The sequence below is a fragment of the Zootoca vivipara genome, chromosome 12, assembly GCF_965207765.1.
Source record: "Zootoca vivipara chromosome 12, rZooViv2.hap1.1, whole genome shotgun sequence".
Lineage (NCBI taxonomy): Eukaryota > Metazoa > Chordata > Lepidosauria > Squamata > Lacertidae > Zootoca > Zootoca vivipara.
This window is the reverse complement of record NC_142595.1, coordinates 45426233-45496622: the sequence shown is the minus strand read 5'-3', so window position 1 is coordinate 45496622 and position 70390 is coordinate 45426233. Positions and strand designations below refer to the sequence as shown.

Below are 70390 nucleotides of genomic sequence, written 5' to 3'. Positions count from 1 at the left end.
GTCTAAATCCAGCTCTCAGGGCATCCTGAAACTGTCTGTTCCTCAAGCAGTAAATGAATGGATTCAGGAGAGGAGACACAACAGTGTTCAGAAGGGCCACCCCTTTGCTGAAGTCTAATTCACTGGTGCCTTTTGGTTTTATGTACATGAAAATGCAACTACCATAAGTGATGGAGATCACTATGATGTGAGCAGCACAAGTAGAGAAAGCCTTTTTCCTCCCTATTGTAGATGGGATATGCAGGATGGTGGAAATAATATGGATATAGGATGCAATGTTTATAGTCAAGGTCCCAAGGAGAGAAAGAGCAGCAGTGAGGAGAACCATGAGTTCCAGAAGACTTGTATCTGTGCAAGCAAGTTTAATCAGAGGTCCAATGTCACAGAAAAAATGGTCCATGGCATTTGGACCACAAAAGGGCATTTGAAATAATATAATTGCCGGAGCCATGATAAGCAAAAATCCCCCGGTCCAAGAGCAGAGCACCATCAATGAGCAGGTTCGGCCATTCATTATGGTTGAGTAGCGAAGAGGGTTGCAGATAGCCACATATCTGTCAATGGACATGACCGCCAGCAGAGCAAACTCTGTGGTTCCCACAACCAGGTATAGATACACCTGTATGAAACAACCAGGTAGAGAGATAGTCTGTTGGCCATTGGCCATGTTGGCCAAAGTTTTCGGGAGGACGGTGCTGGTGAGCCCAATCTCCAAGACAGCAAAGTGTCGCAGAAAGAAGTACATTGGGGTGTTGAGACTGTGATTCACGAGTGTAATTGTAAAAATCACTATGTTCCATATTATTGTCAAAAGATACGTGCCTAGCAGGAAGCTAAAAAGCAATATTTCAACTTGTCGGTTATCTGTTAAACCCCAAAGTATGAATCCACTGGCCATGGTGCTGTTCTTCATTGTTAACATGCTCCTAGAAATAAACAGAAGAGGTATCCATAGTCAATATTCAGTGTTTATAAACCACTGTAAATATGGGTTTCTATTCAACTTTATTCTTTTATTTGCTTTGCCTTTTGCAATGTAGATCTTTGAAAGATCTACATTGGCTCCCAGTACGTTTCCGAGCACAGCTCAAAGTGTTGATGCTGACCTTTAAAGCCATAAATGGCCTTGATCCAGTATACCTGAAGGAGCGTCTCCACCCCCCATCGTTCTGCTCGGACACTGAGGTCCAGTACCGAAGGCCTTCTGGCGGTTCCCTCATTGCGAGAAGCCAAGTTGCAGGGAACCAGGCAGAGGGCCTTTGCGGTGGTGGTGCCCGCCCTGTGGAACGCCCTCCCATCAGATATCAAAGAGAAAAACAGCTACCAGATTTTTAGAAGACACCTGAAGACAGCCCTGTTTAGGGAGGCTTTTAATGTTTAATTGATTATTTTACTTCATTTTTCTGTTGGAAGCCACCCAGAGTGGCTGGGGAAACCCAGCCAGATGGGCGGGGTATAAATAAATTATTATTATTATTATTATATTATTATTATTATTATTATTATTATTATTATTATTATTAAGTTTCAGTAGTCCCATTGCTAGGAGATGTGATAGGTGATTTCCTGGAACTGACCCAGGGACAGCTCTGGATCAGATGCCAACTCATGCCTATCCTTGTTTAACCTCTAGAAGCTTGGAACCACAATTGTTCGTTCTCTCTCTCTCTCTCTCTCTCTCTCTCTCTCTCTCTCTCTCTCTCTCTCTCTCTCTCTTTCTCTCTCTCTCTTTCTCCATCAGCATCTCATGTTCTTTGTTCAGAAAATCCAAATCAGTACATCTCTCTGATGTTATAAGGTTGTCCATGATCTGCCCTGTCTTGTGTATTTTGGTAGCAAGAGACACATTGTGTAGGCGCAGTAATGCTACTTTTAAACAGTGCTGGAAATATTTTTATGCACCATGCCCTCCGTGATCTTATGTACCATGTGCTTTATATACTACTTCCAAATATAAAATGGAACTTCAATAAAATTCAATAAAAAATATTTTCAGCCATGTATTTTTATTTTTGTTAGGTTAGGACTGCAATTTTTTTAAATACAGGTGAAACTTGGAAAATTAGAATACTGTCAAAAAGTGCATTTATTTCAGTAATGCAACTTAAAAGGTGAAGCCAATATATGAGATAGATGCATGACATGCAAAGCAAGATATGTCAAGCCTTTATTTGTTGTAATTGTAATTTGTCGCTAGGCGGGTCAATTATAAATGGAATGTAATTAATGAAATGTAATAGCGATGTTTATTTTTGTAATATTGTAACTATTTGTTTTATTACTGTGGAATTTCCAAAAGAAAGCATTTGTAAAAATTAAAATTAAAATTAAAAATAATAAGTTCAATTACTGATATAAATGCACTATTTGACTATATTCTAATTTTCCGAGTTTCACCTGTAGCTGTGTTCAGTTTTCTAATCCTTTCTTTATTAGTACTTCTGTATGTATGTGTCACAGTGGCCGGAGCGGACTACTTCAGAGTAACGACGCTACGCAGCTCTGCATTTTATTCTTTTATTGGTGCTGCGTATTTACAGTGCTTAAGTCATTGCTATTTACACGGAGTGATGTGGTCAGTCGGTTTCAGAACCTCCTAATGGCTTTTGGCGCGTCTTTCTCCAACACAAAAGCTTTGGCAGACCCATCCTCTTTCCCCTCCTCTTTCTGCGTAATTCCGGAGTTGGGGGGATGGGTCTCCCGCCCTTATTCGCCCCTTCCTGTCCCACCTGGGACCCTGGCTCCTCTACCTTGCCTGAGCCTCGGACACGACTTCCTGCTTCCCCACTGGAATCGGAACTCTCTCTGCTTCCCCCTGTGCTCGGGGATTGGCTTGAACTCAGGAGGGGAGGGACTTCGCGATATCCCCTGTCCCTCACATCCACCCCCCTCCCAAGCTCTCCTTCACCCCTCCCCAGGTCCCCCCCAGGTGTCGGTGACGACTGGAAGCCTAAGAACTCAGTGCTTTCCGAGCCCGTTGGTGTGAACACCTCCCCCCAGTCCTGCAAACCCCCCCCCCTTCTGCCTGGGAGGACGGGAATCCCAAAAAGTCTGTGGCGTCAGAGCTGGTGGGGGTAAAAATGTTCTGCCAATCTGCTCCTTCCTCTGACTGGGTGGATCTCGGTGACACCCATACCTCATCCTCTGGTTCCTCAAACTCCGCTTCCCAGCGCCATGGTGAACTGCTCTCCCGTGCTTCCTCCCCCTCCCCCTCCCTTTCCATGTGCCAGGGCTTGGGTCTATGGGGAAAGAGGGCGTGAAATTCTTCTACCAGGAATTCCTCCTGTATCTGAGTGGCTGGGACCCATTCATTCTGGGACGGTGGAGCATCCTCCCATGCCATGAGGTACTCCAGTCCCCCCACCCCCCACCTTGAATCCAGGATGGCTGTGGCCTCATTGAGTTGCTCCCTGCCTTCCCTCTCCCCCCCTCCCTCAGGGGTTTGTTCGCTGTCTCGGAGCCTGCTGCTTTCCCTGTACGGCGACAGCAGCGATCTATGAAACACTGGGTGCACCCTCATGTCCTCTGGCAGTGCCAGCCTGTATGCCACCGGGTTGACCTGTTGCGTGACCGTGAAGGGGCCCAACCTTCTGGGCGCCAGCTTTTTGCATCGCCCTCTGATGGGAAGGCCCTCCGAGGACAACCAAACTTTGTCCCCCACCCTAATGACCTCCCCCGGTCGCCTGTGGCGATCTGCCCCCCTCTTGTACGCTTCCTTGGCTCTCTCCAAGTGTTCTCTGAGCTGCTGGTGCACCGTCTCCAGTTCCTCTGCCCAATCCTCAGCCTGTGGGCCTTCCTCCTCCTCCTCCCCCTCCCTCTCTGGGAAAGATCTGAGGTCACGCCCGTAATTGGCCTTAAAGGGCGACACCCCTGTGGAGACGTGCACCGCATTGTTGTAGGCAAATTCTGCCAGTGGCAGGCGATCCACCCAGTCCGTTTGCCTCTGGCTGACGTAACATCTCAGGTACTGCTGCAGAATGGCATTGACCCTCTCCGCCTGTCCATTGGTCTGCGGGTGTCTAGCCGTCGACAAGCTGACCTCCACCTGCAGGAGGTTCATGAGCCGCCGCCAGAACCTGGAAACAAATTGGCGGCCACGATCCGAAATAACCCTTAAGGGTAATCCATGCAGTCTGAAGACGTGATCCACAAACAGTTTGGCTGTCTCTTCTGCAGAGACCGCCCTGGCACACGGTATAAAATGGCACATTTTGGACATGAGGTCCACCACCACCAACACTGCGGTCTTGCCCCTGGAAGAAGGCAGATCTGTGATGAAGTCCATGGACACCACTTCCCACGGCCTGTGTGGCGTGGCTAAGGGCTCCAGCAATCCCGGTGGCGCTGCTCTGACCACCTTTGCCCGCTGGCAGGTGTCACAGCCCCTTACATAGTCTCGAACATCTTCCCTCACCCCTGGCCACCAGAAGTGTCTCATGACTAGGTGAGTGGTTTTGTCCCTCCCAAAATGACCCGCCGTTGGGTTGTCGTGCATCTGCTTGAGGACCGTACGTCTAAGCTGGGTGGTGGGCAGGTACAGTGCACCTTTGTAGAAAAGCAGCCCCCTGCGTTCTGCAAAGTCTTTTGCCTGCTCCCCCCCCTCTCAGTTCTCTGAAGATGCGGTTGGCAAATTCATCCGCTGCCGTCAGTGCTGTGAGTTCTGCCTCGCTCACCACTGCTGCTCCGCAGGACCATGCTGACGGGGGGGAAATGTGCCTGGGTGCCGGTGGCGCCTCCTCCTCCATGTACTCTGGCTTGCGGGAGAGGGCATCCGCCCTGACATTCTGCTCTCCCGGGATGTAGTGTATGGAGAAGTTGAAGTTCGAGAAGAACTCTGCCCACCGTATCTGCCGCTGGTTGAGCACCCTGGCAGTTCTCCAGAACTCCAGGTTCTTGTGGTCTGTGCACACCTGGATGGGGTGCTTGGCGCCCACCAGGAAGTGTCTCCAGTGCTGGAACGCAGCGTGGATCGCAAGAAGTTCCCGATCAAACACCGTGTAGTTTCGCTCTGGCTGGGTCAACTTCCTGGAGAAGAAGGCACAGGGTCTCCACTCTCTGTTGGCGTCCAGTTGCAACAAAATGGCGCCCACAGCTTTATCAGAAGCATCTGTCTCCACGCGTAGGGGCGCGTCCTGAACCACGTGGAACAGGTTCTGGTCTGAGGCGAACACCCTCTTGAGGCTTTCGAACGCTGCTTGCGCCTCTGGTGTCCACCTGAACTTCTGCTTGCCTCTCAGGCAGTCAGTGATGGGAGCCGTAACGCGAGAGAAGTTCTTGATGAACTTCCTGTAGAAGTTGGCGAAGCCTAGTAGGCGTTGGGCATCTTTGCGCGTCCTGGGGCTGTGCCAGTCCAGGATGGCCTGCACCTTGTCCTTGTCCATCGCCAGCCCCTTGTCTGACAGCTTGTAGCCCAGGAAGTCCACCTCCTTGGTGTGAAACTTGCACTTCTCCAGCTTCACATACAGGTGGTTCTCCTTCAGGCGCTGCAACACCTCCCTGACATCTTTCACATGCTGCACTGGGTCATTGGAGTAAATAAGGATGTCATCCAGGAAGACCAAGCATTTCCTGAAGAGGAGGGACCCCAGGACGTGGTGCATGAAGGCCTGGAAGCATGCTGAGCCCCCTTGCAACCCGAAGGGCATCACCAGATATTCAAAAGAGCCCAGAGGCGTGAACATCGTGGTTTTCCATTCATCGCCTTCCCGGATCCTGATCAAGTTGTACGCCCCCCTCAGGTCTAGCTTGGTGAAAATCTTGCCCCTGCGTGCCGCTGTCAGGAGATCATCCACTCTGGGCATGGGGAAAGCCACTGGCTCTGTCACTGAATTCAGTCGTCTAAAATCCACCACCAGACGGCGCTGTTGCGTGTCTTTCTTGTCCACCCAGAAGACCGGGCTGCCCCCTGCTGCCTTGCTTTCTCTGATGAACCCCCGCTTGAGGTTCTTGTCGATGAAAGCGCGCAGATCCTCCAGTTCCTGGTCTGACATGGCGTACAGCTTGGCTGGGGGTATAGTTGCCCCTGGCACCAGGTTGATCTGGCAGTCAAAAGGCCTGTGTGGGGGTAGGTGGTCGGACTCCGCTTCGCTGAAGACCTCCTGCAGGTCCCAGTACGGCTTGGGTATCGCCTCACCCCCTTTGACGTGCATGGTGGCCACCGTGGCTATCGGAGGCCCCTCCCCTGGTTGGTGCTGCATGCAATGTTCCAGGCAAAAGTCCGATCCAAAAGTGATGCATCTCTGGTGCCAACTGATGGAGGGGTCGTGGCGCGCCAGCCAGCTCATGCCCAAGACGATGGGGGGGTCTGAGATGGTGGTGACGTTGAATGCCAGTGTCTCTGAGTGCCTTCCCACCGTCATTTTCATGGGGGGGGGGGTTTGATGAGTGATGGCCCCTCCCAGCAGCTCTCTGCCGTCAATGGTCGCCACGTGCAGAGGAAAATCCAGCTGCAGAAGCTGGATCTGGTGCTCTTCTGCAAAGTTCCTCGAGAAGAAGTTCGCTGACGCCCCACTGTCAATTAAGGCGAGGACTGTCAGGGGATAGCCATTTGGGAGCGTGAGCGTCACTTCTAGAACCACTCCTGCTCTGGGAGGGGTGGGCTGGCTCTGCTCCTCTCTGTGCGGGTGGGTGGGCAGGGGCTGTTGTCTGCTGACTGTGCCTGGCTGCTGCCCCTTGTCTCCTGCAGCCAGGCTTTCCCGTTTCCCTGCTGTGGTGCTGCGTCAGTGGGGGAGGGCACAACCGTTCCCGCCTTTCCTTGCCACTCCCTGCGATGTGGGCAGTCTCTGACGAGATGCTGGGGGGAGTTGCAGAGAAAGCAATTCCCACCCCTTCCCTCCTTGCGTCTTGGCGCCGCTGGGGTTTGAAAAGCCCGCGCGCGCGCGCTATCAATCTGCATGGGTTCCTGGTCCTGACTGGCCCCAGGCGTGGCTTGAAAGGGTTGTTGGGGGGGTGGCTTCTCCTGCGACCATGGGAACCAAGCCCGCTTTGCGCGCGTTGCTTGCTTGTCGCTCCACCGGGATTCCTGTCTCACCCCCACCGCCAGAGCCGCTTTGCTCAGCTGATCCATATTACTGGGCTTTGGACCTCTCGAGAGCTCATCCTTCACCTCCTCATGCAACCCCAAGTAGAACGCCGCTTGCATTGGGGGTGACTCTAGTTCCCACCCCAATCTGTGCACCAGCATGGTGAATTTCGCCCAATACGCGCGAACTGTCATATTTCCTTGGCGTAAATTGTGAAGTTCCTCCTTAGTCTGGTCCATATGACTATCGGACGAATACATCGTTTTCAAACCTTCTAGAAATAGTTTGACATTCTTCATGCAAGGATTCTTTGTTGCAATTAACGGTCTTAGCCACTCCCTGGCTGCCCCGGTAAGGTGCTCCACAATAAACGCTACCCTGTGCTCATCATCAGGGAAGTCATCATGGTGCAGCTCAAGAGCATACACAATCTCAGTCTCAAAGCCCTGATATTCCTTCGGGTCTCCATTAAACTTGCTTACTAGCGTCCCGGCTCTCCTTCCTGGCAGCACTTGGACTTGGGGTGCCCCTCCCGCCTTGTTTTTCTCTGCATCCAGCTTGTTTTGGAGGTCTACCGCCACTGCCCTTAATTCCTGCTCTCTTTCCTGTAGCGCTCTCACCTGTTCCGCAAGTTGTAGCCGGTCGTCCTGGACCTTCTTAGTCTCTTCTTTAGCTGCCTTCAATTCCCCCTGCGCCTGCAGCGACAGCTGCTGCAGTTCTTGCTGGGCTTGCTCCGCGATCTGCCGCCATCTCTCCGCCTCTGACACGCTCATCCCGGCAACTCCAAAGTAGCCCAAAAAGGATTAGGAGGTTGCTGTCACAGTGGCCGGAGCGGACTACTTCAGAGTAACGACGCTACGCAGCTCTGCATTTTATTCTTTTATTGGTGCTGCGTATTTACAGTGCTTAAGTCATTGCTATTTACACGGAGTGATGTGGTCAGTCGGTTTCAGAACCTCCTAATGGCTTTTGGCGCGTCTTTCTCCAACACAAAAGCTTTGGCAGACCCATCCTCTTTCCCCTCCTCTTTCTGCGTAATTCCGGAGTTGGGGGGATGGGTCTCCCGCCCTTATTCGCCCCTTCCTGTCCCACCTGGGACCCTGGCTCCTCTACCTTGCCTGAGCCTCGGACACGACTTCCTGCTTCCCCACTGGAATCGGAACTCTCTCTGCTTCCCCCTGTGCTCGGGGATTGGCTTGAACTCAGGAGGGGAGGGACTTCGCGATATCCCCTGTCCCTCACAGTATGTCACTAGGTCTTGTTGACACAATGAGCACCATCTAGTACATTGTACACAGTCAGTACACAATACAGTGCAATATTAAAAACATCAGTTTTGTACAGACTTTAAAAGAACAACAACCTGGAGGAAAAATGGTTTAAGTGGCTAGCAACCTGCCTGAAATAAAGCAGGGTTAATCCCCTCTCCAGAGACCATCATGTCTCCAGATTTCATGCACTGAAACAAATGAACAAATTCAAAAGGTATTTCAGTCAGGGGCTTTCAAGGCAAAGGTCTCAGCCCTGTGAGGTGGGTGGGCTGGGATGGAGAGGGAGAAATTTGGGGAGTGGGCTTAAAGGAACTCTGATGGGCAGGTGGAAGGGAAAATGAAATGCCTGGGCTAGGTAGGTTGGGGAAAAAATCAGGAAACAATTTGGGTGTGGCTGGAAATAAATTTAATAGGGATTAGGTCCAGATATTCTGAACCATGCCAGGTATAACTGAGGGGAGCTGGACAATACAGTCATACCTCGGTTTAAGTACACTTTGGTTTGAGTACTTTCAGTTTAAGTACTCTGCGGACCCCTCTGGAACGGATTAATCCACTTTCCATTACTTTCAGTGGGAAAGTTCGCTTCAGGTTAAGTACGCTTCAGTTTAAGTAATCCGTGGACCGTCTGGAATGGATTAATCTACTTTCCATTACTTTCAATGGGAAAGTTCGCTTCAGGTTAAGTACAGACTTCCGGAACCAATTGTGTACTTAAACCGAGGTACCACTGTAATTGTTTCAAAACACCTAGCCTATTTCATTATGATTTTTACCTGAGGGTTCCCATTTTAATAGATCACTCATGAACCATCAGATTTTGAGTGAACCAGCATGGTTTCATGTTAAAAGAGGCCGATTAATACCTAGGATAGGAGGCTTCAAATTTCTAGTCGGCCTTGAAGCCCATTAGGCCAGTCACTGACTCTCAACCTAACCTACCTCATAGGCAGTGCTATATTGCTAGAAAAATAGGTGCTGGAACTCACCATGAATGCCTCCCTTGTCCTCTGAGAATGGCAATGGCACCCACCTGAGAGGTCCCGGCACCGAGTTCCTGCGAGTTCAGGCTGAAAAAAAGCCATACTCACCGGGTTCTTGTGAGGATAAAATGAGAGCGGAGGAGCACCATGTGTGCCATCTTGACCTACTTGCAGGAGAAATGGGCTATAATTACAATGATTATTTACTTAATTAAACATTTTGCCTCATGTTTTCAGCATTGGTAATCTCAGACCAAGCCATGTGAATGGATTTCCCACCAAAGGACAAGTTGATTCCTTAGCTTTCAACTTCTTGATTGAGCTGCTTTTGCTAAGGACAGAAATTGGTCTAAGCCAGGCTTCCTCAACCTCGGCCCTCCAGATGTTATTGGCCTAAAACTCCCATGATCCCTAGCTAGCAGGACCAGTTGTCAGGGATGATGGGAATTGTAGTTTCAGAACATCTGGAGAGCCGAGGTTGAGGAAGCCTGGTCTAAGTCAAGGTTTGGGAACCTCAGTTTTAAGGGGCAAATGCAGAACTCCAGACCCTTCTATCAATCCTCACCACTCTCACCACCCTCACATCCATTCCCGTGGCCACATCCATCACTGCCCCTACTTCACAATCACCCACAAGTAACTTTGCTTGAGCTCTGATAATGCATCTTCCTTGCCTGGATGGAAGATGGACTGGAGAGAGAGAGAGAGAGAGAGAGAGAGAGAGAGAGAGAGAGAGAGAGAGAGAGAGAGAGAGAGAGAGAGAGAGAGAAGAGACTAGCCTACTATGCAAAGCTATATATTATTTTAATTGTGTGTCTGGTCTCACCAGCTAAAGCTATGTGAGCTCGGAAAGTTGCCCAAAATGTATTGTGACCCTCATGCTTAAATAGGGCTGATGGCTCCTCTGGGTCAGCATCCTGTTCTCACAGTGACCACTCGGATACCTCTGGAAAACCCACAAGGTGGATCCAAGCACAAGAGCATTCTCCCCCTCGTAGGGTTCTCAGCCACTGGCATTCAGAAGTCTTACTGCCTCCAGCCATGTACCTTTAAGCCAGGACTGAGAAAGTATCTTTAGTTTAAAGAAACATATACAATTTCAGACTTCTCCATTTGGATTAGTGCTTTCCACATTGAAGAATGACCATTCCCCATATAAAAGGGCTGTGCATTTTGCGCGGTCGCGCGTAGCACCCTGGGAGCCTCAGGCAGCCCTCGGCAGTTCGGAGGCTGGCACCACCTTCCCAGGCTGGATACCTGTAGTCTCTGCCCACACAGCCAGCCGTCCAATCCGGCCGGGGAAGGTGTTGCCAGGGTGGGATTGGCCAGGTAGGAAGAGGTAACCACCCAGTGCCCACAGCAGAAGGCGAGACATACCTGGGAAGCAGTCGACGGCTCCAGAGCTTTCCCACCCTCCACTCATAGCTGCCAAGTTATCCCTTTTTTTAAGGGATTTTCCCTTATGCTGAATAGGCTTCCTCGCGAGAAAGGGGAAAACTTGGCAGCTATGCCTCCACTCCCAAAAAGTTAATGCTTACATTGCAGGTTAACCTCTTCTGCAGGCGAACACGCACGCAGGTGCTGCTTTGACAAGGCCGCGGTTGAAGGGCCGGAAAGGAATTTTCCTGAATTGGCAGGTTTCGCCTTTCCCGTAACAATTCGTCACAACTTTGGTATTTGCAGGCCTTGGGCAGAATCCTTTAGACGTTTACCAAAATGGGGGGACATGGGGGAGGTGACCCCCACCCCCATTGTGGCAGAGATACCAGGATTCCCATTAAAGGGGACTAGGGGGGAGCCGTTGACCATTTGCCCAGGGGCCGTCATTGCCCTCTCCCTCCAGCGGCGGCGAAAAGGGGGGTGGGCTATCTGCTTGAACATATGTTCTCCAGAGCTAGCCCAACCCCCGTATATGCTGGATAACCCGGAAATTAGCCAGACCCCTGCCTGTGCCAGGGTCTCCCTACATCTGAATCTTAATAAAGTTGTGGCCAATTTTAATCCCATAGAACGTTGTCTGGTGTTGATATTCCGCTCGGGGTTCTCCGCCTGGCCACGCAAAAGTATATATGAATCTGAGCACAGTGATGGATTAGAGGACATGCAATTTCACAATATATTTTCAATATATTTTCACCACACCAAACACAGCAAGATGTGTATTTCGCAGGCATAGTGTATCTTTGTCACTACAATCAATCAAGTTGTCCCAATGGTGGAAGTACTTCTACCTGCACAACAGGACTTCCTCTCTCTGCACCTGTTCAAATCTGATCCAGAGGGTTTGGGGAGCCCACAGAACAGATCTAGGAAAGCATGAGGGTGCACGGAGAAAATACAGTAGACAAATCCTGGTGCAGAGACAGAAATGCTTAGGCTAATGGGATGGCTTTATTGGATCCAACTCCAAACTGTGATATTGTATCTCCTCCCTTTCCTGCCTTGTGGAGGCTAACAACTAAAAATGCATCAGTCAAGCAAACTTAAAACCACCATACAAAGGAAAATACAATGTAGCATATAATTTCCCCGCCAGCGATTTCTATATCCTCCATTCTTTCTAAAAGATTTTTTCCACTTCCTTATATCACTACCCAACAAACTCTGCAAATTTTATGCCATGTATTTATCCATTTCTTTGCTACCATGAAGAATCATATGGCATGCAATGTTACCCATTCAGGTCCTTGTGCAGCTTGCATGAGAGCTATTCACTCTTTGAAGCTTATAGAGGCAACCACTCAAAGGCAATGGTGCAGCATATTGTTCCTAAGCCAGCATTTAGCATGAGAGATACTAGCTCTCACTTTATTAGGATACACCAGAGACATGAGCTTTGAGTCCCACTGCAACAAACTAATCTGGAAGAATATTTGTGTATGGGACTCAGCTACTGAACTGCTGCACTTTCTTGTCCCCAAGCCAAGTTATGCAGAAAGAAAGAAAAATCTGATGCAGAGTTTGTATATGTGGCTTCTAAGTAGCTGGTTCCTATTTTGAGATCAAGAGTTGTAATCCCTTTGCTCCTCCGTGCCTTCTTTCTTCTTTTAATTTTGATGTTGAATATTGGCTGGGATATTCTGTGTATATTCTGCTGATGATTCACTGATTTTTTTAAAAAAATATTATTACATTTCTTTCTCATGTTTCTTCCAAGGAGCTCGAAATGGTGTACATAGTTCTAACCCAGAGCTTTTCATTTTGGTGACACACTTTTTAGACATGCATCATTTCATAATTCAGTTTTACTAGCAAACCAGAGGTTCGCTAACGCCTTTCCAGCCCTGGGAGGAGTGCAGGGAGATTTTGCAGTATATACTGTAGCCGACAGACTAACGTGTTGTGACACATAGTTTGGAAAGCACTGTTCTAACCTTTCCCAGTCTTCCTCACAACAACTCTATGGGGTGAGCTGGACTGAGATGAACTGACTATTCCAAGGAACCCCGTGAGTTTCATGGCTCAGAGGTGATTTGAATCCTGGACACTCTAACCACTATACCACACCTTAAACCATATCTGTAATTTACAGTCAAAGAATTCTTCTGCATATCTGGTGCCCGACTGTGTTTGACAGCTGCCATGGAACAATAATTTACACTATACAATAATTACAATAATTTACACCCAGTAAAGAGGTTCGGCGGTTCGAATCCCTGTGACGGGGTGAGCTCCTGTTGCTTGGTCCCAGCTCCTGCCAACCTAGCAGTTCGAAAACACGTCGAAATGCAAGTAGATAAATAGGAACCGCTACAGCGGGAAGGTAAACGGCGTTTCCATGTGCTGCTCTGGTTTGCCAGAAGCGGCTTTGTCATGCTGGCCACATGACCTGGAAGCTATACGCCGGCTCCCTTGGCCAATAATGCGAGATGAGCGCGCAACCCCAGAGTCGGTCACAACTGGACCTAATGGTCAGGGGTCCCTTTACCTTTACCTTTAAAGAGGTGACAAGAGACCTTCGTTCCTCAATTATTGCTCCCCAGAAGTCGTATCTTTAAAATAGTTTGATGAAATTTGGTGGCATTTGTTCAGCTGGTGCCTTGCTTCTTTCCCAGTACTCAGCACAAGTTTATAGTTCCCCTCCATCCTTTCTCAATCAAACTATTCTCATCCTTATGCTAATCAATCAAACAAGAGCTTGTTCTTTCTGTTCTAGCCATATTGCCTTAGCTTAAAGGTAATGGTAAAGGGAGCCCTGACCATTAGGTCTAGTCGCGGACAACTCTGGGGTTGTGGCGCTCATTTGACTTTATTGGCCGAGGGAGCCAGCGTACAGCTTCCAGGTCATGTGGCCAGCATGACTAAGCCGCTTCTGGAGAAACAGAGCAGTGCATGGAAATGCCTGCTAGGTTGGCAGGAGTTGGGACCAAACAATGGGAGCTCACCCCGTCGCAGGGATTCAAATCGCCCACCTTCTGATCAGCAAGCCCTAGGCTCAGTGGTTTATCCCACAGTACCACCTGCATCCCTGCCTTAGCTTAGATAGTGTCATATTCCTAACCTCTCCCCCACCCCATTTTAACAGAAGGCCTTTTAAAAATTAGGATCGCATTTATTTCTAGCTCTGCTCTCTATTCTGTTTAGAATCATGTACAGTTGAAAGAGACCCCAAGGGTCTTCTAGTCGAATGTCGTATAATGCCCTAAAGCATCCAACCTCTGCTTAAAAACTTCCAAGGAATGAGAGTTCACCATCTCTGATAGGAATATGTTCCACTGTCAAAGCGCATTATCTTAATAAACGATAATGAGGGTTGCGGAAGGGCTGGGAAGAAGTCCCTGAGGTTTGGGGTGGGGGCCGGGTTGAGCCAGAGCTGAGTGATAGGGGGCGTGGTGCTAAAGCATGCTGCAGCGTTTGATTGGCAGGCGGGCCCCTATATAGACTCAGCGTCTTTCGGTTTTGACCCACTCTTGCAAGTGTTTGAATCTCCCTCCCACCCGCCGCTTTTTCTGCAGGTTTTAGCCTGACATTGCTTTGCCTTTCATGGGGTCGCCTGTTGAAGGGGCCCAGTAGGAATTTTGCCATCTGGCTGATTGGCTGTTGCCATTTGGTTTTTGCCTACTGCTCAGCAAATTGTCACAACTTGTTAGGTTGGCGGTTAGGCTTTTGGTTAATGAATTTGGTTGGAGGAGGGGTATGGCATCCAGATGCCTACCCCCCTTCTTAATGTTGCTCCTCATAGAAGTATTCCGTTAAAGGAATCCTGGGGCTCTGGTTCTAGTCTTTACATCCCCGCCATAGGCAGGGCTGGGGGGACATAACAGAGCACGAGCCTTGGGGAACATTCCTGGTCAAGGGGGGGGGGGAATGCCTGGGAACAGCTACCTCCTCTTCCATGTGGTGTTTACTTGACTTCCCTATATGCTTAGGGTCCTGATGGAGATGGTCCTGTCCCAACAAGGGGCAGATGGTTTAACCAAAAGCCTAAGCCAACACTCAAAATTAAAATGTATTTAAATAAAGCTGTGGCCAAAATAATGCCAAAAACCCAAACCTAAAATAATGTGTGTGTTGTGAGTTATTTAGGGGGGATTTCTGTCAGCCTCGTCACGCAAACAGTCATTAGTGTCAGAAAGTTCCTCCTGGTGTTTATTTGGAATCTTATTTCTTGTAACTTGAAGCCATTGGTTTGGGTCCTACCCTCTGGAGCAGAAGAAAACAAATTTGCTCCATCTTCCATGTGACAGCCCTTTAGATATTGAAAGGCTGCTATTATATCTCCTCTCAGTCTCTGCTTTACCAGGCTAAAAATACCCAACTCTCTCAACCATTCCTCATAAAGCTTGGTTTCCACACCCTTGATCATCTTGGTTTCCCTCCTCTGCACATGTTCCAGCTTGTTGATATCACTTTTAAATTGTGGTGCCCAGAACTGGACATAGTACTCCAGGTGTGGTTTGGTCTGACCAAAGCAGAATACAGTGGTACTATGACTTCCCTTGATCAGCCTAACAACTGACCTCACAGAGTTGCTACAATGAAAACATGGCAGAGGGAGAGAGTCATGTATGCCACCTTGAGCTCCTTGGAGAAGACGTGGAATATGAACACAATTAATAATTAAGTACTTAAACTTGTTTGCCAATCATTTTTAGTGGTTTTTCCATAATTTTAACAAATGGTCACCAAATTAATACAAATTAATACAAATGCAACACAAATTTAAAAGCTGACTCCCCACAGATGTCCCTTCAATTTTCCTCCCTCTTTTGCTGCTCCCAATAAAATAACTTTCCCAACTATCAATTCAAAATACATTCATCCCTTCTCCCAACACATCACCTGTTCAATTACCAATTTCTGCTATGGCTTTTATACATTGCTATAACCTGTCATCAAAATAGTTGGGTAGAGTAAATCCTCTTATCATTTATCAATTTTGAAACATTTCCTTCTGATACCTCTTGAGGAGTGCTTTGCCTGAGAAAAACAGATCTTGCTTCCTCCCAGACCACATACACACATTCTTCCCTAACATGGCCTTGAACATTGCTGTCTGACATCTGGCCCCAGTAATAAACAACTCAGCCTCACTGGTGCTGTGTGCAGAGGGTGAAAATGAAACCCCTAGAATGTGTGTGTGTGTGTGTGTGTGTGTGTGTGTGTGTGTGTGTGTGTGTACATTTTCCCCTCTCTCACTGCCAATCTCCCAGGGGTACCCACCCTCACTTTTCACCAAATTTAATCCTTAATTTTACATACAATCAGCTCATTAATAAATAAACATAATAATCCATATCTCTTCTTCTCTGTCTGAAAGTCTCAGAAGCCATCAAGATGGAATGCACTGTGGCCCATCCTATCCCTTTCACTTTTCTTATTTCCAGCTTCAAGGGGAGTGGGCTGATAAAATCTCAGCAAAATCCATATCTCCTCTCCATCCCTCCCCCAAATTAAGAAATCTTCCTGCAGTCCATTCTGCTGATCCTCAGTAATTAAACATTTTGCCCCATGGTTTCAGTCTTCATAATCTCAATTCTAACTATGCCTATCCATCTCCAATGTGTTTGCCAACACTGGAAAATTTGATTCTTTATCTTTGATTTAATTTGCATTAATACCTCCACCATCTTGGAGCTAACTAACTATTGGTATGTGGATACCAGAAAGTTGGCAAAGATTAAAGGGGACCCTGTGCTTCAAAGGGCCATTCTTCTTTGATCTACATAATTGAATAGTTCATTACATTCTACATGAAATATTTAATACTTGATATCCTGTTACCTACAACCAGAATTGGCCTCCGCAGTCACTTACAGACACACCATTAAGACCATAGTGGAAAAATGACAAACTCCCTGCAAGAGCTGAATGGTTACTGAAATTGACAGAATATGCAGAATTAGCCTCTCTTTTGGAAAGAATTAGAGACAAGCCCAGACAGGAGTCCATTCTAGAATGGGATACTTTTAAGAAACATTTGAAAAGTAGATGAAATTTAAAAATGGTAGTAGCCTTTGAATGATTTCTGTAAATAATACATATGAAGGAAAATGATATTGAAATAGAAAAAACAAAGATTTTTTTACAAAACAATAATGATAAGATGCATATTATAAAGGAAAATATGGAGAGGACAGGAAGTCATAGGTTCATGTAGAAAACACATAGTTGAAATTGTATGTATATTTTGTGATCATTGATACCTTTGTTGGATTGACGGAAATGAAGATGACTACATGGTGTATATATCTGGAAAACGAACAATAAAGCATTTAAAGGGGGGGGAATACCATTTTCATGGAAGACAATCTTACTCAGCTAAGAGTGATCACCAAGGAATGTACAGCTGGTAGTCTGATGATTTCAGAACTTTATGCTCTCTGATGCCAAAATTGATTTGGAGTTTGACATTTTCCACACACTGTATTCACCCATAGATTGTATTCCATCCTTGAAGTGTTACTGGGAAGCCAACAAAAGGTCTGATATTCATGTTCAAGCTGATGTCAGTCCTATTCCAAATCACCTTGGGGACTTGCAAAGTCCAACGCACTGTCTAAACCCAGCTCTCAAGGCATCCTGGACCTGCCTGTTCCTCAGGCAGTAAATGAATGGATTCAGGAGTGGAGACACAACAGTGTTCAGGAGAGCCACCCCTTTGCTGAAGTCTAACGTACCAGTGCCTTTTGGTTTTATGTACATGAAAATGCAGCTGCCGTAAGTGAGGGAGATCACTATGATGTGAGAAGCACAAGTGGAGAATGCCTTCTGCCTCCCTGTGGTCGAAGGGATGAGCATGATGGTTGAGACAATGTGTATATAGGACACAATTGTTATGGCCAAGGTCCCAAGGAGAGAGAGCAAAGCGATGAGGAAACTGAGGAATTCAAATAGAGTCGTGTTTGCGCATGCAAGTTTCATCAGTGGCCCACTATCACAGAAAAAATGGTTGATGGTGTTTGGACCACAAAAGGGCATCTGAAAAAGGACAACTATTGGAACTATAATGAGTGCCAAGCCCCCTAGCCAAGAGCAGAGCACCAGCAGTGAGCACAAGTGATCATTCATGATGGTTGGGTAGCGAAGAGGGTTGCAGATGGCCACATACCTGTCAATGGACATAACTGCCAGCAGAAGGAACTCTGTGGTACCCAGGATAAAATACAGAAAGCACTGTGTGAAGCAAGCAGGCAAAGAGATGGTCTTCTGTCCAATGACCATGTTGATCAATGTTTTAGGAATGACAGAGGTAGTGAACCCAATCTCTAGGACTGCAAAGTGTCGAAGGAAGAAATACATTGGGGTGTTGAGCTGGGGATTCACCCGAGTGATTATAACAATCACAGCGTTCCCCATTATTGTCAAAAGATACATGGGAAAAAGAAGGGTGAAAAGCAAGATTTCAACTTGCCGGTTGTCCGTAAAGCCCTGAAGTATGAATTCTCTCACCATAGTGCTGTTCCTCATTTTGGGCACATTCCTATAACTAAAGTGAATAGAAATCATTCATTAGTATCAATGTTTAATAAACTATACTGAGCAAGTGTTGCTTTTCCTTTCCTGGCAATCAAGTCAACAGTGCTGTGAATGATCAGGTCCCAAGGAGAAAATGGTATATTAAAAATCAATTTCATTTAATATTCCATAAACAGGAACACAAACGTATTTGTGATGGAAATAAGGCAATAATTTTTTAAATATAATTCTCCCATTTTTGACACAGGATGTAATTTTATAGTACATCATTTGGAAAGCAATTTTAAAGCACAGTTAAAATTGTTGGCAGTCATTCTGCAAAGAAACAGAAAAGATGATTGTAACTTTAAGAACTGTTTCCTTAAGTTCTGGGTGTAAGTTCTGAGCTGATTAGTTACAGCTGGTGACGAGTAGGAAAGGAGGAGAAGTGGCAGTTTGAATTTGCCTGCAGGGAAAGAACACTCACGCGCTTTAAGTCTGTTGTTTTTGTATAGCTACAATAAATCCTTTATTTGAGTGTTTAATGCCAGTCTCGTTGTCTCGTGGTTCTGCCATCTGCCATCAGAGAAAACCCACCTCCAATAAAAACAACGAGATAAATTAAAATAAAACGTACAATATCCCAGACAGTGATGTCTGTAGCCCCAGTGGTCTCTAGAAAGTTTTTCCCCCTTCTTTACCACACAAAACTTTGCAATTTAGGACATGCATTTCTTTGCAAAATGGAAACACCCTATGAGAAGCAATAGTGCCCACTCTGTTCTTTAAGGGAGTCAGAACAAGAGCTATTTGCTTCTTGGTTGCAACCTCACCTAGGCAACAATACAGCATGAGAGATATTAGTTTGTTTTCCCACAACAGGGACATGAGCTTTGCTTCCCAAAGGAGGAGGAAAAAACTGCTGAACATTTGATGTAAGAGGCTACTGCCATACTACTGCAAGCTTCGATGGAAGGGTCATGGTCCATAGGGCTTCTACATGGCTGGTGACTATTCTGGGGTCATGAGTTGAAACTATTGTGCTCCTTCCTCCCCCCCCATTATATAGCTACCCCACCTTTCTTCCAAGGAACTAAAGGTGGTATACTGTATATGTTTTTGTCTTCCTCAGTTTTCACGCAACAAGCCTGTCAGGTGAGGTAGGATGAAAGGCAGTGACTGGTCCATGAATACCTGGTGAGTTTCATGGTCCCTCAACCCTGATTTCTGACATTGAATAGCTCTTGACAATCAACACAGAATATTCAGTACTTGACATCATTAACTTGAAGGATTTCCTTGAAGGAAATCCTGTGTTACTGAAAGGCGAGGTTTATCCAATTGGTTGCAAGGTTTACATAGGTTTTTGATGTTTGAGCTCAATCGCCTTGAGTTGCTACAAAACCCAACATGCTGTCCAAAGCCAGATTACAAGGCACCCTGCCTGTTCCTCAGGCAGTAAACAAATGGGTTCAGAAGGGGAGGCAAAACCATGTCAAGAAGAGGCACTCCCTTGGTAAATGCTAATTCACCTGTGCCTTTGAGTTTTATATAAATGGAGGCTCCAATACTTTGGCCACCTCATGAGAAGAGAAGACTCCCCGGAAAAGACCCTGATGTTGGGAAAGATTGAGGGCACTAGGAGAAGGGCACGACAGAGGACGAGATGGTTGGACAGTGTTCTCGAAGCTACGAACATGAGTTTGACCAAACTGCAGGAGGCAGTGGAAGACAGGAGTGCCTGGCGTGCTCTGGTCCATGGGGTCACAAAGAGTTGGACACGACTAAACGACTAAACAACAACAAAATAAATAGAAATGCAACTGCCGTGAGTGATTGAGAACACTACGATGTGAGAAGCACAAGTGGAGAAAGTCTTCTGCCTCCTTGTGGTCGATGTGTATGATAGTGGAAATAATAATAATGTAGGGCACCATATTTATGTTGCATATTTGCTTTTGTTTCTGTTTTTTGTTTCTTGCACATCTATACAACTCCCGTGGAAAGGTCTTTGGCTGATCTGCTCCTGCTGCCCCCCATCCCGCCCCCCCCCCCGACAAGGCCACAAACCCTCTCTCAGCAGCCCTGCCACTCCCATCCATATATTGAATAAATAAACAATAATTTGTTGTTTGTGTTTTAGATAGTGTCACGGACTGGTTGGACACAGGGAAGAAGGCTCTGAGCCAAGGGATTGGTGGTGGGATGATGAGTAGTCAGAGGGAGAAGAAGCAGCAGACTGGGAGGAGGTGTCAGAAGCTAGACATGAACTCGCTTGCCGCAGAGGAACATTAAGGACAGACAAGAAGTCCTACCTCTGTGGTCTATGTGGGAAGAACTTCTGGTGGCCTTCAGACCTTGCTAGACATGAACTCGCTTGCCGCAGAAGAACATTAAGGACAGACAAGAAGTCCTACCTCTGTGGCAGAAGCAGAAACAAGAGAAGAGGGAAGCCAAGAGGCAGAGATTAGTCAGGTTGGTGAAGAGGCACAGGTGTCTCCCCCTTCTGCTGCAACAAGCTCCCCTCCCAACTGGTCTCGTAGATCCAGGAGAGGCATGAAGAGGGCAGAGGAGAAGTTAGCGTCATGCCAGCGTAGTCTCAGGTTGCTTGGGTAAAACCGTGGAGAAGAGGAGACTTAGGTGGGGAGATGGGGACCTTCAGTCTCAGCAACTATTTCATGGGGCAAAACCTGTCAGAGATGAGCTGCTTTGCTCAGTAGGCCTGACACTCCTGTGCAGATCCTGCTTTTGCTTATAAAGAGTCAACACCAACTTGTTCAGTGTGATTTACTTCTGGCACGCTCCTGTCAAGATAGTGGCATTGTCCTAATCCCCTTTCCAACACATTTTGACAGTAGCTTTGCATTTTATTTCCAGTTTTGTTCTTTTTCTATTGTCATTAGTATTTCCATGTGTGGCTGTTTGTGGGTCTGTGTGAATGCAGTGTATATTATATGCTCAGTGTACAAACACTACAAATTCAGTGTGGATTACAGGTGCAGTGTGTGTGTGTGTGTGTGTGTGTGTGTGTGTGTGTGTGTGTGTGTGTGTTTAGAACAACAACAAACTTGAAGAAACTTATCTATAATTTCATAGAATCATAAAATATGTACAATTGGAAGGACCCCAAGGTGTATCTAGCCCAACCCCTTGGAATGCAGGAATGGCATTCAGCCTCTGCTTAGAAACCTCCAATGTCCAATGAAGGAGTGTCCACCACCTTCAAAGGGAGTCTAGTCCACTGTGAAACAGCTCTTACTGTCAGAAAGTTATTCCTGCAGTTTAGTCAGAATCCCCTTTCTTGTAACTTGAAGCCAATGGCTTGAGTCCTAGCCTCCGAAGCTTTGGGGGGAGGGCAATATTGCTCCATCTTCCATATAACAGCCCTTAAGATATTGGAAGATGGCTATCATATCTCCTCTCAGTCTCCTCTTTTCTAGGCTAAATATACCAAGCTCCTTCAAGTGTTCCTCATAAGGCTTGGTTTCCAGATCTTTGATCATCTTGGTTGCCCTCCTATGCACATGTTCCAGCTTGTCAATATCCTTCTTAAATTGTTGTGTCCAGAACTGGACACAGGACTCCAGGCATGGTCTGATCAAGGCAGAATAGAGTGTTGCTATTACTTCCCTTGATCAGGACACTACACTTCTGTTGCTGTAGCCTAGGATAGCATTACCTTTTTATGCTGCTGTGTCACATTGTTGACTCATATTAAACTGGTGGTCTACTAAGACCCTTAGATCCTTTTCACATGTACTAATGGCAAGCCAGTGTTCTTTTATATTGCACCAGACTAAAATTCAGAAACACAACATAGATCACCCTCACCCACCAAATATACATTCATTCATTTGAAAGATGGGCAGAATAACAGACATCCCAACCCTGGAGGTCGCTGCTAACGTCTCCAAAATGCTACTGTCCTGCTCAGTTAGAATGGAAATGAGTGAAATTTAATCATGGTTAGGGATCAGAGTTACATACTCTGAGCCAAGGGCACCTGCATTCTATGGAACTATGTCAATCACTGCTTTGAAATATCCAGCCCACTATTTGATTTGTGGGTTCTCAATTTGATTAATGCTTCATGAACACTCATATTTTGGGAAGACGGCCTTGGGTCCGTACTAAAATGGTTTCACTTGATCCTGGAAGATGAGGGTTCAAATTTCCACTCAACTATGAAACCCATTGTGTGATATTGAGCCAGTCATTGGCTCTCAGCCTAACCCTACCTCACAGGGTTGTTGTGATGGCAAAATGGGAGAGGGCGAAACCATGTGTGCCACCTTGGGCTCCTTGGAGGAAGAGTGAGATGTAAATATACCATGATTAATTACTTAATTAAACCCAACCATTAGAATCTCATATCTAAGCACATCTCGTCGTCAGTAGAGCATAAGATTCTTAAACTCTCAGAGTTGTGGGTTCAAGCCCCACATTCGTCAAAAGATTCCTGCATTGCAGGGGGTTGGACTAGATTGCAGCAATTCTACAATTCTGTGATCTCTAAGGTGTTTGCCACTAAAGGGCAAGTTTATTCCTCAGCTCTGATCATCCTGCTTGATTTGCCTTTGCTAAGGGCTGGAATCGTGCATGTCAGGGGCACTCAGATTTGAGGGTCAGATGCAGCCCTCCATAATAATAATAATAATAATAATAATAATAATAATAATAATAATTTATTTATACCCTGCCCATCTGGCTGGGTTTCCGCAGCCACTCTGGGTGGCTTCCAACAGAAAAATGAAATAAAATAATCTATTAAACATTAAAGGGCTGCCTCCAGATGCCTCTCTAGCTGGTCCCCAGGGCTCTCCCCAGTCACAGATCTTTTCCTTGGGCCACATCCTTCACTCCCCCTGCTCCACAACTTTCATGAGTGTATCTGCCTACCTGGGAGGTATACTTGAACTCTGATAATGCCTCTTGCTTGCCTGGATATGGGTGTTTAAAGGTGTTTAGGTGTGGGAGTAAGTGTAGAAACTAGTCTCCTGCACAAAGGTAACATTTTCATTAATTGCTCCACCCACCAACCAATTGGCCCCACCAACCACTGGTAAGGTACCCAGAATGAAATGTGGACTCCATGCTTAAACGAATCTCCCAACCTTGGTCTAAGTTACTGAATAGCACCTGGCATTTAACACTTGGTATCCTGTTTATGTGTAGCTGAAACTCCTCTGTGATGTGGACCTTCTATACTCTTTGACACCAAAATTGATCTGAATTTGTTTGCCGTTTGATGTTTTCCAAACACAGTCTTTGTCAGAATATGGTACTCTCTCCTCGCAGTGTTGCCGATAGGCACAGTTAATATCTGATTTTAAGGTTTCAGCTGATGGCAATCATCTTGGCTTCTGATGAAACCCAACACACTGTCTAAATCCAGCTCTCAGCGCATCCTGGACCTGCCTATTTCTCAGGCAGTAAATGAATGGGTTCAGAAGAGGGGACACGATCGTGTTAAGAACAGCCACCCCTTTGCTGAAGTCCAAAGTGCCAACACCTTTTGGTTTTATGTAAATGAAAATGCAACTACCATAAGTGATGGAGACCACGGTGATGTGAGAAGCGCAGGTGGAGAAAGCCTTCTGCCGCCCAGTGGTCGAAGGGATGCGCAGGATCGTGAGGACAATATTGACGTAGGAAACAATGTTTATGGTCAAGGTCCCAAGGAGACAGAGTGCGGCAATGAGAAGAAATCTCAGTTCCAGGAGGCTTGTGTTAGCACACGCAAGCTTCATCAGTGGTCCACTGTCACAGAAAAAATGATTGATGGTGTTTGGGCCACAATAGGGCATCTGAAACAGCACAGCTGTTGGGACCATAGTAAACAGCAACCCACCAACCCAGGAGCAGAGCACCAGCAGTTTGCAGACCCGAGCATTCATCATGGTGGAGTAGTGAAGGGGTTTGCATATGGCCACGTACCTGTCAATGGACATGACCGCCAGAAGAAGGAACTCTGTGGCTCCAAATGCAAAGTACAAAAAGGTCTGCGTGAAGCAACCAGGTAGAGAGATGGTTTTCTGGCCAGCGGCCATGCTGGCCAATGTTTTTGGAATGATAGAGGTGGTGAATCCAATTTCCATGAAGGCAAAGTGTCGGAGGAAGAAATACATTGGGGTGTTGAGCTGGCGATTCACCCGAGTGATTATAACAATCGCAGCGTTCCCCGTTATTGTCAAAAGGTATGTGCTAAATATGAAGGTAAATAGCAAGATTTCAACTCTTCGGTTGTCTGTAAAGCCCGAAAGTACGAATTCTCTCACCATGCTGTGGTTCCACATTTTGGGCACATTCCTACAACTAAAGTGAATAGAAAATCAACCATTTTTTCAAATCTACTTTAAATATATTTTGCTACTCCATTTTGATACCTCCCCCCCCCAAAAAAAAAATCAGGTCAAAACTGTTGTGAATAATAATATGCCTCACATACAATCAGTTCCAGGTGGCGACTTCAAGAGAGAAGAATTGCGGTTCGGCTGTCTCTGTGTTAGCTCGCCCCTGACAGAAGATAATTTTGTGGCGCTTGATAATAGTCAAAGAGATGGGCTGACCTTTAATCACTCAGGAAGAGAAGGGAGATTTGTGAGCAACCTCAAATGCTTTGATTGAGGCTTTTTATGCTGTCTGTGCCTGATGGCTCAGACAAAAGTTAGAATGAGCTGGGAAACTGAGGAGTCACATAAACACCTTCTCTAGGAAGAAAGACCCACACCCTCCCTTCTTTAAACACTTCTGGGACAGGGAAAAGTATAACTTGGAGAGACCCCTCTATCTGCTGGTGAAAATTTACAATCTGTAAGGGGGACTCCCTACAGGGAGCCAGCCCCCATCATCCTGATGTCCACCTCCTCGAGTACAGAGAGCACTGGTGGTTCTGAAGCAGCCAGAGGGGGAAGAAGAGACTCGGAGGGGGAGAGAAATCAGAGTGAGGAACAATGGGAAAGCTCGGAGACGGAGGGATGCAGGCAGACGCTTAGGAATGCTGCAGAGCCAGGGAACCGACTGCTGAAGGAGGAAACTTTAAGGGCATTGCTCCTTCCGGCGCCAGAAATGAGGAGAGCACCGCAACGCAGGTCAAGGGGGTGGCGTTTTGGGGTGCCCAGACTACTTTGCAGGCGTGGGAACAGACGTACGCCATTGCCGGATTCTGATTCAGGATGAGAGGTCATGTTTTAAGCTGTCTCTACACTGTAAATAGATAGCACAATAAAATTCTTTGAAGACAAACTGGACTCAGGCGGAGTTACTTTAGAGTAGACACGATGACCCTCTGACACAATCTGAAAATTTGTATGTACCACATTCTGTCATTAAGAAGAACAGAATGGAAAAAAGTGGACATTGAAGTGTCTAAGGTAGAGCAAAATGCCTGATTTATGGTTTACATATATATATATATATATATATATATATATATATATATATATATATATATATATATATATAAACAGATGAGGGAATCCTCTGCATGAAAAATCTTTAACCATTTTCCTGTTGTTTGCCACTAAAGAGAAGAAAAAAAACAAAGTATACCAACCATTACTGCAACAATGGGAAAGAATTTCTTGTGAGATAAGATGCTGGCTGTGATCATAAGGTGGAAAGAGTAAGGCAGACTGAGTTGCTAATAATATTAAAAACATCAAAAGCATAAAGTATGGCAAAGGTACCTTTGTATTGCCCAGTGATGTCCATCAAAGCAGCAGGTATGGATATTTCCTCTGGTTTTATTCCCAAAGCCTTTCTCATGAATTAGTATGTAGCCACAAGATAGCGGAGGATTAGGACCAGATTTTCCTTCTTCTAGTTGGGCTACCTTCCCAGGTGGATGAGCCCCAACTGCTGCTCATTTCCCTCTACTGCGCATGCAGTCACCACAGTTGGTCTTATCTGCTCAATCTGCCAGAACTTGTCTTCACATGCAGGGGAAATCCCTAACTCCTTAAGGGTGGAAGCCCATTGAGTGCCCTCACTTGTTTAGCCAGCCAGTCGAAGCCGTTTCCCTTAGAGGAGGCACAGGTGAGCTGAGGGCCGAGTGGGGATCAAAGATGGAGAAGCTTATAGGCACATATGCAAAAAAGAAAACAATAAAAATATTAGGAGCAAAGATATGGAATACAGGTTTCAAGCCATCTACATTCACACTCAAAAGTCAATTCTAAGCTAAACACACACCTCTTGCATTTCACATTAACCAGAGGATGTTCACATTATTTTCTTCCCACCCCCGGTTTCTGGAACTTTTGCATCTACTTTATTCTTTCTCTCCCTGTCCTGTGGATCCCAGCAACAGGCATAAATATTACTGCCTCCAACCATTTACATCTGTTCCAGTACAGTGTTTTAAGTTTATAGAAACAGATCAGGGAGGTGCCCTATACGAGGTCAGACTTTTTCTTCAATTACCCCAGTGCTTTGCAAGTTGAAGGGCAATGGCCCTCAAAACTCTTAGCTGGGGGTCTTTAACATCATCTGCTTCCTGATCGTTTTAATAGGAAGTGCTGACTATTGAACCTGGGGCTCATAGCTGCCAAGTTATCCCTTTTTTAAAGGGATTTCCCCTTATGCTGAATAGGCTTCCTCGCGAGAAAAGGGAAAACTTGGCAGCTATGCTGGGGCTGTGGATGGAGGGAGATTCTGCAATCTAATTCATGCGGAGTTGTACATGGATCTGAACACAGTTGCTGATCGGAGGATACACTTCTCTGAATTTTGCAATACATTTTCAGTTCAAAGCACAAGGTCAGACATGGGAAAACTCTGGCCTCCAGATGTTTTGGGACTACAACTCCCATCATCCCTAGATAACAGGACCAGTGGTCACAGGTGATGGGAGTTGTAGTCCCAAAACATCTGGAGGGCCGAGTTTGCCTATGCTCACACAATATGAATATTTTGCATACAAAATGTATTGTTATTGTAACATTGCATCCAGTGAATTTATCCCATTAGTGCAAGTGCTTCTGCCTCAACATCACAACTTCCTCCATCCACATCTACCAAAATGGGATCCAGGCGGTTGGAGGAATCCACAAAATAGATTTGGGGAGACAAGTGGATGCATAGGGAGAAGAAAGGGGCCTTCATGCACAGGCAGAAGTACTTGTCCTAGGAGTATAACTTTTTGGACCCAGCTCTTAACTAAGAATTCTTATTCTCTTCCCTTCCTCTCCCATGAGCCCATGGAGGCTAGCAACTAAAAATGAAACATTCAAATAATGTTAGAACCACAGAACAAAATACATTACTATACAGAATACAATTTTTCCAGGGAGTGGTGCCTATATCCTCCATGCTTTCAAGGAAATCCCCCCTTCCTTACCTCACAAAACAAGCCCTGCAAATTTTATGTCATGCATTTCTCCACCGTCACTACAATGCAGAATCTTATGATATGCAATGGTACCCATTCTGTTCCTTGAGCAGATAGTGCTGATTTGATGCTTGAGGGGGGCCTCTTCTAGGCAATGGTGAATTTTTTTTGTCTCCAAGCCTGCATTCAACACAAGATATATTAGCTCTAATTTTGTCAGAATACACCAAGGAGGACTTCAGCTTTCCTTCCCAGAAGAGCAGAAAAAACATCTGATGCAAGAGGCTTAGATCACACCACCACAAACTAGACCATAAGGGACATGATATGCCTATGTAGCTTCTATGTGGCTGGTTATTAATTCTGTAATCCAGAGTTGAAATCACTTTGCTGCTTCTCACTGCCTCCTTTCTTCTCTGAGTTTCAATCTCGGATATTGGCTGGGATATCCCATGAATATTTTGCCAAAGATTCACTGAGCATTTATTTATATATTTATTTCTTTTCTGTCTCACCTTTCTTTCAAGGGGCTAAAGATGGTGCACATCTTGGTTCTCACCTTCCCAAATTGTCTTCACAATGACCCTGTGAGGTGGAGCAGGCTGAGCTTAATTTTCTGTACCAAGGAACGCAGGAAGTTTCATCACTAAGTGGGATTTGAACCCTGAACTTTCAGGTCCTAGTCCAACAGTCTAAAGATTCTAGCCATCTCACCAGACCATAGGTCAATTCTGACAGAATTACAAGCCTGGTAGATGAAGGGAATGCTGTGGATGTAGCATATCTTGATTTCAGCAAGGCCTTTGACAAGGTGCCCCATGATATTCCTGTAAAGAAGCTAGTAAAGTGCGGGCTAGACACCGAACCAAAAGGGTGCTCCTCAATGGCTCCTCTTCATCCTGGAGAGAAGTGACTAGTGGGGTGCCACAGGGTTCTGTCTTGGGCCAAGTCTTATTCAACATCTTTATAAATGACTTGGATGATGGTCTTGAGGGCATCCTGATCAAGTTTTCAGATGACACCAAATTGGGAGGGGTAGCTAATACCCCAGAGGACAGGATCACACTTCAAAATGACCTTAACAGATTAGAGAACTGGGCCAAAGCAAACAAGATGAATTTTAACAAGGAGAAATGTAACGTACTACACTTGGGGGGCGGGAATGAAAGGCACAAATACAGGATGGGTGACACCTGACTTGAGAGCAGTACATGTGAAAAGGATCTAGGAGTCTTGGTCGACCACAAACTTGACATGAGTCAACAGTGTGATGCAGCAGCTAAAAAAGCCAATGCAATTCTGGGCTGCATCAATAGGAGTATAGCATCTAGATCAAGGGAAGTAATAGTACCGCTGTACTGTATTCTGCTCTGGTCAGACCTCACCTGGAATACTGTGTCCAGTTCTGGGCACCACAGTTGAAGAAGGATTCTGACAAGCTGGAACGTGTCCAGAGGAGGGCAACCAAAATGGTCAAAGGCCTGGAAACCATGCCTTATGAGGAACGGCTTAGGCAGCTGGGCATGTTTAGCCTGGAGAAGAGAAGGTTAAGGGGTGATATGATAGCCATGTTCAAATATATAAAAGGATGTCATATAGAGGAGGGAGAAAGGTTGTTTTCTGCTGCTCCAGAGAAGTGGACACGGAGCAATGGATTCAAACTACAAGAAAGAAGATTCCACCTAAACATTAGGAAGAACTTCCTGACAGTAAGAGCTGTTCAGCAGTGGAATTTGCTGCCAAAGAGTGTGGTGGAGTCTCCTTCTTTGGAGGTCTTTAAGCTGAGGCTTGACGGCCATATGTCAGGAATGCTTTGATGGTGTTTCCTGCGTGGCAGGGGGTTGGACTGGATGGCCCTTGTGGTCTCTTCCAACTCTATGATTCTATGATTCTAGGTGTGCTCTTTAGCCAATGAACTAGTCTGCATATCTGATAGCTGCCATCAAATGCTTTACTGCATTTGACAGCCACCAATACACACTAATTAATATTTCGTGCGAATATCAAAAAGGCTCAGTCTGAATCGTGCCGACTTGTGCTGAATCTGTATCTGATGGTTAACGGTTCTGTTATGTACTGAGCTGAATCCTAGAACAATAGGATTCAGAATCAGCAGTCTGATTGGTCCGCAGGAGCTACCCAATCCAACTCCAGGTGGAAGTGAATCCGCAACCTGATTGGCCTGCAGGAGTAGTCAATCAGGCGGCTGGTAGAAGTGAATCTGCAACCTGATTGGCCTGTAGGAGCAGCCAATCAGGCTGCAGGCAGAAGTCAATCCACAACCTGATTGGCCCACAGTTGTAGCCCTGAAGTAGCCAATCATGCAAGGCCCATTGTGTAAATAATGTATATAAGCAGATGGTTTTGGGAAAAGAGCCATTCTTCTCTTCTTCTCCTTGATGACTATGAGCTGAGTAAAGAGCATGAAATTCACTCTCGACTCCGAGTATATTTCAGGTTCAAAATGCTATACAGTCAGGTAGACCTGAATCTGTCTGTAGTTGTTTATACGTACCTCCACCATCCCATTCAGAGTAGCCAAACTGCAACCACACTTTGAGGAATACAGTGGTACCTCTACTTACGAATTTAATGGACATTCGTAAGTCGGAAAAATTCTAAGTCGAAACCCATAGGAATGCATTGGGAGAAAAAATTCGTACATCAAAGCAACCCTATCTAAAAATTCGTAAGTAGAAAAAAAATCCTATCTAAACCACATCCAAGATGGCGGACGGAGCTCCGTTCATAAGTAGAAACATTCGTAAGTAGAGTTATTCGTAAGTAGAGGTACCACTGTATGTAAGCATTTGATGCCCCAAACCCCTTTGTAAAATGGTGGTAGTTCTCAAGCAACTTTTCACTAGCAGAGCATCTGTTCTGGATACAGAAGGTACCAGCTTACCAATCTGGTAAAATTGGTCCATCCAGCCCAGTAGTTTTGACCGTCTGGGATTTCAGTAGGGGTTTCTCTCTCAGCCCAAACGGGAGATATCTGAGGTTGCATTTATGTATGAAACAACAGCAGCCAGAACCCTGTACGCACAGAAATGAAAAGAAGGAGAAGAACCAACTAAGGAGGAATGGCTTCAAAAGTGAATGGACTATGTGGAAATGGCAAGATTGACAGCAAAAATAAGAGTTAAAATAGCTGAGCTGTTCACGGAAGAGTCAAATTAAAATGAAGGCAGGGATTGAATTATGAGCAGTGCGTAAAAGAGGATTGGGAAATAATCCATAACGAATTGAAAAAAAAATTAAAAGTACTTTCCCCAAAAAAAACCAGAGTCCTTTTTGCTGGGGATAATTCAGACAGAAATTCCCAGCTGTCAAAAAAATGTTATTTGCTGTATGTATGCCACTACTGCAGGCTGCGTTTTGTTAGCCCCAAAATGGAAAACAAGCAAAGTCCCAACTAAAGAAGAATGGCAACTTAAACTGGTGGAATATATGCAGCTTGCGGACCTAACATATAGAATGGGAGGACAAGAAGAACATTTGTTTAAAGAAGATTGGGAAATGTTTATTGACTATATGGTTGGAAATTGTGTACACTTGACAATGTTCGCAGCATTAAGTTAAATTCAACAGTGTAAATAAGTTTGGATGGATGTAATAATGGAATTCTGGTTTAGTTTATGTAAAATATGCAGGGATTTATGATATGCAAAATAAACTATGGAATGAGAAGAAGGGAAGTCATGGATATTTTAATGTTGTTTAAATGAATATTATAATTTACAAAACAGAAATATATATATATATATATATATATATATATATATATATATATATGAGAATTATGAGCAGAGGAATGAAAACAACAAGTGAAATACAGAATAATTGTATTAGATACAAGTATGTTATATAAAGCAGTAGGTATAAGATGGGAATAAAAACATCATGGAGGTAAGGGTGTGAAGTCAAAATTTTAAGAAAAACATTTATTGAAATTTAAGAAAAATTGTAAATTTGGGGGGGGGGAATTAATTAAAAAAAGTCAAATAGAGATGTCTGAGGTTCATCCTCTTAAACACCAGTGTAAATTGAAACAGCCGACATGGATCAGAGGTGGACCATAGGCTCTCAAATTTTAGTAGCACCTAGTGTGATGCCAAAATTTGGTGTTCCCCCATCTCTCACATCATTCCATTCTACATCATAGTTGCCGTGTCCCAATGTGGAGCCCCTGAACAAGTTACTGAACAAGACGTGCTGCCCTAAATCCACCTCTGCATGGACCATATTTGACATTCTCTGACACACAACATCAGTCTCCAATTGATATTCACTCCTGAAAGAAATCCAGGGAATGCAAGCATTTCCAATTTGCTCCAAAGTTGATCTCTGATTTTCATGTGTGAGTTGATGTCGGTTCTATTCTCTTGTCCTAGAAAATCCAAAAAGCGCCTTAAATCCAGCCTTCAGGGCATCCTGGACCTGTTTGTTCCTCAGGTAGTAAACAAATGGATTCAGAAGAGGAGACACAACAGTGTTAAGAAGCGCCACCCTTTTGGTAAATGCTAATTCACCTGTGCCTCTGGGTTTAATGTACATGACAATGCAGCTGCCGTAAGTGATTGAGATCACTATGATGTGAGAAGCACAAGTGGAAAAGGCCTTCTGCCTGCTTGTGGCAGATGGGATGCACAAAATGGTGAAAATAATATTGATATATGAGACAATAATTACGGCCATGGTCCCAAAGAGGGAGAACGTAGCAATGAGGAGAAACATGAGTTCCGGGAGACTTGTATCCACGCAGGCAAGTTTAATCAGTGGTCCGAAGTCACAGAAAAAATGATCTATAGCATGTGGGCCACAAAAGGGCAATTGATATAATGTAATTGCAGGAGCCATCATGAGCAAAAATCCTCCAGCCCAAGAGAAGAGCACCAGCAATGAGCAAGTTCGATGATTCATTATGGTTGAGTAGCGAAGAGGGTTGCAGATAGCCACATATCTGTCAATGGACATGACTGTTAGCATAAGGAACTCTGTGACTCCCACACTCATGTATAGATACACCTGTATGAAACAAACAGGTAGAGAGATCGTCTGTTGGCCATTGGCCATATTGCCCAATGCTTTTGGGAGGACAGTGGTGGTAAACCCAATCTCTAAGACTGCAAAGTTTCTTAGGAAGAAGTACATTGGGATTTTGAGCTGTGGATTCACAAGTGTGATTGTGATAATCACAGCGTTCCACATTATTGTCAAAAAGTACATGCCAAGCAGGAGTGTAAAAAGCGAAATTTCAGCTTGTCGGCTGTCTGTAAATCCCAAAAGTGTGAATTCTCTCACCATAGTGTTGTTCCTCATTGTTGGCACATTCCTAGAAGAGAAATGAAGAGTCCGGATTCAATGTTAATAAGTTGTTTTAAATTCTAGTGGCCAGTGCTTTTTCCCCTTAAAAAATGTTTAGGGGTACTCTCATTTTGACTCAAGAAAATCACCATTTTATAGTTCAAATTGGGGGAAATAAGTACAGTAAATGGACAAAAGTACAAATATTCACAAAATGTTTAGGGTATGCCCAAAGCCCTGCGTACCCCAGAAAAAAGCACTGCAAGTAGCTGTTTATTTGTTTGTTTCTTTGTTTTTGCCAGCAGGTCTCTGCTGTACAGTTTCTAGGAGATGCAGTAGGTGATTTGCTGGAACAGACCCATATCCATCTTTAGCTCAGATCCTAAGTCATGTCCATTCTTAGTTAGCCTCTAGAACTTTGTAACCAAAATATAGATGTGTTGTAATATATGCAACAGCAGCTGCCAGAATTTTAATTGCTAAAAATTGGAAAAGTAATATAATTCCAAGTAAAGAAGATTGGCTATCAAAACTAAGCACATATAAAAATTTGGCAACAAAAGAAGGAGTCTCAAAAAGTTTAGGCAAGGAAAGGGTAGAAAAGGAGTGGGAACCATTTAACCAATATTTAAGAAAGCAGGTTGAAAAAGTGAATCTTATAGCAGATTTATGAAGGGTGCAAAAATAAAGAAAAGAAAAAAAAGATAGAATAAGGTGTGCACAAAGTAAAGGAAGTAAAATCAGTTTATAGAAAAGGCTGGAAGTCACAAGGGATGGTGGGGGGAGGAGAAAGGGCTAATATTATATCTATGTTCAAATTATGTTTATTTTTGTTTAAGTTTACGTTATTGTTTGCTGCTTATGTTATTGTTTGTGTTCAGGTTATTGTTTGTGTTTATGTTAGGATTATGTTATATTATGTTATTGGTGTAATATGATTTGAAGGTGGTGGGTTATGATTTTGTTTCTTATGATTTTTATGATTTATTTATGATTTTGTTTTGTATTGTTAAAGGAAAATAAATAAAGTCTATTTTTTATTAAAAACAATAGAACTTTGTAACCAGAATTGTGATGCCTCTGTCTACACCACCGTTCTCCCCCTGACCACAACCTCTTAACCTGCTTGTCAGTTAAGTCAGAATCAGAATGCTTTTCTGACATCTCTCTCATGTCATCTAGTTTGGCCACACTCTGGCTCATCACATGCAATTTGATAGCAAAAGACACAGTGCAGACACAAAAATGCCACTTTTAAACAGTGCTTTAAATAATCCTACATTTCACAATTAGTTACCAAGAATGAAAACAAGAATGTCCTATTTTCTATGCAGTAACTGATTTTGGAGCACAATGTTATGACACTCAATGGTAAATTCTCAGCAAAGGCCAAAGATTGATACAATCTGAAGAGAAACCAGAGTAAACTGCACACCTCTTGCACTTCACCTTAACAGGAAGATCATAGAATCATAGATGACCCTTAGGGTCATCTTCTCCAATCCTCTGCAATGCAGGGGACCCATATGGACACTGAACCCATGACCACGTTGCTTGCAATGGACTGAGCTCCCGTTGCTCTGTCCCAGCAGTTCGAAAGCATGACAGTGCAAGTTGATAAATAGGTACCACTGCAGCGGGAAGGTCCAACGCGTTTCTGGGGGCTCTGGTTTCCATCAAGGTGCTCCTTTGTGCCAGAAACAGCTTAGTCCTGCTGGCTACATGACCCAGAAAGCTGCCTGTGGACAAACACTGACTCCCTCGGCCTGAAAGTGAGATGAGCCCCACAACCCCATACATAGCTGCCAAGTTTTCACTTTTCTCGCGAGGAAGCCTATTCAGCATAAGGGAAAATCCCTGTAAAAAAGGGATAACTTGGCAGCTATGCCCATAGTCACCTTTGATTGGACTTAACCTTCCAGGGCTCCTTTACCTTTTCCCTTTACCTTCTAACCAACTGACCTAACTGAAATGTTCACATCCATTTTTTTTCCTGGTTTCCAAAAGTTTTGCATCTACATTCTTCTCTCTGCGGAATAAAAACAAAGTCTTAAGGACATAGGAACATAAAGCCATAACAATGTTAGAATAGCCTACTGGATCAGGGTGATATGTACAAATTCAACATGGAATGAAAAAAGGCCCATCTATGCCTACCATCTAGGCTGCATGCAACATGTGCTCTGCCATCGAGCTATGACCTCTCAGGTCCAGTGAAGGAGAGACCTCCTTTTTCTGTCTAAGCAAAACCAAAGGACCATAATTATAAGAAGAATAAGAATAAGAATAATTTATTATTGGAATTTGTTTCGGCTACATTTGTTTCGGCTACTTGGAATTTGTTTCGGCTACATTGCAATGTAAACATACACACACTGTTCCACTCACAATACAAATAAGCAAAGAAACCCACCCATAATTGACCTCCCCTACAGCTACACATCTATAAATTTAACAATTTAATGGCACAAGGGGAAAACCTGTTCCTGTGCCTGGCCGATTTTGTATATGAAGACCTGTAGTGACGTCCAGATGGGAGTAAATCTAGCAGATGATGACCGGGATGTAAAGGATCTGCTGCAATTCTTTCTGCTCTCTTCTTAACTCTGGTAGCATAGATTGTCTCTATTGTAGGCAAGCTAGCACCAATTACCCTTTCTGCAATTCTTACAGCTCGTTGGAGCCTTTTCTTGTCTGTCTTGGAAGCTGTACCATACCAAGCGGTAATAGAATTACAGAGAACAGTTTCAATGATGCCTCTGTAAAATTGGATCAACACTTCCTGGGGCAATTTAAATTTCCTTAGTTGACGCAGGAAATACAACCTCTGGTGGACCTTTTTAATAATACTATTGATGTTGCTTGACCAATTTAACTTTTGAGAAATTATAAAGCCCAGGAACTTAAAGGACTCTACTACTACAACCATGTTACCAAGGATGGAAATTGGCGGCAGAACAGAAGAGTCCTCACAATCTGCATTCCAGCAATCTCTGCAATGTTATTGCCTGGCTATCTCCATGGTACCCATTCAGGTCCTTGAGCAGATGGTGCAAAGGATATTCAGTCTTTACTTCTCAGATGCAACATCTTATAGGCAATGGTGCAGATTCATGTCCCTAAGCAAGCATTTAGTGCAACAGATATTAGCTCTTAGTTCATCATGATGCGCTAGGGACCTCCACTTTGGTCCCTGAAGGAGCAGAAAAGGTACTTAACATTTCATCCTTTTTTTATATCTTATCTATAGCAGGGATGGGAAGCAAAATAAAGGGATCACTAGTCATCAGACTTAAAGTAGCAGAAGCCCCACCCCTTACCCTCGAAATCTCACGTTTTGATATAAATTTTATATCGCTTGATATCAATTCCTCATAAATAAACTTTATATTATTTTTTGTTTGTTTGGGGGTATTGTGTAATCTATGTCTGTGGGTGGGGGGTGGGGGTCCTACCATATATATGTTACCCATTTGGATGTATGAAGTCGTGCTGTGTGGTTTCTACCCCTCCCCCAGTGCAAAGGGTCCATTGAACATAGATTTGTTTTGGGGAGGGTGTCTAGTCCCTCTGAAGCCACGGCAGATACTGCAGATCTGGCGCATAGACTTTTGTTTCAAACATTCCATTGTGTTTACTTCTTTCATGCCCCTGTCCACTACCCAACCAATAGGAACCAGGGATGCAGATGACCCACCACGGTCACCCTGTAGGAGCAGGACCCATCACAGTGCTGGGGAGGTGGTGTCAATTTTGTCTATGTATCCATTATCTTTGATTCCCGACTCACCAACACCATGTGACAACCCCCTCCCCAGCACAATGCCAATGGCAGGTGGGACAAATTCAAGTCCTCCGACTGGCAAGAGAGTTCGCAGGTCTCTTGATTCCCTCAGGCTGCTATGGGAAAGGGCGATGGCAGGCCACCACACCACATCTCAACAATAATTTATTATTTACACCCTGCCCATCTGGCTGGGTTTACCCAGCTACTCTAGGCAGTTCCCAACAGAATAATAATCATAATCATAATCTATATACTGTATATAAAAATGTAGAAGGTGCATATTTGTTATTCCACACATTTCTCCACAACCACTTGCCCGATCGCCCTCAAATTTGGCCACAACATCAGAGTCACAAGTGGGAGTGTAACCATCCACTTATATTGGCCAGATGACACACCTAGCACAGGTAAAAACCTGGATTTATGTAAAAAAAATGCGCCCTCCAGTGGACATCCAACAAACAAAGGACAAACATACTCCCACAATCCCTCATGCCTCGGAGACCACACCTCCAGCAGGGTTTACATACTAGCTCTACTTTACAGCCTACAGACTAGGCCTCGGCTCCACTTTACATCCTACAGACTAGGCCTCGGCTCTACTTTACAGACTATCCTGAGTGGAGCCCTGGGTGGGGTGAGGAGGGGTCTGAATAGGTCATGGGTTGACCCAGGGTGGGGGGAGTCACAGGGATGACCCGGGGTGGGGGGAGAGGGGACGGGATACCTCATGGGTCGCTACAGGATGGGAGTAATCACAGGGATGAGACACAACAACGGGTGTGTGTGGAAAAAAACACATAGTCGGGGGGGACACACACACATCCTCCCTCTTTCCTGGGAAACAAGGACCCTGAGTCAGGCACAGCACCGCGTGCCCGGGCCAGCTAGTAATTATAATAAAGCAATAAAACATCAAACATTAAAAGCCTCCCTAAACAGGGCTGCCTTCAGATGCCATTTAAAAGTCAGATAGTTGTTTATTTCCTTGACATCTGATGGGAGGGCGTTCCACAGGGCGGGCACCACTACCAAGAAGGCCCTCTGCCTGGTTCCCTGCAACTTGGCTTCTCACAATGAGGGAACCGCCAGAAGGCCCTCGGTATTGGACCTCAGTGTCTGGGCAGAACGATGGGGGTGGAGACGCTCCTTCAGTTATATTGGGCCGAGGCCATTTAGGGCTTTAAAGGTCAGCACCGACACTTTGAATGGAGCTTGGAAACGTACTGGCGAGCAGAATTCTCTCTCTTGTACCCTCATAGCATTTTTATCTCTCCAGTGCAATACATTTTAAAGATTTTTGTATTTGTTTAATCATTTGTTGTTTTTCCTTCCTGGGGCTCCTTTGAGAGTATGGCTGAGATATATAAAAATTTGAATTTCTATGGGGGGGGGATTCCTTATTTGGCATTAGGGATGAAAGTAGATGTTAGAAAGAAAGTATAGATGAATTTGATATACTTGTTCTGATGTAAAGATATGGAGATAGTTTTGGGAAATGTTTAAAAGAATGATTAGGAAACTGCTAAAGAAGATTTGAAAAGGAAATCAGTTAGGGGGGACTTGGGGAAGTCCCAGAAACAATGGTTTGAAGAGTTAGAAGAAAGTTAAAATGATTATAGGTATTGTTATTGTGCGTTTTGTGTGTGTGTGGTGTGTTTTCTTTTTTTCTTTTCATGTATATTTTTTATAATGTTTGTATTTTTCTTCCCCCCCCCTAATGTATAAAATTAATAATAATTATTATCAAAAAAGAGAGAGAGTATGGTTGAGATATACATTTAATATATGAAGTGGAAATTCCCCCCTCCCCACATCATACTTATAACTTATAACTCTTTTCCCTCAAAATAAAGATGGCTGATTATTGACTAATCCGAGAAGCCTCTGAGCAATGATAAGGTGGGGTGGATCATTGCAAGCTGAAATAATAAAACGGGGGGGGGGGGGAAACAGAACCCTGATGGTCAGGGCAGAACCCAGTGCTTCTAATGTGGATAGCTTTAGCATACTCAGGAATCAAAAGTTTTGTGTCTCTTTTGTAGGAAATGTATACTTTTTTGTGTGTTCTGCAATGAATGGGAAAGTTAATAATGATGTGTAAGTCCATTTATTTCAATGGGCCTTCTCTTAGTCAGATACAACAAATTGTCTATATTGTGAACTTAATACATCAGCCCCAGAGTCTTGTAGCTCTGAACATATTCCAAGGGGTAAACCGGGGGGTGGGGGAGGGAGGATTATCTAGATCCAGAGTTATCCCCTGTATCTGCCTTTCCAAAATATGATAGTTCTTTGAAGAACAATGCTGGATTAGGCTGAAGTCCCCTCTGGCCCAGTATCTTGTTCCTGCACAACGGCCAACCAGGTTCCCATGTGAAACCCACACACGAAATTGGTTTCAGCCTGTGCCTGTTTCATACGATGCACAATAAGTTTCCTGCACCTTAGAGAAGCAATGTTCATGTCAATTGTGTATTGTTAGCAAGCAAAGACTGAATATCTCTTGTGAGATGTGCCTAGGGACACAAACAGCACTTAAGGACATGAGCCAGGTTGCTTCAGTGTTCACTCCTGGGGCAAAGAGACGGAGAAACATGTGTAGCAAAATATCGCCAAGGTCACTAGTCTGTGAGCCAAGACAGCAAAGACGCTTTGGCGAAGTGTTAAGGATGTGGCATGTTAAGAGGCCACACAAAAAATAGGCTTATGGAGTGAAACCTTTACAATTGCTCAATCTCCCTGGTTAGTGGAAGAATGTCAGCGTCATCACCATGACCTGAAGGTTCTAGCAACCAACTTAGCATCTATACAAATGATAACATCATCCCCTTTTCTAAGCTGATGTTAGGAGGTGAGTATTTTGCTACAGCTTTTGGTGATGAAATGAGGTGATGAAAAGTATTTGCTTTCGTAAAGGAAAATGATTTTGCATATAAGATGCTTATTTACAGAATCATTTAGATGTAGCTATGGTTATTGTGATGCATCATATATGGCGATGTCTTTGATGAGCATTTGGATGGGAACTGGCAAGGGCCTGCTGTGGTGGAAATATCAGTGCAGACCATTCCCATGAAATCCAGCCAAGTTCAATGAAAATATGTTGCTTTTGGTTCTGTTCCAGGGATGGTAAACTTGTGATTACTGTATTCACATGTCACTGGACTCCAACTCAGAGTTGAGGGGGGTTTAAGCCCAATAATATTTGGAAGGCCATCTCTGATCTATGTAAATAGTCTGGGAGCAGGGTCTCTAAAGGACTGAAACAGATCTACTGGTCTGATCCAGTTCTTCATGATATCAGTAACAGTCACATTCAGGCAATTGCAGAGAGTTAAAATTGAATAGCATGTGCTTATTTTTTTAAAGGCTAACACAGCTCTAAGGTTTCATTTCCCATTACTTTTAGGGAAGTGCCAACAACAATGAACAACACCATGGTGAGAGAGTTTATACTGTTGGGTTTGACGGACAACCATCAACTTAAAATTATACTTTTCATCCTGCTGATTGGGGTATACCTTTTGACGATAATGGGGAACCTACTTATTATTCTAATAACACTGGTGAGTCAACAGCTCAACACCCCGATGTATTTCTTCCTCCGACATGTTGCATTTGTGGAAATTGGGTATACCAGTGCCATTGTTCCTAAAACAATGGACAACATGGCTACTGGCCAGAAGACTATCTCTCTAGCTGGTTGCTTCACACAGTCCTTTGTGCACTTTGTCCTGGGAACCACAGAGTTCCTATTGCTGGCGGCAATGTCCATTGACAGGTACGTTGCCATCTGCAACCCTCTTCGCTACTCAACCATCATGAACAATCGGATCTGCTCATTGCTGGTGCTCTGGTCTTGGGCTGGGGCGCTGTTGCTGATCATTGTCCCTGCAGTTGTATTATTCCGGATGCCCTTTTGCGGCCCAAACACCATCAACCATTTTTTCTGTGACAATGGACCATTGGTCAAACTTGCATGCACGGACACCAGTCTGCTGAATCTCCTCAATTTCGTCACTGCTACCCTCTCCCTCCTTGGGACCTTGTCTGTAAATACTGTGTCTTATGTCCACATTATCTGCACCATCATGCGCATCCCATCCACTTCAGGGAGAAAGAAGGCTTTCTCCACTTGCGCATCTCACATCACGGTGGTCTCCATCACTTACAGCAGTTGCATTTTTATGTACATAAAACCCAACCATGATAGTGAATTGGACTACAGCAAAGGGGTGGCTCTTCTGAACGCTGTGCTGGCTCCTCTTCTTGTCCCATTCATATACTGCCTTAGGAACACACAAGTCCAGGATGCCTTGAGAGGAGCATGTAGGACAGCTTGTTGCCATTTGGAAGGACTCAAGATGATTTGGGGTCCAACTGACATCAGAACAAACATTAATATTAAGCATTGACCATGGAGACATCCATTCAATTGCTGACGTGCTACTTATAAACTCTCCTCTGCTGCTTCCTGGGAATACTAGATTTCTTTCAATATCTGAATGCCAATTATATTCTAGTACCGTATGTGAGGTACTAGGGACCCAGGTACTAGGGACCCGGGTGGCGCTGTGGGTTAAACCACAGAGCCTAGGGCTTGCTGATCAGAAGGTCAGCAGTTCGAATCCCTGTGACGGGGTGAGCTCCCGTTGCTCGGTCCCAGCTCCTGCCAACCTAGCAGTTCGAAAGCACATCAAAATGCAAGTAGATAAATAAGAACCGCTACAGCGTGAAGGTAAGTGGCATTTCCGTGTGCTGCTCTGGTTCACCAGAAGTGGCTTTGTCATGCTGGCCATATGACCTGGAAGCTGTACGCCGGCCAATAATGCGAGATGAGCGCGCAACCCCAGAATCGGTCACGACTGGACCTAATGGTCAGGGGTCCCTTTACCTTTACCTTTACCGTATGTGAGTAAAATATATAACTTTGTTTAGAAAAATCAAGTAAGAAAAATCTGATGAAATTCAATATAATTTTTTGCAAATGCAAAACATACATTATTTTTGGAAGTTGATAATTCATGTAATAAAGGAAATGAGAGACTATGTTTTTCCAACCAATCCCTTGGTTATTCTTTTTTGGTTATGTTTATTATTGGCTTATTTTACTGCATTGAGAGATGGCCAGTCATTTACAAGAAGCTGCCTGTGCGATAATCAGCTGCAGTCAGAATAATCTTTGTTTTCTCACTGGATGACAGATTAATGCCATAGCTGCCAAGTTATCCCCTTTTTTTAAGGGATTTTCCATTATGCTGAATAGGCTTCCTCGTGAGAAAAGGGAAAACTTGGCAGCTATGATTAATGCTGATATGAGAGGATGTTCATATGGTTAAATTGACAGATCTGGTTAACATGTGAGGAAGCAGACAACACAGTAATCAACTTACTGAAAAATTGAACCCTTTTTGTTAATAATGGGTGGAACAAACTGTAAGATAACATTGACCTGTGTATTTTGTAAGGAACTTTATGCAGTTAGAATTAGGATAAGGCTGCAAATAGCAAATGATAATTAAATAATAAATTATAATTCTTTTTTCTGTCTTTTTATTATATGTAACAAATTATATTATTATGGTATTATATAACTACATGTTTTGATTTTGTATATTAAAGACAAATAAATAAATAGTTTCCCACAGGTACAGAACTGATTTTGAAATCTTACTCCAGCGATGTCAACTGGAAAAGTGAGCCATATAGTCATGAAAAATAATCAGAAGTTTATCAGAACCAAAGGAGAAGCATTGAGGAATGATGTAGAAAGTCAGCAAAATCTATTTAACCAGAGTCTGCAGCTAAAGAACTAGCAAGATATTCCAAACCATTCAGAGCTGGCACTACTACTAGACAGTGTGAGGAATCTGCCTCAGGTACCAGATGATGGGTGCTTATGTAATGAAATACTCATCCATCCATCATTCCTCCAGAGACCCAGAAGTTAGCCTGTTCTTCATCTCCTAACCTAGATGGCTGTACTTGGACACAGTGCAGGGTGGTGTCCCATATATAATGTTGAAATAGATCTGATCAGGTTCTGTGTGTGGAATCTGGTTGGCCCATCTTCTCCTTTTCTCAGACAGGAAAGTGTGTAAATTTGTGGAATTCCTTGCTTTTTATGCATTGTGTCCCAGTTAACCACACTCACTTTGAGCGGCCTTAGGTAGCTCTGATACGCCTGCCTCTCCCAACTAAATACCTTAGCATACAATGGCTACAGACATTAAGCACTGTGAGTTTCCTCCAGATTCCCCTCTCTCCTTGGTCCCTTGCTCCATTAGTTCCCTCCCTCTTCCCAATCCAGCCTTCTCTTCAATCACTAAACAGTCACTAAACATTCCATTGTGTTTCTCCTTCCCCATCCATTGCCCATTCAGTCCTTTCTTGCCAATGGATAACCAGCTTCCCCACCCCCGCCACCATTTTATGAACATTCAGGTTCAGCCAATCCATTTCAGAGTGCCAGAACCATAAGCCCTTCTCCTCAAGACATTCACACCCACTGGTGACATTCGCATTCACCACCACCAAATTTGTCCCTATATGTCATATTGTGTGGGGTAGATTCATCATCATCATCATCATCATCATCATTATCTATTTCACTTCTGGGCTGGAGGGAATTATAAAACTGAATGCAATCAGCCATAGAAGGCCTAGTTATTGTTGGGAAATTCATTCCCCGTCTGCAGTCATAGGTTTATTGTGTATCATATGACTGTATGAATTTTCATTCCACAGAGTGGATGTGACGTAGACAGGATGTTTACCTTACTGTACTACGTGGGACTGTTGTCTCCTTTGTTCTTTCTCTTTACTGGCTGTCATGCCAGAGAGAGGGAGCCATGATGTAGAACTCCAAGTCTGTTTATATGTAAATAAAGCAGTTAAGCCTTATTTACTGACTTGTGTGTGTGTGTTGTTCTTCATGTTTGTGAGAGCAATCACGATTTGCTCTGTGGGTCCAGTCTGACAACTGGCCCCTGGGGAAAGGCTTAATGCTAACAGTTATGACAATATTCATGGAATCACATCACAGAGGCTTGACGGCCATATGTCAGGAATGCTTTGGTGGTGTTTCCTGCTTGGCAGGGGGCTGGACTGGATGGCCCTTGTGGTCTCTTCCAACTCTATGATTCTATTCGATTCTATATGGTACAAGCTCAGTATAGGTAAGTGAAGCTTAGGTAGGCAACCTACATGTTGTTTGCAGAACATAAGAGCATGTGATGGATTTGGCCAAAGTCCCATCTAGTCCAACCAGGTGCCTATGGGAATTATTATTACTATTATTATTATTATTATTATTATTATTATTATTATTATTATTAATACCCCACCCATCTGGCCGGGTTCCCCCAGCCACTCTGGACGGCTTCCAACAAAATATTAAAATACAGAAATTCATCAAACTTTAAAAGCTTCCCTAAACAGGGCTGCCTTAAGATGCCTTCTAAAGGTCTGGTAATTGTTGTTCTATTTGACCTCTGGTGGGAGGGCATTCCACAGGGTGGGTGCCACTACCAAGAAGGCCCTCTGCCTGGTTCCCTGCAACTTGGCTTCTCGTAGCGAGGGAACCGCCAGAAGGCCCTTGGCGCTGGACCTCAGTGTCTGAGCAGAACGATGGGGGTGGAGACGCTCCTTCAGGTATACTGGACCAAGGCCATTTAGGGCTTTAAAGGTCAACACCAACACGGAAACGTACTGGGAGCCAATGTAGGTCTTTCAGGACCGGTGTTATGTGGTCTCGGCGGCCGCTTCCAGTCACCAGTCTAGCTGCCACATTCTGGATTAGTTGTAGTTTCCGGGTCACCTTCAAAGGTAGCCCCACATAGAGTGCATTGCAGTAGTCCAAGCGAGAGATAACTAGAGCATGCACCACTCTGGCAAGACAGTCCGCGGGCAGGTAGGGACTCAGCCTGCATACCAGATGGAGCTGATAAACAGCTGCCCCTGGACCCAGAATTGACCTGTGCCTCCATGGACAGCTGTGAGTCCAAAATGACTCCCAGGCTGTGCACCTGGTCCTTCAGAGGCACAGTTACCCCATTCAAGACCAGGGAGTTCTCCACACCTGTCCAGCTCCTGTCCCCCACAAACAGTACTTCTGTCTGGTCAAGATTCAATCTCAATCAGGGAAGCCCGCCTGAGCAAATTTCATACAATGTACAATAAGTCTGGTGCTCTTTAGAGAAGCAATATGCATGCCCCTTGTGTATCCTAACAAGCAAAGAGGGAATACCTGTTGCAACATGTGTTTAGGAACATGAACCAGCACCTAGAGGTTGCTTCCGTCTTCACCCCTGCAGCAAAATATTACTAAGGTAACTAGTTTGTGCAGAAAGAAAGGATTCCTCCACAAAGCATTAAGGATGTGGCATGTTAATGGGTTGTGAAAACAGGGAGTGGAGCCTAAGCTCCATTTACTTACCGTAGTTAGCAGGAGAACATTGCCACCATCACAACTGATGGTTTACTCTTCACCATCACAACCTGCAGGTTCCAACAACTTGGTTTACATTCGTGAAAATAAGCGCATAGTCTCTGCTCCCTATTTTGATTTTATTTGGTGAGTATTTCACTACAACCTCATGTTTTGGCAGTGCAAGAAGTGCTGCAAAGTACTGCAAAAAAATTAAAAAGGGAACTGATTGTACATGGGTGCATATTTACAACATCATTTAGATTAGATCATGTATGGAATTGATTTTGATGAGCATTTGGGTGGTGACTGAGAGGGGCCTGCAGTAATTCATTGGTCTGCTGGGGATGGATCATCAACTTTTAATATTTCCAAGATTCCCCCCCCCCAAAAAAAAAACTTCCCATGTGCAATGAAAATCTGCTGCTTTGGATTCCAGGTAAGGGGAACCTGTTTTTCTCCAATTGTTGCTGCACTCCAACTGCCATCAGTCTCACCCAGCATGGCCAATAGTCATGGAAGATTGGAGCGGGAATCTTAAAATCATCTAGAGAGTCACAGGTTCGCCATCCCTAATCCATACCATTCTAAATAGCCTGAGAGCAATGTATCTGAAGGACTGTCACATTCTATATGAGAGAGTCTGTTCTAAAATATATGTTATATAAATAAATGCTGAATGGCATGATGCAAAACAACCTGCATCTTTAGCTGGAAGAATAAATGAGAACTGATTAAGGCTTTATGGCACATTTATGTGTTTGCAGGATATAATGGGAGTTGTAGTCCAAAAAATCTGGAGGACACCACATTGGTGGAGGCTGGTTTACATGGTAGTTATGAGTCCTTTTGGACAGAGTCAGCAGATAATTGACTACCAGCTATGGGGTGGGTGGAGGGAGAGACACAACAGAGAACAGCCATCAGCTTGCCTGTGGCTGACAACCAACAGAGGTTGGTTCAGGGAAGCATGGCCAGTTCATCCGCATTGGATGCTGAGCTGATGCCACAGACTTATGCCACAACTTATATTGAAGGCAAGAGGAGGTGGGATGCCAAATTTCAGCATCACAGAGGGTGCTGCTGAAATTTGAAAGCCCAATGTCCATTGCTGCAACACCTGAGATGATCCAATACTTCATGATATTAGTGACACTGCAAGAATCAAAGCTGAACAACTTGTGCTTATTTTAAATGGTCAGTATTGAAATGACTGACGTCCCTTTACTTGCAGAGAAGTGCCGAAAATGAAGAACAACAGCATGGTAAGAGAATTAATACTCTTGGGCTTAACGGGCAACCATGATCTTGAAATCATCCTTTTCCTACTGCTAATGGGGATATACCTTTTGACAATAACGGGAAACATACTGATTATTCTAATAACACTGGTGAATCAACAGCTCTACACCCCAATGTATTTCTTCCTGCGACATGTTGCATTTGTGGAGATTGGGTATACCAGTGCCATTGTTCCTAAAGCTTTGGCCAACATAGCCATGGGCCAGAAGACTATCTCTCTAGCTGCTTGTTTCGCACAGAGCTTTCTGTACTTTGTCCTGGGAACCACGGAGTTCCTTCTGCTGGCGGCAATGTCCATTGACAGGTATGTGGCCATCTGCAACCCTCTTCGCTACTCAACCATCATGAACAATCGGATCTGCTCATTGCTGGTGCTCTGGTCTTGGGCTGGGGCATTGTTGCTGATCATCGTTCCTGCAGTTTTATTATTTCGGATGCCCTTTTGCGGTCCAAACACCATCAACCATTTTTTCTGTGACAATGGGCCATTGGTCAAACTTGCATGTGCAGACACAAGTCTGCTGGAGCTCCTCAGTTTCCTCAGTGCTGTTCTTTCTCTCCTTGGGACCTTAGCCATAAACATTGTGTCCTACATCAATATTATCTGCACCATCATGCGCATCCCATCAACCACAGGGAGGCAAAAGGCTTTCTCCACTTGCGCTTCTCATTTCACTGTGGTCTCCATCACTTATGGCAGTTGCATTTTCATGTACATAAAACCAAGAGGGACCAGAGAGTTAGGCTTCAGGAAAGGGGTGGCTGTTCTAAACACTGTTCTCTCTCCTCTTCTGATCCCATTCATATACTGCCTGAGGAATAAACAGGTTCAAGATGCTTTGAGAGAAACAATTAGACAGTTTGTTTCATTCTGGAAGGGTGATTCAGGTATATCAGAGCAAAAAAATAATACTAAACAGTAAGTATTGATACATATGGTTGCTGAAGCTGTACTTATAAACTGACTTTCTTTTGTCAGCTGTACTTATAAACTGACTTTCTTTTGTCAGCTTCTAGGAACTCAATGTCATTTATATTCTTCTCATGTATTGTGGGATAACCAGCTTCATATAACCAACATGCTTAAGTTTAATTAATGCATGGAGGAGTTAATGCCATGGTGTAAGCTGTCCTGCCAGTCTTAGTTCCCTCCACCTCACCTGAGGAGGAAGGTAATTGTTGTACTTCAGTGGGGTCTGAGCTAGTTTCTCCAAGTTCAGACTGTGTGGCTCTTACGGGACATTCTTGTGTTCCTATACCAATTATTTAAGAAATTTCACCACTGTAACTAAGCCAGGTTTTACTGCCTATGCTACATTTTTTGAACACTGTATGGAAAAGCACATGAATCTGACCTTTGGAAAGTTTGTAAGTAAACCATTTCTTTAACTTATCAGCCGCATGGTCTTTTTCTTTCATAAGGGAAGAGGGAAATTTTGGAAGGAACTCACAAGGGCATATTTTAAAGGTCTCATGGCCTATATTTCCACTCTTTACTTTGCTGCACAATTTGTGATTTTAAATCTCTGCTGCGGTTCTCTCACCAAAGAGTACTTGCCCCAAATCTGGATACAGTGGAACCTTGGTTTATGAACACCTCGGTTTATGAATTTTCGGTTTAAGAACGCCGCGGACCCATCTGGAACGGATTAATTCACTTTCCATTACTTTCAGTGGGAAAGTTTGCTTCAGTTTATGAACGCTTCAGTTTATGAACAGACTTCCGGAACCAATTGTGTTCGTAAACCGAGGTACCACTCTACTGGCATCGAGGGAATTCTCCTTTTAATACTATCTTTTTTCCCTTGCCACCACCAACATGTATGTGGAAAGTGTTGTGTGTGTGTGTGTGTGTGTGTGAGAGAGAGAGAGAGAGAGAGAGGGAGAGAGAGAGAGAGGGAGAGAGAGAGAGAGAGAGAACTGATTCACCAACAGTGTATTCAGGAAATGTGAGACATTTTCAAGAAAAGAGCAAATACAGAAGAAAAGAAGAAGAAGAAGGGCCAGGCTCAGGGCAGCTAACACGGAATATAAAGGTAAAGGTGTCCATTAGGTCCAGTCGCGGACAACTCTGGGGTTGCACGCTCATCTCGCATTATTGGCCGAGGGAGCCGGCGTACAGCTTCCAGGTCATGTGGCCAGCATGACAAAACCGCTTCTGGTGAACCAGAGCAGCCCACGGAAACGCTGTTTACCTTCCCACTGTAGCAGTGCCTATTTATCTACTTGCACTTTGACATGCTTTAGAACTGCTAGGTTGGCAGGAGCTGGGACCGAGCAACGGGAGCTCACCCTGTCGCAGGGATTCAAACCGCCGACCTTCTGATCAGCGAGTACTAGGCTCTGTGGTTTAACCCACAGCGCCACCTGTGCCCCTTAACACTGAATATAAATTACAATAAAACATAGCAGAAAGGAGGGGGGAAGGTAATTAAAATACGGTTTAAAATACAGAGCTCCCCACTACCCCATATTCCAAAACAGGAATTCAGGAAGTTGTGGCATGAAGTTTGTAGGGAGTGTGGTTTTAGTAGTTAGAGTATTGGACAGGGATTTAAATCTGCCCTCAACCTGTAAGATCACTGTGTGACCCTTAGGCCAGTCAATCTTTCTTAGCCTTACCTACTTCAGACTTCTTGCGAGGATAAAGTGTGGAGGAGAATCAACATATATCGCCTTGAGCTCCTTGAAGAAAGACGGGAAATGCATACATATGTAGATACATACATACATATATGCATACATAATTCATAGGCCTGAGGCAGTGGACACTTTTTGGGGTTTGATGCTGTGTGGGAAAAGTGAATTTGAATGGTCACTTGAGTTCCACAAACAGACTGATGTCTCTCTCTTATTGATTTTGAAGAATCTTCCATCAAAGGAGATGGGAAGGTGATTCCTGCTCTTTCCTTCTCTCTACATTGTCCTATACTTCCCTTCAAGTCTGCTCTAGAAGGTTGGGGGACCCTGTGGAACGGCATGCGGCGTGATGTTGTGAGGTAGAAGAGAAAGGGGGTATTTGCTGAAAAACGCCTTCCCTAAGTTGAAGGACATCACAGAAAACATGGCTGGCAATTTGTTCAATTGTTATGAATGGAGCATGTGTCAGAAATGTCCATTCAGTCACCTGAGGGCACCATGCTACTTTAGGAGGTTAATGGGAAGAGCATGTGGCACACACAGCTTTGTCTTTCAACACCTCACCATTTGTCAGGCTTCAGGGACTCAGCTTCAGGGACTCAGCTTCTTGCCCCCCCCCCCGGCTGTAGATAAGCAGGACAAAGCGAAAAGAGTTGCTTACCATTTAAAGAGCCTTGAATGATCACAGCAAAAGAAAAAAGCAGCCATTCTCAGAATGACGGTGTTCCCAATTAAGGTCTCCACCCACTTCCCCCCTAGTCACTTTCGCGCCTTGCAAACTGATCTTGCAACCACTTTGCTTTCTGGGCTGCCACCTTAGCTGCTCGTCGTGACCTTGGGCTGGGTGGATGTAGGCTTTCAAGCGAGAGAGAGTCGGTTAACTCTCTCTCTCTCTCTCTCTCTCTCTCTCTCTCTCTCTCTCTCTCTCTCTCTCTCTCTCTTTCTTTCTTTCTTCTTCTTCTTCTTCTTCTTCTTCTTCTTCTTCTTCTTCTTCTTCTTCTTCTTCTTCTTCTTCTTCTTCTTCTTCTTCTCCTCCTCCTCCTCCTCCTCCTAGCTGTTCACCCCAACAGCTGTCCCAACTTTTTTCTTCAGAACTATGCCCCTCTGCAAACCACTGTTTCAAATCTATACTTCTCCATTGCTCCTGGGCAGCTTCAGGATCCTGGTCAGGAGCAGGGGGAAGGGGAAGCTCCCACCATTCCTCATCAGAGTAGTACTCCTCTGCCTGGTCTCTGACATTAATGCTCCCTGCTGCTCACCATCCTTGCATGAAGTAGCCCTCTCATTCCAGCTAATAGTAGAGCCAGCACTGTCCACTGGCCCATTGGCCAAATCTAACAAAATTAACAAACCATCCCAACAAAAAAATTGCATTCCGTAGACAGCCAACTGATACCACCCCAACAGGATGTCAGTTCTGTGTGATGTAGAAATTAGGTTTTAGTGTGGTGGCACATGGACCACCTCTGTTGTCTTCAAAGCTCCAACTGATGACCTTCTTTTTCAAGGCATTTAAGTGGAGATTTTTATCATCCCTAACTGTATATACATTGAATTTGAAATTGTTTCTATATATGGCATTTTTAAAAAAATGTTTTATATACAAAACTGTTCTAACTGTTTTATCATCAATGCTTTTATTATAAAATACGTTCTAGATATTTTATAGGCAGTGATTCATGAATAGGGGTAAAATAAAATAAATGAATCCCAGCTTTGAAGTAAAACAGTCCCTTCCTCCCACATCCCCATACACAAAGTGAATTCTCCAGTGAATTTAGTTATGGTGTTCATCCACCAATTAACCTCAGTGGGAATAGCTACAAGAGCAAAGGAGGAAAAACTTCGGCAAGCATGATAATGTCATTCTTATTGAACCAATAAAGATGATATTTATACAGGCACGAGAAGCAGCTTGAAAGATTTATCTCTCCTTTTCTTTCCCACCCCAGTCCCCATCAACTTTCCTCTCATCACTCTTTCCTTCTTTCTGCATGTTCCACTAGTCTGAATGGGACGCTGCTGTGGGCAGTTTGAGGAAGAACCATCCACCTTGGGCCTCCCTATAAAAAGCAAGTCTAGAGTGAGAGACCAGGGCGATGTCCACTGTTTCCTGGAACTCTTATCATTGTAGAACTTCTGTGGGTGAGCTGAGAGTTTGTTTCGACCTTGGGTGAGAACCTGGGGATTGAGAGCTGTATTAATGTAACATTTTTATAGACCGTTACTGTATATTTTTGTCATATTTTGTTTAAGTTGTCTGTGGTTGCTTGAGATTTTTGCACACTGCTTAGAGATATTTTTAATATATTAAGTGGAGAATAAATTAAATAATCAACCGATCTTCAGCTAGTGGCTCAGTGCCCACTAATAGACCATGACCTGTTCCGAGTTAGATTGCAACAGGAGGAAATATATGGTAAATATTAAGAAATAGGTCCAGAAATGTATATTTGCCTTAAAAGCAGATTCAGGATCTGTAAAGATTGAAGGTCAATGTGTTGCACTATTTGAGAAAGATATAAATGTTTAACTTAACATACACTGATTAACTCCTCCCAATGTTTCATTTTCCATTTTCCAAATTGCTTTATTTTTGGTTGCTCATATTTCAGCATTTCCTACAGATTGCTGTCAATGCTGCCATCTGCCATTAGATATTATAACAATGGGCTGGGGACATCTTGAGTTTTCCATTACCAATTGGACTTCTTTTCTAGAAAACCTTCCCTACAAATGAATGTCAATGGAAAACAAGTCTACCATAGTTGCTGAATTCATCCTTGTGGGCTTCACCAGTGTCCGGTGGATGCAACTTCTCCTGTTCGTCATTCTCCTCATCACCTACCTCTTGACCATTGGAGGAAACGTCCTCATCATCTCCATCACCTTGCTTGACCATCGTCTCCAGACCCCCATGTATTTCTTCCTCAGAAATTTCTCTCTCTTGGAAATTGGTTTCACCACTTCCTCCATCCCCAAGGTTTTGCTCAACCTGGCCTCTGATGACAAAACCATTTCTGTTGCAGGCTGTTTCACTCAGTGCTTTTTCTATTTCATACTGGGGACCACTGAATTCTTCCTCTTGGCTACTATGTCCTTTGACAGATATGTGGCCATCTGTAATCCACTCCGGTATATAACCATCATGAACAGTCGTCTCTGTACCCAGTTAGTGTTGGGTTCTTGGGTATTCAGTTGCCTATACCTTATCATTCCTCTTATTTTCTTGTTCCGTTTACCCTTCTGTGGCCCAAATGTCATCAATCACTTCTTCTGTGACAATCTGCCATTGGTAAAGCTTGCTTGCACTGATACTCAGTCCCTAGAATTGCTTGATTTTCTCCTGGCCACTTTTAGTGTTCTGGGAACTTTAACTGTGACCATAGTTTCCTATATTAAAATTATTTCTACCATCATGCACATCCCTTCAACGGCAGGGCGGCAGAAAGCCTTCTCCACTTGTGCCTCCCACCTGCTGGTTGTCTTCATCACCTACGGAAGCTGCATTTTTATGTATGTCAAACCAAGGCAGAGTGGGGGACTGGACCTCAGCAGGACGGTGGGTGTTCTGAACAATGTGGTGTCTCCACTACTCAACCCGTTCATCTACAGCTTGAGGAACAAGCAGGTCAAGGAGGCCCTGAAAGATGTCATTGGTAGGAGAATTAAGTTTTCTGGGATTTTCAAGCACTGATGATTTGAAATGGGAATGTAAAAAGGTTTTGGAAACATGGGAAGGTGTCTTGTACTGAGAGGGACCTTTGGCGCATCTGGCCCAGTATTTTCTATACTGATGGGTAGAGGCTTGCCAGGGGTTCAGACAGAGGACTTTCCTAATCCTATCTGGAGATGCAAGGGATTGAACCAGTGACCTTTTGTGTGCTCAGTCAAATACATGCTACCCCCACACAAAAGGTGGATGTTCTGCCCAAACACCTTTTTTTTTTGCTAATGGTGATCCTTCTTTTTCCTCTTTCTGCTCCTCCTATTCAGTCCCCTCTGAATCAAACAGCAACAGTGTTCATAAAATAATAAAGAGGGTAAAAGAGGGAAGGAAGGAAATTTTGGGGAGAAAACGATTTTCTTTTCCCCCCCAAATGACATTTACTGGTTTTAAAAGAATACAAAAAAATACAGAATACAGAAAAACCTTAACAGGGCTGCCTTCAGATGTCTTCTAAAAATCTGGTAGCAAACTTCCATCTCTTGCTGCCTCCTCTCCTCCTGGGTCCTCTGCTCCCTCATTTTCACTCTGGGAAGGAACACTCCTGACAATATTGTATGTGCTCAACAGAATTAGCGATGAGGGGGAGGGAGATTTTCAGTTCATATTTCAAGACGAAGCAACCTAATTCACACTTTCTGAAATAATATGAGAACCAAAATGTGACCATTCTTTGAAATTTGCACCTCTTTGAATTTGGCACAAGAATGGAGTAAAGTATGCACATAAATACAGTAGTGAAAGTAATTGACAAAAAAGCATTGTATTTGAAGAAATTCATATTAGGCAAAATGCATGGAAAATAATGTATATCTTAGGGGGGGGGGAATGCAATAAAATTCTGATGAATTGTCATGAGGACTTTTTCCTAAAAGAAAAGACTGATGTGGAGAAATGAATGTAAGATTGGAAAAATGAGACACAGAAACTGAGAGATTTGCTCATGCCAAGCCTCAGTTCCAAAATTTCAGTCATATGTTATATTGCCAAGAAACATATATGTATAATGGCGGCTTACAACAGAAACATTAAAATACACTAATTTCTTAAACAGTAAAAGCCTCCCTAAACAGGGCTGCCTTCAGATGTCTTCTAAAAATCTGGTAGCTGTTTTCCTTTTTGACATCTGATGGGAGGGCGTTCCACAGGGCAGGTGCCACCACTGAGAAGGCCCTCTGCCTGGTTCCCTGCAACTTGGCTTCTCGCAATGAGGGAACCACAAGAAGGCCCTCGGAGCTGGACTTCAGTGTTCGGGCAGAACGATGGGGGTGGAGACGCTCCTTTAGGTATACTGGAATTGTAAATTTAATGCCAAAGATGAGTTGTAAATTTAATGTCAGCAGCAGCAGCAGCAGCAGCAACAGCAAGATTGGGCAAGATCATAGCTCAAATGGCAATAGCGGACCTTGAGACCTGAAATTTCACAGGCGCCCTGTGCATTGCCACAATTTGGCACCTCCCACCTCTCACCTTCCATTCTACATCATAGTTGTGGTGCCCATGTGGGACCCCCAACTGGTTGTGCTCCCCTAAATCTGCCTCTGCAAATGGGCATCCAAATCCAAAGCAGATTTGGGGAGCATGTAGAGGTTAGAGGACTGAGACAAGAAACAGGGAGTCCTGTGGTACAAGTGAATTTCCATTGCAGAAGCTGGTAGACATCATTGTTTGTTGACGACGCAGGCTAAGCTCATATCCCACATACTCTGTGGGTTACAGAATGTCTTAAGTCAGGCATCTCCAAACTTCGGCCCGCCAGATGTTTTGGACTACAATTCCCATCATCCCCGACCACTGGTCCTGTTAGCTAGGGATCATGGGAGTTGTAGGCCAAAACATCTGGAGGGCCGCAGTTTGGGGGTGCCTGTCCTAAGTGATGCCCATGAAAACCTTATTTTGTATTTTGTTTGTATTGGATCCCTTGCTATTTTGTAGTAATTGGATATCTCAATCTAGTTATCTCTTTTGCCTTTGCTAATTAATAAATCTGGGGAAAACAAATAAAGCTGGAGGCAGGTTGATTTTTTAAAAAATCATCAAAAAACATTGATAAAATAGTGAGTACTTTCCTTGAATCTTATGGGATTACTTCTCTTTCCAAATGTTCTAAAATTACCAAGTTAAAGAATGAGGCACTTTAAAAAGCTATGTTTTTAATCATGTCTGATCATGCTGTGGTGTCAGGCTGTGGTGTCAGCCAAGAATCAGAGAAATGATAAAAGTTCTTACCAAGCAATTTATTCAATAATTCACAGAGAGCGATGAAGGAATGCAGCATTCCCTAATAATTTCATTGCTCCAAGTAAAGTCCCACACCCCTGCATCTTCCCTATTCTAACCCCCCCCCCTGCATCAGCTAATCTGAGCTGTCTCTGAGCTCTCTGTTCTACTACCCTCAATGCATGCCTGGTCCTGGGAGGGGGGGGAGGGTTAGGAATGCTTTTCAAGGACACTGAGTCTGTCAGCTGTCTCTCTCCTGGTGCTTCTTCTTCCTGCTGTTCCTCTTCCAATATTTCCCAGCTTCTGCCCTCTGCAGTGTTTTACAAAACAGTCTTCTAAATCTACCTGTATACTGTCCTCCTGTTCTTTGGAAGATTCAGGACAGGGGGGGGCACCATTCCTTCTCAGTCCAGCCCCTGATATGGGGTCACGCATGCCTTGTGGCATGGATCCTGTTTCCCATGGATACTGTTGCAAGAAAAGGTGTGGAGTTGCACCTTGAGGGAAGAGTTGAGGCAGGCCTTCAACACTTCTGTTGGTCTGATCCTGGGGCATTGCCACATGCCTGGGGGTTGATGGTGCTTTTCAGCTCATCAGGGGGAGGAAGGACATCTAACTCTTCCAAGATAGGCAGAGTCTGGATGCTGTCAATGGCTGTGTTAGCAACCATGGTTTCCTGTGAGTACAGTTCTTGATAGAACCTTCAATGAAGGCGAGTCCACAACCTTTCAAGGGAGTCCATTTCAGTGTAGAACAGCTCTTATTCTCAGAAAGTTCTTCCTGGTGTTTAGTTAGAATCTCCTTTCTTGTAGCTTGAAGCCATTGGTTTGAGTACTACCAGCCAAATAAATTGTTTGTACTACCAACCAAATAAGTAGTTTTAACAAACTGCTGGGAAAACCTGTTTTCCAGATGCAATTCACAATATATTCCAAGCACTTGAACAAAAATGTATTTCAGATGTACTGTATTTGATTTTGATTTTGCATTTCATTTCATTAATTTACTTTATTCTCCTTTTACTCCAAGGAGTCAAGCAGAAATTCACAAATCACTTCATTAGCTTATGGCTGAGTAGGGATATGATTTCAAGTCCCCCATGCTTAGCTGGACTCTAATCCCTTCTACACACAAATCTGCTTTAAACTACATGCCAATATTCATTATTCATTAGGCCATATTTAAACCTGAAACCGTGTGTGTGTGCTACTTTACAAAGCAGGAGGGCAGCACTTAGCTGCAAGGTCTAGGAAATGCATTCCATTTCCTTGTAGATTTACTCACCTCTCTGTGTGCATTCTGATGTTGATTCATTATATAGATCAATAAATAGTATTAAATTCCAGGGATGGGCAGAAGGTATATTAGAATAACTACTGTTAAATCTCTGGTTGATTTGTAATAGATCAGGCAAAGTTTCTGACTCTCGACTGTATGAAAATAGCAGCAGTTAAAAATCTCCTCCACCTTCTAAATCTCCTCCACCTTCTAAATCCGGCTACTGAAAAGGCATTATCATAGTTCAATGGTATAAAGAAGAATAGAATAGAATAGAATAGAATAGAATAGAATAGAATAGAATAGAATAGAATAGAATAGAATAGAATAGAATAGAATAGAATAGAATAGAATAGAATAGAATAGGTTTATTGGCCAAGTATCAACCGTACTTGGAATTTTGCTTCGACTACATTGCAATGTAAAGAAAAAATGTACCTCATACAAACACTATTCCCCTCACAGCACAGTGAAAAGACCCCATACCACCAACTGACCTCCCTTCCGCCCACAACTACAGATTCAACAATTTGATGGCACAAGGAAAAAAGCTATTCCTGTGCCTAGACATTTTTGTATGTAGAGTCCTGTATTGACGTCCGGATGGGAGTAAATCAAACAGGTGATAACCAAGATGCGAAGGGACTACAGCAATTTGTTCCACTCATAGATGGTGTGTGGTCTGGGGAAAGTCATGAAAATCAAAAAAGGAGGCCAGGAGAACCACATTTGTCTCCCAAGCCTGAGGTAGCTCACCCCTGCTGAACAAAATGCACCTGTCTTGGGACTATATAGTTCCCTCTTCATCTCAGAGAATGACATTATGGTCCACCACAGTAAATTTTGTTCAACTATAAGGTGTAAGTGCAGGTAAATCACCACAATTCTTTCTATCATACAAAGTTTCTGGTGATCTTCTCACGAGCAAACAAGAGCTTACATTGAAAAAAATGTAGCTGAAGACAGATTATTGAGGAAATGAACATGAGGGTCACTGGAAAGTTCAAGCTAAGTCAATGCTTTGCCCACAAAATTAAGCATGATTCATGAGCAGCTTCCGCAGCTTCTGAGTCTCTGTAGCTTTGCCCTGACCAAAAATCCCTTGCAAGATGCCCTTGACCAAATCATTTCTCAGTGTATACACAAAAGGACTCAGGAACGGGTTGACTATACTACTCAGTAACGCCGGAACCTTGCGAGCCCCCAAAGCAGATTTCTTAGATGGGATCACGTACAGTAGGATAGAAATGCTTACAGCCATTAGGAACAAGGTGAGATGAGAGGCACATGTGTTGAAGGCCTTCTTTCTCCCAGTGTCAGTGGGTATGGCCAAAATGGTGGAGACAATGTACGCATAGGAGATGAGAGTTAGAACCAAGGAGCAGAGGATGACCATTGTTGACAGCAGAAAAGTGATTATCTGTATCAAGCCTGTATCGGTACAGGATAGTTTCAGTAGAGGCTCACTGTCACAGAAGAAGTGGTCAATGACATGGGACTTGCAATAGGAGAACTTGGTGATCATGATGGTTGGATAGAGGACAGAGATGAACCCACCCAGCCAGCAGACCAATACCAATTGGACACAAACCTGGCCATTCATAATGATGGGGTAACGTAATGGGTTGCATATGGCCACGTAACGGTCATAGGACATGGACGTCAAGAGGAAGTACTCCACTGTGGCCAAAAAGAAGTAGAAGTAGGATTGGGCCATGCAGCTAGCAAAAGAAATGGTCTTGGCTCCAGAAAGAAGGCCCCTTAACAAGCTCGGAACAGTCACGGTCGAAAAAGCAAGATCCAGGATGGAGAGGTTGCCAAGGAAGAAGTACATGGGTGTGTGGAGGCTGCTGTTGGTGGAGGTAATGAACAGAACGACCGTGTTACCCAACAGCGTCAAGATGTACACAGCTATGAGAACTGTTGCCAACAGAATCTCTGCTTCACGTTGCATCAGAAAACCCATCAGGATGAAGTCTTCATATCCAGTGTGGTTTCCCATCTCTAATCTTCCAAAACACAACACAACACAACAGCACCCAACACAACACACAAACAAAGAAACAAAGACAAAGAGAATTTGCCTCCATAAATTGGCATGCAACAACAATAGAATTAATTTCAAGTGCAGGTTTGAGTTTCAAAGAATTGGAAGGAACCTCAGAAATCATGTAGACCAACTCCATGCTGATGTAGGCTATGTGTTGCTAGACCATCCCTGGAAGGCTGTCATTTTGCAGCTGCCTAAAAGTTTCTAATGAAATATGGGAGCCCGTGGAATCATATACAGATTTGGCTGCCTAAATTTCAAATACAGTTTTTCAAATTCAGATCTTAGGATTGAAAATTGTACTTCTTCCTCCCTCCTCATCCCCCACCCACAACCTGATGTATGATCTACAGCAGGGGTGTGCAGACTTCTGACTTGTCAGCTTTATTCTGGATGATGATGATTCACTATAATCCTACGATCTACCAGGCAGAACCAGGTGCAAACTGAGAGACCATGGTGCTTATGAGCAAAACTGAGCTAAACTGAGAAGTACTCTCTTGTTTAGCTTTATTCATTTCCGCAATCCAATTCAGAAGAAGAAGTCATTTTAGATTGGGAATTTGAAACTCTTCCTGGTCTACTGCAAATCAGATAGATATCTATCAGTAGTTCCTGATCTACCCTATCCTATGGTTGCCATATTTCAAACAGTAAAAATCCGGACAGAAAAGTTGTTGAGCTTTTCTTGGCCAAAGTTGTTGAACTGTGTTTCTTTGTTTCTTTGTGTTTGTTTTTGCAAAATCACTTTTAAAAATAATGTTTTTGAGTTATTTTTATGGAAAATCAACGAAAGCGACACTGCCGACATGGGTTGCTATATGTCTGGATTCTCCCAGACATTTCTGCTGATTTCCACCCAGACACTGCTACCAGCTACAGTATTCCATATTTGTCCAGGAAATTTTGGACATGTGGCAACGCTACTGATTGACAGCATTTGTTCACCCATTGTGGTTTTAAAACTGTAAGACAATGGACCCAAGAGACTTAGAGCGCACAGCAGGAGGAGAGGACTGTGGCATATTATAATATTATCCAAACTTTACGAAGTGATTTCTGATTTGTCCTGAAAACGAAGTAATACCCTTTTTGTGCACATTTTCTCCCAATATCAACATTTTCCTACACATTTTTTTTTGGGGGGGGAGGTTGTTGCATTGTTGCAAAATTCAGAAAATGAGAATTTTGAATATAGATTCATATCTGTGTATTGGTTTGGGCATTATGAATTGTATTACTTTGCATTCAGATGTGCACCAACATTACTTTCTCCCCACCCACAATCTGAAATAGAGTACAGGATTATTATTATTATTATTATTATTCCACCCATCTGACTAGGTTCCCCCAGCTGTTGTTGTTTAGTCGTTTAGTCATGTCCGACTCTTCGTGACCCCATGGACCAGAGCACGCCAGGCACTCCTGTCTTCCACTGCCTCCCGCAGTTTGGTCAAACTCATGTTCGTAGCTTTGAGAACACCGTCCAATCATCTCATCCTCTGTCGTCCCCTTCTCCCTGTGCCCTCCATCTTTCCCAACAGCAGGGTCTTTTCCAAGGATCTTTCCCCCAAGCTACTCACATATGAATATCAGATATTTACAATGAACTCTCATTCAGATCTGTGGCAAGGAAGGTTCCACCCAAAGTGTATATTAGCAACCTGTGAACTGAAACATTTTCTACAGATTTCACTGCATTTGAAACACTCAGCAGATGATGAGGAATGTCTCAGTGATTCAATGAATGGGTTAGTAGAACCCTCCAGATTATTCACGCAAGGAAGACTACTGTAGCCTCATGCTACAAAATAAATTGAAAGCAACTTATCTGAAACAGTGAAAAACAGCCATGTAAAAATACTCACTTTAGCATATGAACAAGATCCAGTCTGATATTCCTTTTAGTTCCATTTCATTTAATGAGAGACCGTGCTCTTCTTCTTGGTTGTAGGCATCTAGTGATGAATGACCGTCCATTCTCTTTTTAATTGTTCAACAGCACATTCATAAGACTCAGAGGTAAGTTTCCCTGAGTTCGAAATGACTTTGCTGAATCACTGCATTGAAAGGAAGGAACCTCAAAGGTCATTTAGTCTTCAGCCCTTATGACTTGAAGATTCACACTTCCCACAAACCTCTTCATGTAATATTAGCTTATTCTAAAGGTAAAGGACCCCTGACAGTTAAGTCCAGTCGCAGATGACTTTGGGGTTGCGGCGCTCATGTCACTTTACAGACTGAGGGAGCCAGCGTTTGTCCGGGTCATGTGGCAAGCATGACAAAGCGCTTCTGGCGCAATGGAAACCCTGTTTCCTTCCCGCTGTAGTGGTACCTATTTATCTACTTGCACTTTTTGCTGTGCTTTCGAACTGCTAGGTTGGCAGGAGCTAGGACAGAGCAACGGGAGCTCACAGGGATTCGAACCGCCAACCTTCTGATCGGCAAACCCAAGAGACTCAGTGGTTTAGACCACAGCGCCACCCGCATCCTTCCGTTGGCTTAATTCGGTTTGGGAGCATATAGAAATGGCAAAATTGTTGTTCCAGGAAAACAACTGAGACAGCATGAAACGATCATTCCCCACTTTCCCTGCTTACCAGTGTTTTAAGCATGAATTTTTGGGAGCTTAAATGAACATCCTATTCAATAAGAGATCACAACATGTGGGGAGGGGATTTCCTCCTAAAATAGTTTTATACAAATGATATTTGTCTGGAATTGATTGGTGGAAAATGTATACACAGAATGGAATGGAAGGAAAGGGAATGACACAGAAAAAGGCCCACTTACTGACAGGAGAGACATTATTCCGTAAGTATTTAAAGGGAAAATGGGAAGTGAGGTGGGTCCACAAGTTGAACAAGAAGACAATGTTCCATTTGTACTCTACAGAAAAATCTGAAGCTTCTTCTCATCCAAAATCTCATTCCCCCTCCCCTTCTTCAGCTTACTTTTTCAATCTGTAGTGTGTTCAATTTCCTAAGATGATTCTATTCATCTTCTCTGGGGATGCAATCAGAAGAACATTCCAAGGCAAGGCTTGCTTGTTAACAGGAAGCCAAGGGATTCCATTATTTGTCATCCTACAAGGTGCAGCACATCTACCACCAAATTTAATGAGACTTCAGGACAGACGTTCAGTGGTAGGGCACATACAGTGCATGATGAAGGTCCCAGGTTTTGCCCCTTGGGATCTCCTGATAGGGCTGGTGTTAGAGTTATGGTTATGGTTGCATCGGAGCAAGGAGAAGCTTTGGGAGTCTTTTGCCAATCACTGTGGACAATACTGAGCCATATGGAGCAATGATATGACTTGGTGAAAAGCAGCTTCCTGTATTTCTATGCCTTTTAGCAAATCTGTATATTTTCCACTCATCATGCCAATGCTTGCATCTACATGGTTCCCACACTGTGTCTATACATAAATAAAATTCTGAATTTTATTATTTCCTTTCTTACGCTTACATTCTGCCTTTCTTTCGTCATGGAATCCAAGGTGGCGTGCACATATGGTTCTCAAGGGGTAATCCATCTAACCACTGACCAGACAGAGACCTACTTAGTCTCAGTGGTGGCATCATGTGCCATCAGATTGTATTGACCTTGATTAAAATAAACACAGATGACACAACCTTGATGGCAGAAAGTGAGGAGGAATTAAAGAACCTTTTAATGAAGGTGAAAGAGGAGAGCGCAAAATATGGCCTGAAGCTCAACATCAAAAAAACCAAGATCATGGCCACTGGTCCCATCACCTCCTGGCAAATAGAAGGGGAAGAAATGGAGGCAGTGAGAGATTTTACTTTCTTAGGCTCCTTGATCACTGCAGGTGGTGACAGCAGTCACGAAATTAAAAGACACCTGCTTCTTGGGAGAAAAGCAATGACAAACCTAGACAGCATCTTAAAAAGCAGAGACATCACCTTGCCGACAAAGGTCCGTATAGTTAAAGCTATGGTTTTCCCACTAGTGATGTACTGAAGTGAGAGCTGGACCATAAAGAAGGCTGATCGCCGAAGAATTGATGCTTTTGAATTATGGTGCTGGAGGAGACTCTTGAGAGTCCCGTGGACTGCAAGAAGCTAAAACCTATCCATTCTAAAGGAAATCAGCCCTGAGTGCTCACTGGAAGGACAGATCCTGAAGCTGAGGCTCCAATACTTTGGCCACCTCATGAGAAGAGAAGACTCCCTGGAAAAGACCCTGATGTTGGGAAAGATTGAGGGCACAAGGAGAAGGGGACGACAGAGGACGAGATGGTTGGACAGTGTTCTCGAAGCTACCAACATGAGTTTGACCAAACTGCAGGAGGCAGTGGAAGACAGGAGTGCCTGGCGTGCTCTGGTCCATGGGGTCACGAAGAGTCGAACACGACTAAACGACTAAACAACAACAACAACAAAAACACAAAAACTACAAGGTTATATGCAGTTGCATCAGACCAAAGTTCCTGTTAGAACATTGATCCATCAAGCTCAGTGTTGTCTTCAATGAGTACCTGTCAGTCAGTGAAGGCAATACTGAACTAGATGAACCAATGACCTGTCTCAGAATAAGACAGCTTACTGTGTAGCCCATAATCTTGTGGCCTACACTGAGTAGTCCAGGGATGGGGACCTTTTTCAGCCCAAAGGTCACATTCAATTCTGGGCAACCCTCTCAGGGCCACATACCAATGATGCGTCAGCTAGGAGTGTTAAGTGGGTGGAGGCATGAGTGTTAATTTTACCACTGTACACACAGACACCTCCTTCCAGTTTAGCAAGAGACTTTATCAGAGTTCAGGGCTACGTTGTAGCTGGGCAAAAACACTCAAGGAGATTGTGAAGCAGGATTGGTTAGGGGGGTGGCTTGAAAAATAGTCCTAAGGGCCCGAAAGGGACATGAAGAGCTGCTGTCAGTCATTGGGCCTGAGGTTCACCATCCCTGGACTCTGCCTCAGCAACAATACTCTTTTGTTGTTCTGTGATCCCCCCCCCCAACATATCCTTTTGAAGCAATCTAAAAACCACTTGCCACAGCAGTGAGCTCCAGAAGTTTAGTGTTTTGTGGGAAAGGATTTTATTTGGTATGTTCTAAATCTGCTACCAGTCAATATCAGGGTGACCTAGGGTGTTATAGAAGCCTAGTCATGGTCAGTTCATTTATATAAGGGATAGAGAACTGGTAGCCCCCTAAACGTTGCTCCTGGAATCCACTGGGTCAAACCGACTGGTACTGATGAGAGCTCGTGTACAGCAATGTAAGCAGGTCCACAAGTTCAGCTTCTTTAATTTATATACGCTGTTTACCCTATTTTAAGACGTGGTCATAAAATAAGCCATAGCAGGATTTTTAAGCATTCAAGGAATATAAGCCATACCCCAAAAATAAGACATGGTGATATGCCGGCTGCTGCAGGAGGAGGAGGAGGAGGGGAAAAAAATAAGACATCCCTTGAAAATAAGCCGTAGTGTGGTTTTTTTGAGGAAAAATAAATATAAGATGGTGTCTTATTTTCAGAGAAACACAGGAACCTCATTTCACACATGCATCATGTTCAAAGTGTTTTGTTTTGGTTTTTAATAGAAAATAGAGAATTTATCATCATCTGCTATTGCCTTTCCTCCCTTTAATCATAGTGATTACATAGTTACTCCCAAGCAAAACAATTGGATGTTGTTTCGTTTCGTTTCATTCTCTCCTTGCCTCTCTGAGTCACCTCCAAACTTATCTGGGACCTCAAATTTTTTGAGTAATCAACACCTTGTATTGCCTCGACACATCTTTCAGTTCCTGCTTCGCAGTGTCATTTTTCAATGTTTCCTCAGCACCCTAACCCAGAAGAAGCCTGATTGTAGTCAGTTTATTCATATCAGGGACAGGGAACATGTGGCCCTCTAAATGTTGCTCCCACAATCCCTGACCACTGGGGCCTTATTGACCATCACTGATGAGAATTCATGCCAGGCAATGTCAGCTAGTCCACAAGTTCAACTTCCTCGAGTTATGTACTGCATTTCACCCAGATGCACCATGTTTAAAGTGGGGGGGTATTTTTTAAAAGAAAATAGAGGTTTCCAAACAATACGAAATACATTATATATTTTTAATAAAGGCATTCCAAATACCATTGTATTTATCCATATACCACCTGCCGCTAAAAGCAATCCATTCATTTGTTGCAAGAGTTGTCATATCTTTGGTCCATTGTTCAAAGGGGACCATGGTATTTTCTTTCCAATCATAGACTCAAAGAGTTAAAAAGGGGCCCAAGGCTCATCTAGTCCAAACCCCTGCAATGATCAACATCAGTCTTTGGCAGAAGTTAGGGCATGGAGAGCCCATCTACATTTATACGCTGTCAAACTTCATGTAATTGGTGTATATTTGAGAATTTTAAATCCCCCCCCCAAAAAAATTGGTATATATACACTATACTTATATACCTATATTTTGTATCCTATGACAATTTTAAGTTTTCTTCTTTTTCTTTTTGTCGTTTTTCTTTTCTATTCATTCACTTTATTTTCTCGCTGAAAAGTTTCAATAAAACATAAAAATTACACAAATAAAATAGAGAATTTATATACATCTGCCATTGCCTCTCCTCCCTTTAATCACAGTGATTACACCATAGCTGCCAACCCTCCCTTTTTTGCAGAAAACTCCCTTATTCCAAGCCACAACTGTCAACTTTCCCTTTTTTGCTGAAAATTCCCTTATTCCAGCATCATTTCCCGGTGCTATCCTGGATTGTTAGATATACCGTAGACTGTCCCCAGGACAGGTGAGGCTCCTGATCCCTTTTTTTTCAAATCCAAAAGTTGACAGCTATGGACCACACAGTTGAAAGGTAAAGGGACCCCTGACCATTAGGTCCAGCTGTTACCGACTCTGGGGTTGCGGCGCTCATCTCGCGTTATTGGCCGAGGGAGCCGGTGTGCAGCTTCCAGGTCATGTGGCCAGCATGACAAAGCTGCTTCTGGCGAACCAGAGCAGCACACGGAAGCGCCGTTTACCTTCCCGCTGTAGCGGTTCCTATTTATCTACTTGCACTTTGAGGTGCTTTCAAACTGCTAGGTTGGCAGGAGCTGGGACCGAGCAATGGGAGCTCACCCCGTCGCAGGAATTCGAACCGCCGACCTTCTGATCGGCAAGCCCTAGGCTCAGTGGTTTAACCCACAGCGTCACCCACGTCCCTGACTACACAGTTACTCCCAAACAAAACAATTGGATGTTGTTTTAGTTTCTTCCATTTTCCCCTTGCCCCTGTGAGTCACCTCTAAACTTACTTAAAAGGGTCTTTTCTTTTGCAAGGAGCTCCAAGCTTTCTGAGTGATCAACACCTTGCACTGTCTCAATACATCTTTCAGTGCCTGCTTCACAGTGTCATTTTTCAATGTGAAGATAAATGGGTTCAGAAAGGGGCAGATGATGGTGGTGAGAATGGCGGGCACTTTGTGAATTTCTAATGTCTCTTTCTGGGAAGGTGTGACATAGATGAAGATGCTGATGCCGCAGGAGATGGAGATTATGGTCAGGTGTGCAGCACAGGTGTTGAAAGCCTTAGCCCGGCCAGTGGTGGTGGAGATGCGCATCACTGCTGAGATGATGAACATGTAGGAAAACAGAGTCACGGTCAATGAGCATATGATGACAACAGCAGACAGAAAAAAGTCCATCAGCTCAATGAAACTTGTATCGCTGCACGACAGGTCCAGCAGTGGGCCGCTGTCACAGAAGAAATGATTGATGACGTTGGACCTACAGAATGACAATCTGGTGATCAGGATGGTGGGAAAGAGGACCGAGAGAAATCCACCCAGCCAGGATCCCACCAGCATTTGAATACACACCTGGCTGTTCATAATGGCATGATACTGCAGGGGTTTGCAAATGGCAGCATATCGGTCATAGGACATGGAAGTCAAGAGGATGAACTCCACTGTGCCCAGAAAGAAGTAGAAATAGGATTGGGTCATGCAGCCAGCAAAAGAGATGGACTTGTTGTTGGAAAAGAGGTTCCACAGCAGCTGTGGGCTGATGGCCGAGGTGAAGAAGATATCTAGGGCAGCAAAGTTGCCAAGGAAGAAGTACATTGGGGTGTGGAGCCGGTTGTCCACCAACACCACAAAGATGATGAATATGTTGCCCAGCACGGTCACAACGTACAGGACCAAAAAGAGGATAGCCAGAAGGATCTCTTCTTGACGGTCAATGGAGAAGCCCAGCAAGATGAATTCAGACACGCTCTGGTTCTCCATCACACTTTCCCCTCATCACTCACAGCACATTCTCTTGAAGGAATAGTAGAATTGCGAGAGTCAGAACTTGAACCCAACACACAAAATGTTCTTTACAATCCTCATTCATCTTTCCCACTACACTTTTTAGTCATTTATTTGAGATGGAATATAAATCTACTAAATGAATTAAATCAAAAACACAATTATGACAAACGTGAACATTTACTTACAATAGCAAGCAAGAACCCAGTCGTGTCCAATATTGAATTTGTAGGCATGGTTGCAAAGAAGATGCTTCCAGATACTCAAAGTTATTTTGTGTTCTGTCAATAAACCTGCTGTCTGTCTATCAAATTTGATTTGTAAAATACTCCATTCTTCAACCCTCTTTGATCTCAACTGTCCATGTTTTCTTAAAAATAGGAAGAAGAATTCTACTGAAAAATCTTCCTCCCTCCATGCTCTGTGGCAAGTAACCCGCCCATTTGTAGTTAGAATTGAATTGTTCCCAATGTGTGCATATGAGAGAGGACAAGATTTGAAGAATCCCATTTAGTAATGCATTGAGAGTCTGAAATCATTAGTGGGGCTCCAGAGAGACAGACTCCAGGGATATTGTTAGAATAATTCTCTAATACAAAACTTGATGTGGTAGTCGATGAAACCAAATTTTATCTAGTTCTTTTGATCCAGTTCTTTTCTATAATAATAATAATAAATAAATAAATAAATAAACCGATTTTCCCTTTTACAAATGTACTATATTGGAATGAGTGTTCAATTCCAGGTGGAGAGTTCTGGACTCAAAAAAATTGTTTTCTGTGAAATTCACTTGGTACCCTTAGGATAATCACTATGTATATCTCAGCCGAACTTACATCACAGGGATGCTGAGTCGAAAGGAGAATTGGAATAGAAAACAACCCTGTTGCATCAAGTCAAAGACCCATCTAGTCAAGAATTGTGTTCTCACTGTGGCCAGCCAGATACCCATAGGAATTATTGCACAACAGAACGTGAACACAACACAAGTTGTCATTCCCAGTGACTGGTATTCAGATGCATACTGTCTCTGATGGCATAGGCAGAACATAGACACTGTGAATAGTGAATAGCCCTTGATGAGTTTGTCTAATCATCTTTTAAAGCTATCCATTTGCTCAATCATGATGCTTGCTCTTCTGGGAGCAAATTCCTTAAAATGGGAAACTGGGAGCTCAAATCAAGATCCAAGCCAGAGAAGAACTCTGGGGATTGTAGTGTTCCACCCCATAGTTAAGTTTGACCGGAATTGACTTCCGGTCTGCTGCAGAGTGGAATGGTGGTGCGCTCCGTGTCGTCCGATTAAAGATGACACGGTCCTGGCTGATATGGCACAGGGGGTGAACGCCAGGACTAGGTCCCCCCCCCGGAAAAAAACCATGGATTAGTGGGGATTCCAGGGGTCCAGCAGAGCGTGGGATCTCCCCCTAACCCCGATATTCCCTTTGGAAGTGCTGCAAGGGGAAGGGGCTTGAATCCGCTCATGGCTCCATTGCACCCTACAGCCGAAGCCACATACTGTTGCCAAAAGCAGTGGATCTTCTGATCAGAGGTGAAAACCGAAAAGAAAAAAATAAAAGAAGAAATTAGGCGTAAATTAACTAATTTGGGGAAAACGGAAGCCAAAAAGGAAGTCAGCTTCCGCTTTCTGCGGACAGGCTCTGCGAGGAGCTCTTTTTTAATGGGAGAGGAGTATAAGTAGCAGCTAATGGAGACTTTTTAGCAACTGGAAATTTTAAGAGACTCTCTTTCTTTTGGATACATATTGGTTACAGTAGTGTCAGGTTGCCTTTCAGAGGGTAACTTTTGGATATAAGTTGACAGCTGGTGGAGATACAATTTGACAGACTGATATTTGGCAGAGTAGAAGGCAAAAATACTTTTACATGAAGAGACTGGATATACAGGCTTTAAAACTCTAAACCCTGGAACTTGGAGGCACCAACCGAGGCTAAGCAGGAGAACTCTCTATTTACACTGGGGGAGGAATCCACCAGAAAGAAAAGAGAACCTGGAACAGCTAAAGTTGGATTAGAATATAAGTGCTTACTGAGACCAGGGAACTTTATTGCAACACTACCTGCCAGCAAGCAACTTTTAACACCTTTTGACATTTTTGGAAGCATATCTCTTAAAGCTGGAAATTTGAAGATTTGGACTATAATATATTGGATTACAAATAAAGAACTGGACTATAACATATTGGATTATAATTAAGTTAAATTAAAAGTTGGCTACTTTCTGGAAAAGGAAAAGAACTGCTGAAGAGAAGTATACAATTTTGGATTGATTGTTTGTACAGGTTTTATTCCTTTTTTGGTTATTTCTATGTCTGAATTCTCCTGTTTGATATTGGGCCTGTCGATTTTGACAAGTAGGATTTGGCTGTGCTAACTAACTAATTTCTGGGTGACAGAGGTATTGAAACAGATTGATATTATCCACTCTTTTTTTTTTTTGCTCTGGTCTTCTTACTTTTTCTTTTCTCCCCTTTCATTCTTCTATAAGGATTTGCAGGGGGGAGAGGGCCCAAAAGTGTAAAGGGAAGATAGTATGGTCCAGCTGGGGAGTGGGAAAATCCTTTCACTTCTGTGCAGAACAAGGGAATGCAGGTGTGGCCTTGAACAGATCATAACAAAGATGTCAACTGTGGGAAAGTCCTCTAGTGAGATGGAAAAGGGAGCTGTTACTAGGAAGGCCTCCAGGGGCGTACCCAGGATCAAAACTAGGGGGGCAAGGGGCGGGGCCAAGGCATGGGCGGGAAGGGAGGAAGCGTGCACGATGGGGCGGGAGAGGAGCTAGAGCGCGATGGCTGCTGGGTGAGGGGGCCGCCAGCAGCAGCAGCAGGAGCTGCTGAGTTCAATGGGACTTGCTCTCAGGGAACAGCACACAAGACGGCAAGCTTCTTAGCGCCCACACCGCCAAGCAGCACTAATGTGGTGGTCTTTTAAGGTGCCCCGCATGCTCAGAAGCACTCTCCTTTTTTTCTTTTCCCCTCCTCTGAACGCAGTTCAGCAGCAGGATTGGCAGCAGCAGGATCCTGCATTCAGAGGGGAGGGAAGGAGAGTGCTTCTGAACATGCGGGGCACCTTAAAAGTCCCATTGAACTCAGCAGCTTTTGCTGCTGCCGCCGGCGGCCCCCTCGCCCGGCAACCATCGCGCTCTGGCTCCTCCCCCACCCCGCACGCTTCCTCCCTTCCCTCCCATGCCTTGGCCCGCCCCACATAGGTTTGCACCCGCAGGTTATTTTTGGTGCAGCAGCGGGGGAGTCTCCAGAGGCAGGTGGCGGCGGAGAAGCACAGCCCAGCGGAGTGCGAATTCGGCGTTCCCGCCCATCCCGCCCTCCAGCTTCCCATCGCGCTCTCTGGTTCCCCGCCGTGCTTGGCCTTGCCGGAGGGCGCGGCGGGGAGCTGGAGGGATGGCGCAGCGCGGTGGGCGGGAACGCCGAACTTGCGCTCCGCCGGGCTGTGCTCCACCTCTGCCCACCAGCCTCGCCGGCAACGCCACTCTCATGTGCTGGCCCTGCTTCTAGGGGGGGCAGCTGCCCCCCTCCTGCCCCGCGCTGGGTATGCCCATGAAGGCCTCCATTGAGAGAAGACATGCAAGAAGACAGGAAGAGACAACAATGGAAAAAAGCAGGGAAGGCAGATTACACTGACTTTCTCACACAACAATTTATTGAATTTAGGAAGGAGATGGCCCAGTCAATTGAAAGCCTGCCGCAATGAGTGCACTCAGACTTGGAAAAATCTACTAACGTATTGACGGAACAGTTTGGGAAGTTGGGTGAAAAGGTTAATAATTTAAAAACTAAAGTGGATAGGTGGGGGTGGGGAACAGTGAGGAACTGGGCCATCTCAAAGAGGAGCA

At 44.2% G+C, this 70390-nt stretch overlaps 9 protein-coding genes across 9 annotated transcripts in view; 3 read left to right on the top strand and 6 right to left on the bottom strand.

Moving 5' to 3' along the window:
- LOC118095710 (olfactory receptor 6C74-like) overlaps nucleotides 1–922 on the bottom strand; it is a 954-nt gene extending 32 nt beyond the window's left edge. The window contains exon 1 of the mRNA XM_035136941.3: nucleotides 1–922. This exon is cut by the window's left edge and continues 32 nt beyond it. Within this exon, the coding sequence (XP_034992832.3) occupies nucleotides 1–922 (922 nt within the window).
- A 16319-nt stretch (nucleotides 923–17241) lies between these two features.
- On the bottom strand, nucleotides 17242–18189 carry LOC118095711 (olfactory receptor 6E1-like). Its single transcript, XM_035136943.3, has one exon. The coding sequence runs from the start codon at nucleotides 18184–18186 to the stop codon at nucleotides 17242–17244; it is 945 nt and encodes a 314-aa protein (XP_034992834.3). The 5' UTR covers nucleotides 18187–18189.
- Nucleotides 18190–23525: 5336 nt separating this feature from the next.
- LOC118095712 (olfactory receptor 6C74-like) lies at nucleotides 23526–24476 on the bottom strand. Its single transcript, XM_035136944.3, has one exon. It carries the CDS (start codon nucleotides 24468–24470, stop codon nucleotides 23526–23528), a length of 945 nt encoding a protein of 314 aa, XP_034992835.3. The 5' UTR covers nucleotides 24471–24476.
- A 7406-nt stretch (nucleotides 24477–31882) lies between these two features.
- LOC118095713 (olfactory receptor 6C74-like) lies at nucleotides 31883–32830 on the bottom strand. The gene has a single exon (XM_035136945.2). The coding sequence runs from the start codon at nucleotides 32825–32827 to the stop codon at nucleotides 31883–31885; it is 945 nt and encodes a 314-aa protein (XP_034992836.1). The 5' UTR covers nucleotides 32828–32830.
- A 7197-nt stretch (nucleotides 32831–40027) lies between these two features.
- LOC118095714 (olfactory receptor 6E1-like) lies at nucleotides 40028–42020 on the top strand. The gene is made up of 2 exons (XM_035136946.3): nucleotides 40028–40920; nucleotides 41972–42020. The coding sequence occupies exons 1-2, from the start codon at nucleotides 40028–40030 to the stop codon at nucleotides 42018–42020; spliced, it is 942 nt and encodes a 313-aa protein (XP_034992837.3).
- A 4254-nt stretch (nucleotides 42021–46274) lies between these two features.
- LOC118094894 (olfactory receptor 6E1-like) lies at nucleotides 46275–47255 on the top strand. Its single transcript, XM_035135639.3, has one exon. It carries the CDS (start codon nucleotides 46278–46280, stop codon nucleotides 47253–47255), a length of 978 nt encoding a protein of 325 aa, XP_034991530.3. The 5' UTR covers nucleotides 46275–46277.
- A 4457-nt stretch (nucleotides 47256–51712) lies between these two features.
- Nucleotides 51713–55736, top strand: LOC118094789 (olfactory receptor 6E1-like). Its single transcript, XM_035135462.3, has 2 exons — nucleotides 51713–52631; nucleotides 55672–55736. The coding sequence occupies exons 1-2, from the start codon at nucleotides 51713–51715 to the stop codon at nucleotides 55734–55736; spliced, it is 984 nt and encodes a 327-aa protein (XP_034991353.3).
- Nucleotides 55737–57230: 1494 nt separating this feature from the next.
- On the bottom strand, nucleotides 57231–58199 carry LOC118094532 (olfactory receptor 6J1-like). Its single transcript, XM_035135047.3, has one exon. The coding sequence runs from the start codon at nucleotides 58197–58199 to the stop codon at nucleotides 57231–57233; it is 969 nt and encodes a 322-aa protein (XP_034990938.1).
- A 7325-nt stretch (nucleotides 58200–65524) lies between these two features.
- Nucleotides 65525–66499, bottom strand: LOC118095715 (olfactory receptor 6J1-like). Its single transcript, XM_035136947.3, has one exon. It carries the CDS (start codon nucleotides 66494–66496, stop codon nucleotides 65525–65527), a length of 972 nt encoding a protein of 323 aa, XP_034992838.3. The 5' UTR covers nucleotides 66497–66499.
- Nucleotides 66500–70390: the final 3891 nt, after the last annotated feature.

What these genes read in the sequence shown, in the direction of transcription:
- LOC118095711 (XM_035136943.3), bottom strand. Translation starts at nt 18,186, where the DNA reads ATGAGGAACAGCACTATGGTGAGAGAATTCATACTTCAGGGCTTTACG.
- LOC118095712 (XM_035136944.3), bottom strand. Translation starts at nt 24,470, where the DNA reads ATGTGGAACCACAGCATGGTGAGAGAATTCGTACTTTCGGGCTTTACA.
- LOC118095713 (XM_035136945.2), bottom strand. Translation starts at nt 32,827, where the DNA reads ATGAGGAACAACACTATGGTGAGAGAATTCACACTTTTGGGATTTACA.
- LOC118095714 (XM_035136946.3), top strand. Translation starts at nt 40,028, where the DNA reads ATGAACAACACCATGGTGAGAGAGTTTATACTGTTGGGTTTGACGGAC. An exon ending in ACACAAGTCCAGGATGCCTT is followed by an intron (nt 40,921 to 41,971) that starts GAGAGGAGCATG and finishes CATGTGAGGAAG; the next exon opens with CAGACAACACAGTAATCAAC.
- LOC118094894 (XM_035135639.3), top strand. Translation starts at nt 46,278, where the DNA reads ATGAAGAACAACAGCATGGTAAGAGAATTAATACTCTTGGGCTTAACG.
- LOC118094789 (XM_035135462.3), top strand. Translation starts at nt 51,713, where the DNA reads ATGTCAATGGAAAACAAGTCTACCATAGTTGCTGAATTCATCCTTGTG. An exon ending in GGCCCTGAAAGATGTCATTG is followed by an intron (nt 52,632 to 55,671) that starts GTAGGAGAATTA and finishes ATTTCAGTGTAG; the next exon opens with AACAGCTCTTATTCTCAGAA.
- LOC118094532 (XM_035135047.3), bottom strand. Translation starts at nt 58,199, where the DNA reads ATGGGAAACCACACTGGATATGAAGACTTCATCCTGATGGGTTTTCTG.
- LOC118095715 (XM_035136947.3), bottom strand. Translation starts at nt 66,496, where the DNA reads ATGGAGAACCAGAGCGTGTCTGAATTCATCTTGCTGGGCTTCTCCATT.